This window comes from Amia ocellicauda, chromosome 16 (genome assembly GCF_036373705.1).
Source record: "Amia ocellicauda isolate fAmiCal2 chromosome 16, fAmiCal2.hap1, whole genome shotgun sequence".
Taxonomy (NCBI): Eukaryota; Metazoa; Chordata; class Actinopteri; order Amiiformes; family Amiidae; genus Amia; species Amia ocellicauda.
Genome location: NC_089865.1, coordinates 20864516 through 20925463, shown reverse-complemented (window position 1 = coordinate 20925463; position 60948 = coordinate 20864516). Strand labels below are relative to the sequence as shown.

The following is a 60948-nucleotide window of genomic DNA, read 5'->3' as shown; positions in this document are numbered from 1 at the left end:
TAGAGATCAGAGGAGAATGGGCCGACTGATTCAAGCTGATAGCAGAGCAACTTTGACTGAAATAACCACTCGTTACAACCGAGGTATGCAGCAAAGCATTTGTGAAGCCACAACACGTACAACCTTGAGGCGGATGGGCTACAACAGCAGAAGACCCCACCGGGTACCACTCATCTCCACTACAAATAGGAAAAAGAGGCTACAATTTGCACAAGCTCACCAAAATTGGACAGTTGAAGACTGGAAAAATGTTGCCTTGTCTGATGAGTCTCGATTTCTGTTGAGACATTCAGATGGTAGAGTCAGAATTTGGCGTAAACAGAATGAGAACATGGATCCATCATGCCTTGTTACCACTGTGCAGGCTGGTGATGGTGGTGTAATGGTGTGGGGGATGTTTTCTTGGCACACTTTAGGCCCCTTAGTGCCAATTGGGCATCGTTTAAATGCCACGGCCTACCTGAGCATTGTTTCTGACCATGTCCATCCCTTTATGACCACCATGTACCCATCCTCTGATGGCTACTTCCAGCAGGATAATGCACCATGTCACAAAGATCGAATCATTTCAAATTGGTTTCTTGAACATGACAATGAGTTCACTGTACTAAACTGGCCCCCACAGTCACCAGATCTCAACCCAATAGAGCATCTTTGGGATGTGGTGGAACGGGAGCTTCGTGCCCTGGATGTGCATCCCACAAATCTCCATCAACTGCCAGATGCTATCCTATCAATATGGGCCAACATTTCTAAAGAATGCTTTCAGCACCTTGTTGAATCAATGCCATGTAGAATTAAGGCAGTTCTGAAGGTGAAAGGGGGTCAAACACAGTATTAGTATGGTGTTCCTAATAATCCTTTAGGTGAGTGTATATATATATATATATATATATATATATATATGGTAAACATGCCATATGATGCTGGATGTCAAAACTCAGCATGCATCCTCCTTCAGTATTGCAGGATGTGTTGTGTCATAACTTCCTGGATAGCAGACAAAATTAAAATCACTGGATTTGTCTTCCCTGAAGCAACTCAAGTAATTATTATCAAGTCAGTGCAGTGTTACTATTTCTTATGCCATATTCATACTCCTTGATCATAATTATGTGTCCACGGTTGTGGGATTAACAGCAAAGCCAGAGTCATTTGTGTCTCCTTTCCAGCAGCAGAGGAGATTCATGTGCAGTGGAGATTGTAAACAATCCGCTTTTCGAAAAGGGAAGACAATCTGTATTGGGAAGAGTGGTATACATCTTACTTATATATTATAACAACACAATGATGCATAAACCCCAATTTTAGGACTGTTTCCCTTTAAACTAGGCTGAATTTGTCAGTTGATTTAAGAGCCTGCTGCTAGTCTGCTGAACGGAACATGTAGACAGAGACACACCGAGACAACACATCATCGGGAAAGTGACTTTAGTTTTGAGCTTGATAAGCTTTGCCATCAGATTTGTTGCTGCTGCCTTTTAGTAGATTGTTTTGTATGTGTAACCAGAAAAGGACAAAGAAGAAAAGACATAGAGAAAGAGACTGTTAAATTAATTCTGGATTGGAAAAAATAACGTTAGGTCGTGGATGCAACCCTGGTTATGTGAGAGAGAGGGAGAATGGGATATAGCTTCACAATCAGGAAATGCTGAAGTCTTATAACCAATTCCCTTGGCATTGCCGCATTTCAAGATCACTGCCCACAGACTGCACTTCCTGTTTTAGGCCTACAGAGCGACCTGGCAAAGTTGCATCCATAACCTAACGTTCTCTTTCAAACTATAGTTCCTAAATAGGGAGTATAGGACACCGTATATCCAGGCTCTTGTGAAGGAGGACTAGCAGCGACTGGTTTACAATTCTAGATGGCGTAATTGCACTATAGGGGTAAAGTGTAATCATTGCCCGTGACATGACACATATTATTAATCCAATAATCAACTCCAAGGTGTGTTGTAAGACCCTGTTATTGCACTACAATGGTGGCATAGATTTCAGCAAAGTACAGTGTGGGTTTGAGACCTTTATTTAACTATTTAGTTGAAGAGAACCACCTGTTCAAACTTTTACATGTGTCTCTTATTTATTTAAGGGGACCTCCTTGCCTCAATTCTTTTTTTTTGCTGTGTGAGACCTTGCTTCCCCATTAAGCATTTGAACTGAGCCCAGCTTCCTATTCTGCAACTGGAATAACCAGGTCTTTCTCAACAAAGCGGTGAGTTTGTTCCACCACCACCACCACCACCACGAAACCCACTAGCACTAGATTTCCATTTTAACCACATTATATAAACGTTTATAAACGAAGGCAGCCATGCTTAATGATTACAACAACAGATGTGCCGTAACAGATTTGAACTGGAAGCAACATAATCCAGTATCACTCACTCATACAAGTTCACTGTTGCAGAAAATGCTTTATGTACACCTGTCCTCACCTGACATTATCATACTACAACTTAAAGCAAAAGATTCAGTCAAGTTTAGAGTCAAAAGGTGAATGGAATGGCATATATCCGAATCAGGCCAATGTCCCAGCTTCAGACTGGAGTTCAAGGGATTGGATAGTGTTGTCTGAACACCGTGTAAAGCATTCTGTTGCCATAGAGGCATCGTTGTTTAATTTCAAACAGCATAGCCAAACCTAAAGTGCTAATTATAAAATGCCACCCCCTCTGGCACTGTTAAAATTACTTTCTGTCAAGAAGTTATTAAAAAAAAAAAATCATTCCTAAAACCACAGAGAAATTGGCAAGAAAGTATTGCGAGTTCCACTGTAAAGCACCTAACAGGACCTGAATTCAAAGTTTTGTCAATTTGACTTTATTGAGTGTGTGTGTGAGTGTGTGTGTGTATTTCTGTGTACACAATTGCGTGCCTGCATTTATGTGTAACCCCCCCCCACCCACCCACCGGAAAAGCTGTGAGAACTTGAAACTCATGTAAATACAGCTTTTGAAATATGCGGTCCTTGACTCAGCATGTTACAAAGCTCGCTCGGTTACTCTGTCCTGCCAGAATTAAACAAAAATAAGAAGAAAGGTAATTGTCACTATGGGTTACATTTGCACAATAGCCTTCCTCTACAATAACAACAGAGAGCAAGTCTGTCCTTCAATTAACATTTCAGTATACAAGGACTGCCCTTTTCCTCTGAATAAAAGGTCAGCCTTGCTGAGTGGCAGCCCTTAAAGGTTGTGTTTTGATCACATTTCCGCTCTCCGCTCCTTTCCGGATAAAAATGAAGAGATCCAGTCCATCAGGCCTTCACAATTACATATCACCAAACTTCTTGTCTTGATGCCAGGTGCCAGAGCCTGTATATGAATTAGCACTAGAAGTAGCTAGGGCACGTCTATTAATAACTTCCTATTTGAGAGGGTGTGCACTGTGTGTGTCTCCTTTAAACGCTCTGCCTTTGTTCAACACTGTCCGACTGAGACAGCAATTCAGATACAGATCTGGTTGAGTGTGTGCTGTCTGCTACACACCCCAGTACAGCAAAATAACAGTCCTGTGGAGTCCCATATGGTTGAAATTTGATATATATTGCACACATATGTATAAACATGTTGCTTTATTTAAAGTGTTTTAGATGTATTTGTAAATTGAAGCAGAACATAAATGAACATTTCACAAGATTGTTGTGCAACGTTACAAAACACATCTTGCAAAAAAACAAAAAACAACACATTGCTTTCTGTATTGGAATTGATTGTGAAATATATTGTAAGGTGTGTAACTAGGCAGTGTGAATATATATCAATATGTGCCTGATGATGTCTCAGTCTTAATAAAATACAGTCTGTCTGCATTATACTGAACAAGCATTGACTTTTGTAGTAGACAGGGTTGACATAATGAAGGGGTTGGTTACAGGGAGGAAACTATGGCTTCCAGGCCTCTGCAAACACACCACAAGACACAGGCCTGCAGGCATCAACACTTGCCTGTGTACTTGCCTGCTGTGGTCATCACTATGCTCTTGCAATAGGACAAGCTGGATGGCAAAAACAGTGCTAGTAGTACCTCAAAAGTCATTGGAAGTAAAAAAAATAACAATTGACCATGCAAAAAGAGTTGAAAAGGAAAGTTTTTAGTGAGGAAAAGAAGGGTTCAATTCCGGCTTTACTGGCAGAGGGATACAGTGAGCATCGGGTTGCTTCCAACCTTAACATTTCAAAGATGGTGGTTCGTAAGAACAAGGTCAAGCAGCAGACATTGGGGACAACAAAGCTACAGACTGGCAGAGGGAGAAAACGCCTCTCCACTGACCGGGATGACCGCCAACTCATTCGAATTTCGCTCAACAACCGTAGGATGACATCAAGTGACCTACAAAAAGAATGGCAAACAGCAGCTGGGGTGAAGTGCACGGCGAGGACAGAGTTTGCAAAAGACCATAAGGATTGGACCGTAGAGGACTGGAGTAAGGTCATCTTCTCTGATGAGTCCAATTTTCAGCTTTGCCCAACACCTGGTTGTCTAATGGTTAGACGGAGACCTGAACAGGCCTACAAGCCACAGTGTCTCGCACCCACTGTGAAATTTGGTGGAGGATCGGTGATGATCTGGGGGTGCTTCAGCGAGGCTGGAATCAGGCAGATTTGTCTTTGTGAAGGACGCATGAATCAAGCCACGTACAAGGTTGTCCTGGAAGAAAACTTGCTTCCTTCTGCTCTGACAATGTTCCCCAACTCTGAGGACTGTTTTCTCCAGCAGGACAATGCTCCATGCCACACAGACAGGTCATTCAAGGTGTGGATGGAGGACCACCAGATCAAGACCCTGTCATGGCCAGCCCAATCTCCAGACCTGAACCCCATTGAAAAACTCTGGAATGCAATCAAGAGGAAGATGGATGGTCATAACCCATCAAACAAAGCCGAGTTGCTTGAATTTTTGCTCTAGGAGTGGTATAAAGTCACCCAACATCAATGTGAAAGACTGGTGGAGAGCATCCCAAGACGCATGAAAGCTTTGATTGAAAATCAGGGTTATTCCACCAGGTATTAATTTAAAACATTAGTATTGTGTTGTTTAAAAATGAATATGAACTTATTTTCTTTGCATCATTCGAGGTCTGACAACACTGCATATTTTTTGTTATTTTGACCAGTTGTCATTTTCTGCAAATAAATGCTCTAAATGACAATATTTAAAAAACCAGAGAAACTGATAATTTGGCAGTGGTCTCTTAATTTTTCCCAGAGCTGTATGTGCATCACGACTGGTGCTAGGACAGTGTAAATAATAGCAACCCATTCCTGAATACTGTACAGATGTATTTTCAATGAAAAAACCTTACACATAGGAACAAAGCAAAACACACCAGCAAGGTTTTCATTGATGCTTTCTATTTTAACTTCATAATACCTACACAAAACCTTATATAACCATACATCAATATATTTCTCATTTAAATAAAAATGGGCATAAAATACAACTTCAGTGTATGCTGTATCATACATGCACACAGAGATACTACAGAAGATTATGTATTGTGGTGCCCTACAGCAATACACTTACGTGTGTAAGAGCAATTTGGCTTGCTTTCCACAAGCTACTATGTAGCCAGAATGTGGTTAGTTGGCCATCTTAATGCAGGTTTTTCTTCACAGATTTAGTGTGCCAAATGTAACGGTGATTTCTATGTATCAGTAAAAGGTGATCAACTCTGTCACTAGTGTGTGACAAATTAAATTAATAATAAGTAAGAGTTGCCATACTATAACGCACTTCTCTGAGAGGAATTTATTACTTAAAGTGTTTCAATGGTGAAATATAATGTGAGATTTACAGCACAACTGTGGTGTTAAAGTAGGCAATTAAAGCATTAAACTGCAATAAACCTCTTAAAGAGCCAGGGGACCCACAACTAGGTTTAGCATGCAAAATAGTTGTATTTATCCATGAGGACACTGTGAATCCCTCAGTATTGTACCACAGCTTTTAACAAAACTGAGAAAAAGGCTATATTTTGGTTAAATCATTAATCTGCTATGAAAACAAACCAGACAAAACAAAAAGTTGACCATATGCTCAGTTCCCTAAAAGTCTCCTAAAGACATTACTGATCAAAGTAAATGTACAATACTTCAACATATTTATTCTCTTTCATGTATTTATTTAAGCACGTGTGTGTACAGACACATCTAGAGAACAACAGCCACAATCCCACAAAAGATTTTAAATGATATATTCATAAAGATGCTTGCTAATCTGCCTGGGGGAAACATATATAATCAATGATTACCAAAGCCCCAAAGGGTTTTATAAGCATGTTCTATTTTTAACCAAATCATTTTGTTAGGTGTGCCTTTTTCGCTCCTGCATGTCTCAGTGTTTGTTTACTAGGTTTTCTCTGCTAATTCTTGGCAGGTAGTATATATACTAATACCATCGCTTACTTAACAAAACAGACAGGCAACTGACAAGCGTTGCGTGTCCAAAGCTTTAAACCTGAAGTATGCAGGGCTTCTTCTGACAAGTTTGACAGCAGGTCTTGTTTACGTTCACCATTGCCTTGACAACGGTACAAACACTTTTAGCACTGGATGTTCACGGCCCGAAAATATCAGCGCTTCGAGGAGAATATTTGCAGGGCACAAAACGTCAAACAGAAGACCCACAACTATGATAAAAACCCAGAGTTGCATGCCTGTCGGATTAACCTTGGCTGCTACTTCCGGTGTGGCAGCTGCTGGCAGACTTGAATGCAAAACAGAGACTGAAGATTGTAAGCTATTGTCATAACCTGAACAGCTTATATAATTGTATGTCAGAGGAAGCATTTTTCTAGATGGTATGATAGTTCTGATGTAAAGACTGCTTTCAGAGATTGTTTATTTTGTCTGAATTCTGGGCTGGAGGTGTAAACCATTTCCCCCCCCCATCTAGTTAGCTGAAAACTACCCTAATTATAATATGGACTCATAGTTAGGTAGGTAATATACTTCACATTAACTTTCCCTTTTATCGCTTGCTGAATTATGTGAACCCAGCTGCCTATGACTGTGACTGGACGGTCCATTACAAAGGCGCTAGATAAGATGCTGAAACCCAATACTGTGATCTAGAACTATGGATTCGTAGCTAAACTCAAATTCTTCCTGGGCCTTTGAAATTCTGGCTTAACCTGTCTGGCGCAGGGAAAGGCTTTACCAAAATGGTGCTGATAAACAGATTTTAGTCTGCCCTTCCAAAACAGTCCTCGAACAGCTTCAAGGGCCGAGCAAAACCAGGCTGGCTTTGGCAAAGACTATTCTGTGGTCTTGGAGCCGTTTTACAAAAAACTGCCCCTGCATACTCTATTTGTAACTCATTACAGCACTGAGTTCTAGGTAAATAATGCATTCATATGTAAGCTGATGTGTATATGATAATTGAAAAAAATCAAAAATAAAATATACACTGATCAGTCATAACATTATGACCACCTGCCTAATATTGTGTAGGTCCCCCTTTTGTCGCCAAAACAGCCCTGACCCGTCGAGGCATGGACTCCACTAGATCTCTGAAGGTGTGCTGTGGTATCTGGCACCAAGACATTAGCAGCAGATCCTTTAAGTCCTGTAAGCTGCGAGGTGGGGCCTCCATTAATCGGACTTATTTGTCCAGCACATCACACAGATGCTCAATTGGATTGAGATCTGGGGAATTTGGAGGCCAAGTCAACACCCTGAACCTGAGATTCATCAGACCAGGCCACCTTCTTCCATTGCTCCGTGGTCCAGTTCTGATGCTCACATGCCCATTGTAGGTGCTTTCGGCAGTGGACAGGGGTCAGCATGGGCACCCTGACTGGTCTGCGGCTACGCAGCCCCATACGCAACAAACTGCAATGCACTGTGTGTTCTGACACGTTTCTATCAGAACCAGCATTAACTTTTTCAGCAACTTGAGCTACAGTAGCTCGTCTGTTGGATTGGACCTCACAGGCCAGCCTTTACTCCCCACATGCATCAATGAGCCTTGGCCGCCCATGACCCTGTCGCTGGTTCACCGCTTTTCCTTTCTTGGACCACTTTTGATAGGTACTGACCACTGCAGACCGGGGACACCCCACAAGAGCTGCAGTTTTGGAGATGCTCTGACCCAGTCACAATTTGGCCCTTGTCAAAGTCGCTCGGATCCTTACGCTTGCCCATTTTTCCTGCCTTTAACACATCAATTTTGAGGACAAAATGTTCACTTGCTGCCTAATATATCCCACCCACTGACAGGTGCCATGATAATGAGACTATCAGTGTTATTCACTTTACCTGTCAGTGGTCATAATGTTATGGCTGATCGGTGTATATATGAAATGTAAAAGATCTTGAGCTTAGAATGCCAAGGTGAAAAGGTAAGAAGGTTATTTAAAAGTGAAAGAAACAAACATAATTTTGAATAATGTGCTAAATCATGAGGGAATATACAGAATGATAATTATGGACATACCTTGAAGGGAAATGGAAAGAATTTGAGTTTATGTCCTAGTCCTGGTAGTGAACTCATTTTGAATCAATGCTTTGAAAACATATGTATTTCATAGTCTTGGAAGTAATTAAAGTACTAGAGTCTTATGGTTTGCATTCAGTGACATCTTTAAGACTCAGGTAACTCTGAATTCTATCAAGAAACAACCTCATATTCCAGGAGGATTACTTGCACAACTTTAAGGTGAATTGATGTTTCACCACAATATAGTTCCTCATATGAAGACCCTATATTTCTATTGAGGTTTTGACTTTTTTTAAAGTTTTAACTGTTCTCATAAATGTTTTTTTTTCTCTCGCTCTTCTACAAACAATGCTTTATGTATCGCCTGAAGCTGAAGGAGTGGCTGTTGCTTCTGCATGTCCTGAAATAGAAGCAGAAAATCATAGCACCATCTATTGGTTGAAATGCATAAAAAACAAACAAACAAACAAAGGACATATAGAAGAACAAATAGAAACCCTCTGAAGACCAGTGGTGTTAGTGCAAAGACTGACACAAAATATGTTTTAAACAGTTCACACACCTTTGTTGTACTACTTTATTATCCACTCATTAAATGGTATTTTGTCATTTGCAAATTATGACTAGCTAAACTCATTATTAAGAATAAACACATGTTGGTCAATTGGTTGCTTGTACTAGACCAGATTTGACAGTCTGTTTGACAGCAGTGAATATTTTTATTTAGTTTATATAAGCTCTGTTTGGAGTCAGGTAAATGACACAGGTTTTGTGCATGAAACCCTTATTTAAATATTTAACGATTTAAAGATAATCAGTGGCAGTAATTCTCTATCTCTATATATGGGTATGTGCGTCCTTTAAGAAAAACATTATTAATATTATAATTCCCCAACGTAAATTGTACAATGATTAAATTAATATACGCTCATTTTCTAGAATATACGGTAATCACAGAGGACCTAAATAACAACCTTTTCTTTTAAGCTTCTACAAATAACCCACGTCTGTCATATTGTTTATTGAAATATTTAATAATATTTAACAGTGTTGAGAATATACACAGGTGCATATGTATAAATAGTCTATACTGTATTTTGCAGAGCTTTTGTTTTGTGATCAGGCGCTTTCATGGACACCCAGTCATGATGACGTTTGAATTGTGCGACAAGGAGCGTGAAGGGAAAGGCCCCTGCAGCCCGATTGTCGCAACTAGTGGAGGAGGGCGAATTTAGGGTCAAGTTTTCATATTCTGGAGAAATTAAGACATGGCTTTTCCGGTGATCAGGCTGCTCACCCCGTCGGGGGCAGCGGCTCTGAGGGTCGGGTCGACGGTGCAAGTGGTAAGATGCGCTGCAGCTGGTCTGTACTGCTCTCAGGGTCAGGGTTAAGGTCTTCTGAGCTGTCAGTCCTTCTTGGCCATACAAGGACATCATAACAGAAACACTACAGACTGAGACACATTAGCTTTTACAATGATTTATAATAAACTAATCCCATATTAATATGAGAATGTAATGTTGGCGCTGGTGTCGTCCTGGTTTCTCGACAGTTCAATAAAACAAGCTATCAGCACTGCATCGATTACATGGCTTTTTTGTTATATTCGTTTTGTAAGGGTTATGCGTCATTATAATAAGTTATACGGGTTATTATGACCATTAAGCGTGTCCACAAAAGATATTGGACTTCAAGGGAGAATTACCGAACAGAACCAGTAATGCAAACCTCAGACTTAATACAATACTCATTTGCAGAAATGAGCATGAGATGTAAGATCATGTTTTCTAAAACTTATAAACATTATTTATATATGCTTGACTTTTCTTATACATATGATGTCATCCACTGTGCCAGTTGTGCTTATTGTCTTGGTCTTGGGTTTTAGCAATGATTTAATGGCTTATGTGTATTATTTAATTCATTTTTTCTTCAGTTGTGCATGCAGTCAGTTCATGCATGTTTTCTCTTAATTGATGCGACTCTCTGTCTGGTCTCTTACAGGCTAGGATCCACTCTGATGTCCCCAGAAACCTGCAGTATGGCTGGCTGTCCTATATATTTGGAGAGAGGACCACTGACAAGTTAAAGGAGAACAGTAGGATCATCAGCATTGATGGGAACCTGGCATCTGGAAAGGGCGCGCTGGCACAGAGACTGGCAGACCATCTCGGTAAAGCCTTAACTGTTAACAACTCTTACTAAAGCATTTACGGCATTGATTCCCATAATGAACAATTTGGCAAGCATAACTTTATTGAAGGTTATTACACAAGCAATGAATTTGGGACAAAGAGGTTTTCAGCAATAGAATCAAATGCATTGACATGCAGATGTGTTGTTGAAGTGTTTAGTTTGCAAAACACGTACAAATGCCAATATTTGACTTTACCAAATGCATTTAGTTTAATACTCTTCCAGTTGGTTTTATTATTAATTTAGCAGAGGCCTTTATCCAAGGTGACAGACAAGAAGTGCATGTTATACAATGACAACATAAATACAATAATCCTATGGATCATAATATTCATACTTCAAAGGTGAAAGGTCATGGTTGATTCTCCTAAGTCTGCTATTAAGTGCTGTTGTAAGAAAAATAGCGTACATTTAATTAGTTCAATTATTCACTTAAAAACAAGCCATAAAAAGCTTCAAGTTGCATTGTTCTTAGGAATTGATCTACTTAAATGATCAAAGAGGGATGTTAAATGTGTACCACAGCTCCATTTCAATAAACAGCGGGATTTGTTGTTTCAGGCATGCTCTACATGCCCGAGCCTGATGTCCATTACCTCGATAGGACAATGGGTGAGAAAGAGCTTCTGGATTCCCGATTCAATGGGAACTGCAGCCTAGAGAAGTTCTACAAAGACCCAAAGGCTGCTGATGGCAACTCCTACCGCCTTCAGTCCTGGATGTACAATCTCCGACTCCTGCAGTACTCTGAAGCCCTTGAGCACTTACTGACAACCGGTAAAATCTAACGGCCACAAGATGTCCAAACAATTACATACGAGAATGTTTTCTAAGTGAAGTTATTGTAATGTTGTTGTGTGACTTTGTAGGCCAAGGTGTGGTTCTGGAGCGTTCTCCCTACAGTGACATGGTTTTCCTTGAGGCGATGTTGAAGCAAGGGTACATCAGGAAGCAGTGTGAGTGATGGGGTTTGCAGGCTTTAAGTGCTGTTTGTACGTTTAGTTTAAAATAGATGTTCTGAAGTGTTTGGTGCATGAGTGTGCCCAGATAAGTATCTGATCCCGAAGAGTGCAAAACCAGGTTTAAAAGCGGTCTGTTGAACCCTCTAATGAATGTTATTTTTAGTGGCCATTTGTATTTATTTATTTTACTGATCCACACAAATCCTCCAGTAAAAGACTTGTTTTTTTATATATATTGTAGCCATTATTCATGTCTAAAGCAATCCTGATTGTACAACCAGCATAATTTCTTTAATATATTATTAGCAGGTGGTGTTTGTGCATCTCTCTCTGTGAGGTTTGCTGAAAGCGACAGATTGTAAATTGGACCCATGTGTTTTGTCATGCTGTAGGTGTGGATCACTACAACGAGATTAAAAACATCAGTATCTGTGAATTCCTGCCTCCTCACCTGGTCATTTACATCGATGTCCCTGCTGAAGAAGTGCAGAAAAAGCTCAAGCAGTCAGGAAAGGTAAGGTTTTCCCTTAAACTGTAAGTCGGATTCAGTGAGCCGACTGCATTTCCCACTCCCAGAAGCCCCGGGTTTCAGTTCTCCTTGGAATGTATTGCCTGCTATTTGTGTTTAAACTGTGCATACTCCATCCCCCCAACCCCCCCAGTAAATGTCGCCTCGGGGGTGCCCTTTTAAGTGGCCTGCATTTGTACTAATCCAAAAGTCAGCAAACCAAAGCATCACTCCACCAAACATCCTCTCGTGTTTGACTGACGGCTGAGAAAGAACAAAACGCCAATAAAGCTGCCGACGTAATGTCCTAATACCGCATTGAAGGGAACTTAGTCTAAATGACAGATCAGGATGTGGCTTGGCTTTGTAGATCAAGCAGTGGAAGGCTTGATAGGTCTGTAATGGGGAGAGCAGCATTGCGTTCAGGGGAGAAAATGTCCCCAGAGAAAAATATGTCTGACACTGATCACGGTTCTATCACAAAGTGTAGTATAATACCGGCCGTGTTGACAAAACGCTTTTCATTCACAGGCCCAAACCTTCATCAAAGAAAGGTTTTTAAGCCGTAATGAATGGCATTGTCCTTTCCGTCCATTTTTAAATGGCACTTAATGTCGAAGTTCAAACTATTAAAGGTATAAGGATTGATGGAAATGTGTTGTGTTTTTTTTTTTTAAGATTAAGTGCATAATAAAAATGCAAGTGAAAGTGATTGATTGAAGCCAAACCTAATTGGTAACGATTTCTTATGAATGAAAGCATATATTCGGAGATCAGTGTTCAAGCTAGTAGACCAATATCATATTTACGGCATGGATGTACAACCTAAAGTAAATAAAGTAAGTAAATGTCCTAGTTCTTAATTGACATATAATTATAGTGATACAAGACATGTAAATTGAGTATTTCTTGCAAGATCCCAGGGACAGATGTGCCCCTTTAGCCAAACCTTTAAAAAGCATGTTATTTGAATGTATCATTGGAGTGGTAATTATTGTGACTGATTTCCATCTCTAGGTCTAATTCATCAGCTGTTTTAAGAAAGTCTGTTGTTTGCCAACTACATACTCAGTTTTACTTAACAACTCCTTCATTTAAAAAGATGAGAGAGAGAGAGAGAGAGACGATTATTTCAATAAGTGAGCTAGTATATGATTATGTTCTTGAATATCCCTGTAGATAATGAATGCATTTTAAATCACTGAAGCAGAATCTATGTGTGAGCAAAGTTAATTCTGTATTCCCTCACAGGACTGCAGTCTGCTTGGAAATGCCTTGGCTAACCACTAGGATTCTTTAATAGTCTATTATACACATGGGGTTTGAAGTCTTAAAACCGGCTATGATTTTCACAGGCCGCTGTTAGCGATTACCATATTATGCAATTAGTCGACAGGAAACCCCGGCAGTTGAAGATGGAGGTTTGGGGAATACAGAAAAGGTTACAGAAGACTATAAAAAGGTGCTTCTTTAATTTTAAACATTTTATTTGTGCATTTATTTTCTACCTTTCCTGTTTGTCAGTGTTTAAAATCGGGCGTTTTAATTATGGCTGCTAACCCAACTCTCTGTCTAGTATAATTCCACCCACCTGTTTTCGACTATACAGACATCTGCACACTGATTATTAAAAGACGTTGGAACTCTTCAATAAAACCAATGAACTCTTTTGCAGTGTGATTAACTTGTCTCCAGGTTTGCCAGACATTTAGTGCTCATACGTCTGAGCCAGCAAAAGTGTTTTTCTTCCACTTCCTGTCTGCAGAATTGTGAGGGGGCCAATTAAACAATTAGCCAGAGATGCTTCACTTCATCTTGCTTTTGATTGATAACCGTCCGAGATGGAGGCCAGTTTGATCTTGTCATCGTTTTCAAATCTGTTCATGAAAATGTGCAAACTCTAGTGTGATATTCAAAATAAAAGGTGCTCTTGCACAATTGTGTGTTTCATGTGGTTTACATTGACAGCTATCTATATGGGTTTGAACTAGTTTAGTTTTTTGGGAACTGCTCTTAAAAGGGAAATTATCTTCAGATGTACAGTACGCACACGTTTTGCTTCCTCGGTGTGAAACTGAAAAATATCTCCACCTGTCACAGAGATAAGTAGACTTGCTGATCACTAACTGACCTGTAATTGCATTTCTAAGTAAATGGGATAGAAATGGCTCTAATTATCAAGTAAACTGGAAACGGCTGGTTTGAACTGCTTTTATGTCTGTTCTTTAAATTAACTGAGATTCATAGGAGAGATAATGAAGCAAAGAGATCGTTTGGTAATATTGTGGAGGGCTGAGCATTTGTTAAATGCTCACAGGTTATATTCGCTCAAGACAAATTTATGCACCGCATGCATGCTCCAGCAGGGATTTTTCCATCTTCCGTTTTTGCCAAATGTGTCCCAGGCGGTCGTTGCTGTGAAACGACTGGAACTCGCACGGTTTCTTGCTCCTAAAAGGTGTTGCTTCGTCTTGCAGAGTTTCTTTTTGGCAGACCTTAAAGGAAGCTGCTGAAATACAAGCAAGTGCGAGTTTCAGATGGCAGTTTTATCATCTGTTACATTGCTGACTGTTCGAGTGAGGGATCAGGGTGAATCTTGGGGAAGCTAGTAATAAAGTACATTTCACTCCCTTCTCTACCCCTGGGCCATTGACATCAAAGCTTCTACTACCTTCTTACTCAGTGTCTACATTGTAAAATTCCTTTATACCTATTATGCGGCCTTGAGGATTAGGAGAAAGTGAGTTTTTATCTCCAGGGCAGAAAATAAACAGCCTGTTACATGAATAGGGTCTCTTCTGCCATTCACAGTAGCCAATCTGGATTGTTTTTTTTTTTAATAGCTCCACTCGATCTCTGATCTCTTATCTCTAAGAAGGAAGAGGTTTTGCGTTCTCTGGTTAGGAAGTTTATTCACAGTATTTCTCTGAACTGAAAGAGAAAATGCCTGAAATTGTGATAAGTGCCTGTCCTTTCACCCTGCTGCCGGCTTGTAAAGTTACATGTAGGAATAAGTCCCAAAACGACCCTTGGTTATGAGCCGTATGAATGTTCTCAAAAAGAAACTCAGGGCTCTGTTTTCAATAGGCATCCTGAATTCGATTTACCTTTGAGAACAGGCCAGGATTTCCAGTAATTGGTGTCAGATGTTGGCAGGGAGGTGGCTGGGTGGGGGATTGTGTGTGGGGAGATTTTTACTTTTAATGTGTTTTATGACAGCAGTGCAGCCGGTGAATCGCACACCTCAGCTTTGAATATTCTCCTTTTTCAGACATATGATTAACCTTAAACAGAAGTTAATGTATTCCAACGTTGTATTTTTATGTTTGAGGATATCTTTTTTTTTGTCCTTTGATGTTCCCTAAACTAGATGGGGGAGCTATCAGGTCTGTCCATAGAAAAGATGCGGCCTCTACCATTCCTCATAGTTTACTCCTTTCTCAATGATTAAGCTTCTATTTCAATTAAAGCCTGCTTTGAATTTGGGTTGCACAAAGCATCCAAAACCTCTTCCTTTTTTTTTTTTTTTCACTTATAGCTGAGATCTTAATTGAATCGGACTTAAAATGTTTTAGGTCTTAAACAGTACAAACCTATAACTTTTTTCTGGAGCAGCAAACGATAGGAAATAAGTTTATTTCCGAAGATTACTTCAATTCAGGGGGTAACTGATCCATTAAGGACCATTGAAGAACCTAGGATTTCCAAAGGAGAGGGTCTGGGAAGGTTTTTGAATTAATTTCTCTTTGTTCCCCTGTCATGTTTATGGTTTGGTCTTAGGAAGGGGCCATTTGAACAGAGTATATAAGCAGGGAGAAAGCAGTTTTGTTTTGAGTGCTAGTTCCCCAACTTTGACCCTGCTTTAGGATGCTTTCCTTTTCACCAATGGTCTGAAATGCTTGGTTACAAGGCATTTTTTAATTTTTTCGATTATCATGGCACACTTTGCAGCCTTGTCGAAAATCCACCTGATGCACGGCCTACCCCAGTATGCCTGTCACCAGTGTAATTGAGACGTGGTCGTGGTTCTTGCATTTAGGTGTCCGGGGGATAAGAGAGTGACACGGTTCAACATTAACAACCAGCTGAAACGCTGGAATTTCTAAACGGCTCCAGCGACATTCATGGCAAATTGTTATGATTTTGAATCCATGGAATCGGTTTGTTTGAATTTACAGGACCACAGTAGTGGGTAACAAGTTACATCTGTTGCTACTCGATGGTGTCCTCTTAATGATGAAAAGGAGACTTGTTGGCATACCAGGGTTTTCATGTGGCAAGCATGCTTTGCCACCGATAGCTGATGCCAGCAAATGAAGACGTTTATTTTGATTTGATTGTTTTTGTTGTAATTCGACAGGTACATAAATGTGGAACCCAAATGAGAGGCATAGTTTAAACCTCTCGGTGTTTCCTCCTTGTGTCGGGACTTGCCCTCGGCGGGGAGCTTCAGCCCATAACGCCCAATTTTATAGACGTGTGAGAAAATAAACATTTTAATTAAGAAACAAGTGTGCTGAGATCCAGCGCTGCCACACATGTGGTTCTAGTTGTGAGGATTCATGGCTTGGATTTTTTCGTTCTTTTTTTAAAGCGCCGTCGGTCACTGCAGTTTGCATTTATGTCTTTTCAGCTCGATGAGATATGTAATATGTAACGCATGGTAGCAGTTAAGACGAGTATGAGAACTGTAACGTGGAGGTGGGGGGGAAGCCAATTGAAAAACAAAAGGTTGGCTTTGTTGATTTCAAAACAACGCAAAAGACTGTTCAGGAGAGCAATGCCAAGCTTCGCCCTTTTCTTTATGCCTATTCGCTGTCCTCGTAGCGAGTGGAGTCAGAGATTGATTGAATTGGATTTAAGGCATTCGCTGCGATATGACTTTCATCCACAGAGCTTTTCAGTCCCATAAAATGCCTCGGGTATGATCGGGAAAGTTTAATTTGGAAAGACTGCAGACAACAGGTTCTTTTGTTGCTCTATAAACTACACTGATACAGGAATGTTATTTGACACACGGCACCCTATTAAAGACACTGTAAACAGCTGTCTGTTATCCCAGCACTTTGTCAATTTGCTGTATGCAGACCTCCTGCCTTCGCTTGCTTCGGCTAATTGGGAGAATTGTTCTCAAAATATACTTCCCTCATGCCATAGCAACCGTTATGAAAACATACCTCCCTGTGTTTGTGTAAAACTTCTTTAGGGTATGTTATTTCTTTCCCTTTCAAATGGCAGGCTCAGTTTTATTGTAACCCCAAACAAAAGTGTATAAATGCCAAAACGTGGCAAGGACTGACAGTTGAGAGACAGTTCTGCAGCTAGCTTACGGTGCGTCTTTCTCCCTCGCAGCCACATCTGCAGAACGTGCCCCTCGCCTACCTGAAGAGCATCGAGGAAGCCTACAAGAAGACGTTCCTCCCCAAAATCACGTGAGTGCGGCCGGGCTCTGTCGAGAGAATGGGGAACGCAGGAAGTACTGGGGGCTGGCCAGAGTAAACATCCCAGGCAACCACAGCACTCGTTCTTGCATGTACTTTCAGAACGGTGCCTGAAATACACAGGAGATGTAAATCATGGATGAGAAATGCAGCTTTGAGTCAGTTCCTTAAGTATACAACTGTCACAGACTCACACCTCTTTTGCCCTAAACTTAAGCAAACACTCTGAGCCCTTTATTATTGAGCCAAGAAAAAATGGAATGTGTAATTATAAAAATTACTGTAAATGTGTGTATTCTATATATTATACATGCACATACATATACAGACACACATACAGTGCTGAGCAAAAGTATCCAGACCCTTCCTGTGGTTTCCCATTTTGTGTGTATTTTTTAAGTCCTTATTCTAATATCAAACCCTCTCTTTGTTGGCATTAAAGGGAGACCAGTGAGGTGCTGGCCTACGATGCCACCCAGGCTGAGGATATTGAGAAGGTAAGGGCAAGCGATGGGAAACCAGCAGTGCATATGTTTGATATTCATAATGAATTGTCATTGTATAATCAGGAATTACTTCTTTACTTGATGACTCTCCTCCTCTAACACCTGCAGTTCCCTGCTGGAGCAGGAGGTGGTGCTGCAGTGGCACAACACAGGGTTAAACGTTTTCTTGTAAAGATATGCTTTTTTCGGACTGTAAGCTAAACCTCAATTCTACACCATTTCTTGCTCCCAATTTTATCAATGTGTATATCAGTGGGCTTCAGTTATTTGCAGTGGCTTTGCTGTCATGAAGAAAACTCAAAAACTGTGAATAAAATCAGCTTCTACACATCCTTGGTGATTTAATGCAATGGAAAATATTCTCTTCAGCAATTATGTTGACCGAGCTTTTGCATTTGGACAGTTTCATGTGAAAACCCCAGTGCCGTAAATCACATTCTAAATGGATACATAAAGGGACAAAGCAGGTAATTGTTTTTTCTTGTAAATGAACAATTGTATATGAAATGCAGGTGGGACCATTGTCTGTCTGAATTTTAATTTACAATTACCGCATTGTGTGCACCGCCAAAGGCATGTTTAACGTAATTTAGTTTACCTTCAGAGAGACGCTGCGACCATGTGCAATAAAACATTTACTATCCCTGTAGGCCAAAACACACAGCAGTCTTTTAAAGGTTTGTTTAACCGAGCAGCTTGCCTGCAAGGGCTGTCCTTTTCAAATAAACCTAGTTGAATAAACCTCCTTTCACTACACAAATAGTCTGCCCATAGTCATCTTTTACAGATGCAATGACCAACCGGAAGCCTCTTATTGTTTATATACACAAATGACAATGAGAATTTTTTTACTGTCCTTTTTAGCTAACATTGGGCTATATAAATTTGATATACAAAGTACCTCTCTGGTCATAAATTCATCCCTTTAAATAGGCACTTAGCACGGCTCTGACCCACAAAATGATGGATAATGGATATATTTAATATTTTACCCCTCTCTTATTTACGGTTAAGTACTTCTGTTTGTCGGTATTGCAGATTTAATTTTAATAATTTGATCTATTAAGGAATATTGTGCAAGTGTTTTTATTTTATGATGTGGTTCACTGAAGTAGAAATCTTTCCATAACCAACAAAATAACAATAAAACACTGTTTGCAAGTTAATTCATATTGTGTAGGCCCACAGTTATCCCTGGTAAACTGCTATAGTCCTTTTAATAGATTTATAAGGCAATATTATGTGTTATTCTCCCAGTTTAAGACATAAATTGTTGTAATTATAAATAATAATCCACCTACTTAGCCACCTCCAGCTGGTAATTAGGATAGCAAATCAAGTTTAAACTAAATAAAAATAAATCATTAAAGACTAAATAATCGTCTCCCTTACAGAGTGTGTTGCACATCTGGGCATATTGTAAGGAATCATTTACAGTCGATTGTGTGTTGTTTTCCGGCGGTGTTGAACAGTTCACTCACCCTACTCCAGGCCTTACTTAAATTGTCTGCTTTCAAGTTACAAAATAGGGTAATTCAAGCTTTTTTTCATTGCAAAAGAGGCTTCTAAATGAAAGCATTCCTTTGTTATCTGCGTCAGCATTGCTTTGTTTATCCCCAAAAAAGTGGTATACTAAACTCTACATGTGAAAAGAAAGGCATTCAGTTTTACATGACTTTTACACAGTGACTTTTGAATATCTTTTTAACTGTTATTACTTCTGCAAAAGCCCATCACCATTTCATTTCAGAGCCCACACGGGAGCACACAATTCAGCAACACAAACACACTGGATCTTTGCATTATTCGGAACCGAATATGAATGCTTATATGGTGGGTAGGTTGCAACAAAATAAGTCTGCGATGTCACTAGCTCTCCTGTCATTTGTAGCCATGCCTTTTGTATGGATTTGACTTAATTTTACGAGCAGTTTACAAAGCAGCTGCTGTTTTTCAATTTGTCGACCTCACAGTCACTCTCCCACTGGGCAAAATGCACGTAAAATGTAAATAAGTAAGAAATAATAGATTGAAAAGCAATAAAAGCACAGATGGTTACTTGCTGTCGCCAACTCCATAGTAGCAGAGCCGCCCTGACAAGTGTCGGACTACTTTGTAGAAGGCTGTTGTCTAATTTCATTGTATTTCGAAGTCTATTGTCTGCTTGTCAGTCTGCATTTTTGATTGTGTCGAGTTACCAAACAACAACAACAAAAGTGTGTGTGGACGGCTGTCCCATAATCATAACTCTGAATAACTTCTATTAATATAGCCACATACTGGACAGAGGGATTTGTAAAACCTTAAGTGTATTGGGATGTTTTTTTGTTTAGTTTATTCCAGAAAGAATGCAGAAATGTTAACTTGATTTTGTATTTTTTTAACCTTTTCTTTTTTTAAGATTGGGAGACCTTTTATAAACCCCTCCTAAACAAAGCTCGATGTAAATGCCAGGATTTAGTCACTCCAAATTACAGTTAAGGAAAGCTATTTAATCTCTAGCCCTGCCAAAATAAATGCAATCCACACGGCGTGAATTTGAAAGCTGTCCATGTATTTCAAACAATTTTAGAGTGAAACCCCCGTCCCTTGTGACCTCCATCACAGATCTATTGTACATATCTCTTCGCTGTGCGTCTGTGTGATGATTTGGTGAAAGAGGCCCAGGCTTATGGATTTTGAGGCTGCCTCTCACGCACAATGAGCTTCGGGGTTGTGGCTCCTGGCCAGGGCGAGGGGTAATTCACTTTTTTTCAAGGGAATGTTTTCCCACACCATGGGAGGAAAGCGCTTTGCGAGCATTTGCAGGTGATGAGCTAATGAACCTATTTAAACAGAAGCCTTCAGACTGCATCAGTTTTTGCGAAAGGCTGGAGTTCTGACAATCCCTGGGAGCTTACAGAGCCTAGGATCGCGTGTTATTTTTAGTGTTTTTCAAGAGGGCCTTGAGTACTTTTTTGGCCGGCGCGAGTTCTGTTCATCTGCAGTTAATTACAGCCCCGGCTCCCCAAGTTGACATGAACTATAGCTCTTGGAGATGCGGAGCAGAACGCAGGCGGACAAAACGAATGGCTTCTTGGGCACTTGTAAATCCTCAAGAACACTAAACCTATCGCTAGTCCTTAAAACTAGATTCCTTTCCCGATTCCTTTCCTGTCTCTCATTCTTTTTTCTGATTTTTATTACTGCCACTGAAATAAAAGGCAGCTTTTTCCACATCATAGATTATATAATTCTATAATTATATAATCCATTTCATTTAGCTTGTGCACTTTGTCTGCTTTTTGAAGCACTTTTTTCTGATTTGTAAACTGCCTGTGAACTCGCCCAATCCTGTCTACTGAACAGCCAGGTGTTGGTTTGAGGTCTAAGCTATCGAGTTCATATGATATTTGAAGAAACGTTTTCGGAAAATATTTCCAATTCATTTCAAACTCGCTCTCCCAAGAGTTCATGAGCAAAAGCAGACCTGTGAACCAGGGAGCTGAGATGTGCCCATTGAATCATTTTGTTCATCCCCACATTTGCTTCAAATCCTTAGGTGGCCGAAGACATTGAGTACCTGAAGTTTGAAAAGGGACCCTGGCTGGAGCAAGATGATGTCACCTTCCACCACCTCAGAAAGCTGTATGTGTTATTTTAATATCGTAATTTGATGTGATATTGTTGAGTTGACTGTTGAGTGGAGATCTTTGTGCTGAGAAAACCACCTCAAACCCAGGAGGCTTTCCGAAGTCGGTTGCCCTAAAGAAGGCCTCCATTTTGGCATCCCCTATCATTCACTTGGCTGCCTCTTGGCCACGTGCGTGAAATGGAGATCATTACAGCTCTGATTAGGAAATGTTGCTTTTGGAGAGATGACAAGACTTTTCCCTTCATTAGTCCACCTGTTCACATACCACTGCAGAGAGAATGATCCAGTCTTTTTGTTTGATGAGGGGAGAGCATTATTAACGAACCATCACATTATTAACGACACAGACGATTATGTAAATGATCAGTAGGGCAATGCTTTGTTTGGCAAGTAGGACTTAGTAGCCTTTAATGTACAGAAAACAAAGATACATTAGCAAATGTATAACTCATAAATCGCCAGCACAGAAAATATACAAGAAACCTTTAAACATTAAACCACATAAATGAAGCTTTAATGACTCGCATAAATATTTATACTGTGTAAATGTTTCAGCACTAGTTTAATGAAGGTGTTTAAAATACTGTGTACACCTGCATTTGCTCGCTAAATCAACTTTTAGTTCCACTTCAGCGCTCTGAATACATATGGAGGCTGTATTTAATGAGGACCATCAACTAAATCGTAGAAGTTGACAGTATTACTTGTTCAGATTTCATTTAGGGCTCTTGCTGGTGGATCAAAAGTCATAGCCAGATTTTCCTTCTTTCTCCCTCCTTTTCTGTCCCGAGCTGAACTCGGATCTGCGTGCCACTGTTGCACGAGTCATGGCCAGACTTTATTGCAGCACGGCTCTCCAGACTTTCCTGAGCAATATGTGGAGCACAAATTAATGAGCACTGGAACGGGATGGTGGCAGTAAATCACAGACATTATCTGAATCCGGCTCTTCTTCTGGTTCGTCTCCAGACTGTTTGGATGCTTGGGCTCGTGACACTTTATGGAGATGAATTATGGGGCATGAGTCTCCTCTATGTAGTGCCTGGCTCTTAAAGAAGATGAATATGACATAGAGTATGCTCTCTCTTAACTGGTCTACCTGTATATTTTTCTTGATTTTTGTTTTTTTGAATGCTACAAAAATTGAATACAGATCATATGGAAAATAATTTCGCTTGTTTAACATGGTTGTATATTAACATTACCAAACATAGTTGCATTGAAACCACAGCAAGATAGTCTATTTAAACTTTTTTTTGGTATGGCTTTATTTGTATTTCTCATGTGTGTGTGAAGATGAAACCATAGTTGAGATTATCCCAGTATTGCCAGTCATAGCATAAGCAAGCTGTTCACCTCATAATTTAATTTGATATTTCACTTCAGGGTTCAGGACAAGCAGAGGATAGGAGATCTCACCTGCGTTCCACTATTCCTGCCCGAAGTGACCATTGGAGCGCATGAATATGATGAGGCGTACTATGCCTTCAGATCGGTAAGGAAAAAAACATTTCAGTCTTCATTTTCATTAATATTGTGCTTACAAAGCCTTATTCAACTGTTTGCATTATGATGTGTCCAGGTAGGTGCCATTTTAAGCAATTACTGATTTTACTCATTTTCTTCCTTGATTTTCAAAACAAAAGCTTGTGAAAATCAATAAACCCCCATCCCGGTTAATGCATAACATGACAGGACTTCCCCTTCTCTAAACTGCATGCTTTCGTCACGGCACTAGCCTCCGACTCTCCTCTGGAAAAACGAACCAGCCCTGACTTCTTGCCCACACAATGCCTGTCTTGGCCCGGGCCCAGCTAATCAAGCCGCCTCTGAAACGCGGCCCCCCGTTTGTCTGAGGGGCACATTTCTTGGCTGTCGCAATCAAAGAGATCTATTTCTGGATTGACTGTAAACAACAATCAGACTAGGAGAAGGACATGGCTATTGGCATCGATATAGGAAAACTTTTTATGGGGATAATTTACCCTAATGGTCCCTCGTAGTGTTACTTTTTCCTTTTCCCAAGCTCGAGTGATATAGTTCAATCTCCCCATTTCCAAAATGCAATTATTAGAATGATGTGTATACATAACCTCGTTTGTCTTGGTCTTTATCCTCACCAGAACTCGGATTTATCGTTAGTGTTCAATGATTAAAGGGACTCTTTTGTGACACCTAGTGTTTAGGTAGAAAAAACAGTACATATTTCCAGACCTTTCACACAACACGGTAAGCATTTTTCCTGAAGGATGTTAGACAGACCAATTATGGGTGTGCTTACTTTAACGTGGCTATGACAAATTGGGAAAATAATCTGCCTGTACAAGATATGTTTCCTTTACCCAAGTGTTTCAAATATATCATTCCCTTTTCTACATTTCCAGAGGCAGCTATGAGGCAGAATTCAGGATCTGCATTTATGTGGTGGATTAGCCTTCTATGAAAGAGCATAGATCACATTTGCAACAAAACCCTCTGCTTTAACATTTACTTTTTGGGGAAAAACTATAGCACTCCTCCCCTTCATTGCAGGACATGAAATATTAAGTACCGTGATTGGATTTCAGAATGCTGACGCATCTCAATATTGTTATTGGTTGCCTGTCATGCTAGTGATAGAATCCAGGACATAATCTAAACATCTGTTTTGAGTTTTATTTCACATAACATTTTAGATTTTCCAATGTATCAGATTGTTGTTCTTTTTGGCTAACAAACCCCCCAAAAACCCTACTGTACAAGTGCGTGAGAGGATGGATAGGGTCGCACTTGTCCAGCCGCACTGATTGGAATCGGCGATTGTTATGACGGATAGGGCCCCGTGTTGTGCATGACTGGGCCTTTCAAACTATATCCCGGTCGTGCGAAACTCGCGTCCCTAAGTATGAAGAATGAGGCGGCAATTGAATGATGGTGTCAGGACCGAGAGAGAGCCCAGCACAGAAACGATGACTACTCGAAGTCGCACAAGGCTCCCGTCTTGCATCTCAACGAGAGGGATACAAGAAAAAGTGCTGTCGGGGTGAGGATCCCTTCACCTGAGAGTAAATGACCTATTGATCTGCAAATGAGGAGGTGCACGCCTTATTTTTTTGGATCAATAAGTCACTCGCAAAGGGGCCCGTCAGATGAGCATCGATTATCATCTAATGGCGAGTTAATTCTTGCAAGCAGGGAGACTCACGTTCTGAAGTTTTGTACGGTTGTCATGCTCAGAACATTACCTTCCTCTCCGTGCCGTCTGCAAGCAAAAGATGCTCCGAAACGCAGCAGCTAGCAGACTTCATGGCTATAGTGATATTCTGAGCATGGCACAAACTGTAAAGCAAATAGTACATTGTTTTGCGCAGACCTGCATTAATTGTGATATCTGTTTAGAAAATGCCCTAGTCAAAGATTACTGTAGTGCTTTCCTGCTAAAGTATTTGATGGCCTAATTTTTTAAATATATTATTATTGAGCTTGTTTACACATCTGATTTATTGCACAAATTGAAATGATCTGCCCTTTATTAAAACACTGCAGCGTTGAAGTACAAGATGTAATGCATACTCAGGCTGGCGTGCAGTGCGGCTTCCTTGGCTGAAGTGAATTGGCCATGGGCCTGCAGAGATCCCCTGCAGCTGGAGACGCTATCTTTCCCCTCCCCGGCACACTTGGCATTCAAAGAGATTGACTTGCAAAGTCCCACTGCCTTAATTGAAAGCATAAGCCGGTGCAGCTCAATGACGTGTCCGCTAATTGGAGTCGCAGTCGTCGGCCTCTTTTTGAAGTGCATTGTTTTCTCGGGCTGCATCGCAATCTCTGGAGGAGAAGAGGCGCGGTGGCAAATTATCTGATCTGAAGCGTCGCCCGGTGCGCTTTTTGATGTGCAGACGGCATACGGATGAAAGCAACGTGCGGGGAGGCCTGGTTCGAGATATTTCTTCAAGGAGAGAGTGGGTTCATACTTGAGAACCTCCTCGAACCAAATTGCATTATAAACAAAGCGCTAATTTGACTGAATAATGCATAGATACTGCCTACCCCTCCCCGACTTGAAACTGAGACAAAACAAGTGTTGTAAGTTGTCTTGGAGACTCCTGACAAAGAACTCAGTTTTGTTGAGCATATGATGTTAATTGTGATGTCTTCGACTACAGCTATTGTGTTAGTTGTGTGTGTTGATTATTGAGCAATAATAATGAAACACTGAGAAGAATAACACTTCACTCATTATCTGGCCTCATGGGGAACTCAAAAGTGATACTCCGAGGTCATATGCTGTTCCCACTTGGAGACAGTCACTTCAAACAGATCAATGGACAATTACAGAGTATTGTTTCGCCTTTTGTGCGGAGGGTCAAGGGTCAGCTCTCTGTGGGGTCTTGCAGAGAAGCCGACAACAGACGTTGCAATATATTCCCTCGGATTGCAGGAGAAGTTCAGCGCTGTCTGCTATCTATCTAGAAGGAAACCCAATGGATAATTTACAGGGTGGTGCCAAATGACCTTAACTCGAGCCAGAGATGTGCCTAGTTGTTCTCTTCATTCAAAAAGTATTACTCGATTTAGTAAGAGATCACCTACAACGGTGAAGGCATCAATCCAAACCTTTTGTTGCAGTGCTGGCATGTATTTGTTTTTACCTAGAATAAAAATAAATAAATGTCCAAAACACTGTCTGTAACAAAAGCCCAGTTCAGGACAAATCTAGGATTGTTCGTGTCGGCTTCCTTTAGGGGCAATTCAAAAAGAATTGTAAAAAAGTTGTTTTTAATTTTTAAATGTATAGATCAATCAGTCTCTTTTTTTTTTTTTTTTTTTTTTAGAAACCAGTGTGGTCTTTGCAGTGGGTGGAAGGCAATATAATTCAGAATTCAAAGTTGGCAGGTTGGCTTGGTGGAGGTTTGGGGGATAGTTTACTATACTGTAAATTATATTACATTACATTTTTAAAAAGTGGTATATATAAAATTACAGTACTTTACAGAAACGTTTTGTTCTCCCCAGTTTGGAGCAGTTGTCACTTGAATCAGTTGTGTTGGGTTAGTTAGTTAGTGGGATATCGGGGTAGTCCAACCTATTCCTAACGCTTCATAACTCTTTAACAACCCCAAGAAAGAAAATAAACACCCAATTAAAACACTAAAGACCCTTCCTGAATGGAAATGATTTGCACATAAACTCTCACAGTGATTCAGGCAGTAAAACCATCTGGCCTAGATGTTTTCACACCTCTCCCTCGTGGCGTTTGAGTTTTGTAAGTGCAAAGGAATTTGATCCACGTCATTTCTGTCAACTTGAAGACCCTAGATCATATTTAAGCATAATTTTCTGAAGGACATGAGCAATTTTGGCAGACAAATGATCAGAATTACAGCAGTTAAAGGTTTAAGTGTACATTGTGATGATGTACTGAATTAAGAAAGCAAACCTGCACAGCACTTCCTATGGCTAACCATAAGATGGCACTGAACACCATGAGAATTGTGCAAAGCCACCCATCAGCTTTCATTCTCTCAACAGAGCTGGAGCTTGTCTGAGATGCTACTTCTTAACTGACTGTAACTTTTCTCTTTCCCCTTCCTCTTTGTTTCTTCTTCTTCTGTCCAGCTCCCCGGAAAGAGATTTGCTCCAGGTTACAATGCCGATGTCGGAGACAAGAATATCTGGCTGAAGTAAAATGAAAGTGTGGCATCATTGGAGCTTGACTGCAGACCCAGACGGAGGGCACCTCATCCACTCGCTTGTGAAGCAGCGTTTGAAGTTGATTTTTAGAAGGTTCTTGATAGTGCGTTCACCCTACTGAGCATCTAGTTTATCTAGTTTGAAAACAAAGCAGCCTGTTCATGTTTTCCCCCCATTCGACTCACAGGACTCGACTTTGTGTATTAAAAGCAATCAGAGACTTTGGGGGGGGCGGGGGGGGCGAGAAGATGCACAGAGTCCCTGGAATCTCTCCTTGGCTTAAAAACATGTAAATACACTTAGCAGATGTACCGCAATGAGGGAATCGAAAGAAAATATTTTTGCCTGCACTTCTTCGGCTTTCATCAATATTTATGAGTATTTGGAATAATGAAATCTTATGGGTCGTTGACTCCATTAAATTCCCTTAATGAGCCTCGCTTCATCCTGTGACTCCTAATTCGGCAAAGTGTGCCATCCTATTTAGATTCCCCTGCAATGCTGAATGAAACCGTAATCATTTAAAATCGCACCGTGCGGGAGACAAAGGAGCTGTGTGTGTTTTTCAACCTCCAGATTCAAAGCGTTTAACATTCAGAAACTCTAAATTAGCATCTTCTGTGAAATTGGACCTACAATGCATAATTGAAGTGGCCTATATATATATTTTTTATGCATGTCTGTGTGTGGGAGGGCGGGGGGGGGTGGCCACCTAGAAATAATTCAACTATGCTTCACTGGCTACTCTTCTGTAGTTGCCAAGACGGTGAGTACATGGTGCCGTTCGATTTTTCCTTTTGAGCGTTTCTTTGTTGGGTTGAAGCGGTTCTGTCGTTTTTGATTGTACTATATATTGAATAAACTAATTCAACATGATTCGTGGTAACTCTCCTACTATACTGCGATGTCTTTCAATATACATCCCAGTGTCTGAACCCATAGAGCCCTTTCGTAGCCCCTTTTGACCAGCTGTGATGATACCTGTATTTTGTTATGAGGTTGGGAACGCCTGGGACCCCCTTAGAAGAAGATATAACCGTTTTTAACCAACAATTGGGTCAATGCTCTTCAATCAACAGAAATACCGCAAACTAGGAGCCAACCTTCTAGAGCAAGTTCAATCGCTGTAATTTCCATCCCCACCATCTAACTGTAATGCTGATTTAGCTCTTGTTTTGTTCAGGACTAGCATGACGAATATATATCTATCCCAAAGAGCACAGTTTCTCCATTTATTCTGGCATTACCTCCTAGCCCCCGCTGTGCACGATTGCCATCCAGGGTGACAGACACACTTGACTGAAAACACAAGTGCTGTAATAGGGAGTGTCAGAAGTACCATTTGAAGTGGATTGGTCCTTCGGGAGCCAACGAACATCTTAAGCATTGTGCCGGGGAAAGGATTTCGGTGTCATTTCTATGCATTTCCCACGAGTTAATACCGTGTCACCGATTTGACAACAGCCGAGGTGGCGTGGTATGTTTTTCAATTGGTTGTGTATGTGTTAGCACATATACCCTCTTGGTATGGAAATGGGAGTTCTTGACCTGTTTCGGGAGCATGCACCCATTAGATGAAGGTCCTGCTTAATCTAATAAAATATTAAGTGCATTTCCTGCTCCTGTTTTTTAATGTGCCATTACTCTCCGGTTTGGTCTTATGTGCAAAAGGCTACAGGGAGCAATTAGGCATTCACCAGTAGAGCCTTGAATAACAAAATTGAAAATGGTGGGAGGCAAAGCTTAGTGTAAGTGAAAAACCGTATTAATTCAATTAATCAAGTAGTTTTAATTGGTCCCAAATTTGCTGCCAATGTCATGATCATCTACAGAGTTTAAAAGCCACTCTGGTGTCCTGAGGAACAGTATCAAAGCTCCAATGAGGGTGGCCACACCTACATAAGAGAAAATTAATCTGTTGGTCCACTACAATTAATATCATAACATTAATCACTGGGCTGCTGAATTCTATAGTTTATATTCCATATGCAAATGAGTCTAATCGACAGTTGGAAACGTGGATTGGAAATCTGTATTTAGATCATTAGTGAGAAAAAAGGAAAAAGTCGCTTGTGTCTTGGGTGAATATTTACAATGCATGGCTGCTGGATTTAGTCAAACAACAGCAGCTGCTTTCCATTTTCAGAGTGTAACCAAAGGGCGGTGAAAATCTGTTATGTCTCTCCATCTGCAAGGAATCTGATTACAGAAATTAGCTGGTGTGGCTCCAGTAATGTATTTACAACACATGCTGGTGTACCCGGCACTGGAAGAAAAGGCAGAGAAACTGGCTTCGTTCAAGGACCTGGCTTTTGTGTCTGACATGACCGTTCTAAATAAAAGGTTCCCAACACGACCCTCGAAAACCGTCAACCGTGCGTGATTGAAATCCGAAGGCCTGGACCAAAATTCTGTTCTTTCGCCCTGGCGATGTTGTCGTTAGCAATACAATTCCCGTAAACCCTCCTGTTTGTTAAGCTTTGTCTGTCACGGCAGCACATTTTCCGAGGTTAAGGAAAACGTGTCGTCTTGGATGGACTGCTCCACGGGGATTCATGCCAGATTGGTCGTAACGGAAAGTTCTTGTGTGGAATGGGATCACATTCCTCTCGCATGGACTAAACAACTTAACCCTGTTCTGCTTAATGGTTTGATCAGTTTTTTTTCTTTTTTTTTTTTTTTTCTCCTGTAATTGCATTTTGCATAACTGCCAGCGGGTTTAAGACTGCGAGCCGTTTAACAAATTGCATTGTGTAAGTGTTTCATACATTACGTAATCTGTTTGCTTTGAATTGATAATTGGATGTCCTGGATTCACCCCGATGCTTGAAAGGGTTTTTTGCATTCCTTGTTCTGTGGGGTAAAGCTTGAATTCCCGACTTTTGGAGGGAATGACTGGGTGCTGCGTCTCTCCTGCCAGAATCATTGAGGTGTGTACCTTGTTAATTTGACTACATTGTGGTCTCTTCATAAACAGGGAATGCCCTTTACACATACATCTAAGATATGACCGGACAAACAACCACCAATCAGCATCCGCGTTCGCATTCTTAAGCCAAATCCATAAATCCATGTGAATTACCATAATTAAATTCTTCTGTCTCATCTGTCCAGTCCTCAGGTGCTCCTACCCACCTCTCCCCAATGGGAAACAGTCCACTTCCTGTTTTACTGAGCCAGTGGTCCACTCATGGGGAGCACGGACAATCAGGTGCTCACCCTGTTAATTCCTACTAATTTACTAACAGATTAACGTACATATGCCTTGGGATGCTTCATTGAAGTGACAAATGACAAATTCCTTCACCAGAAAGATAAGTTCCCACATAAGTCCTAAGGAATTGGTATTTGTGCATCAAAAAAAAAAGGACACAAGAAAATGTAGCTTTCATGGTCAGATGAATCAATTCATGCAAGTGTGGGCAGACAGACAGAGAGAATTATTTGACACAATTATATCTCTCCCTCTGCTGCTCTTGCTATTTTGGATTCATACCCCCGTCTTTCTCTCTGCCCTTGTACATGCATGTGGTTCAACCTCTCAGTGGGCTCCGTCCACCTATACCCAATAGGTTCTCCGCGAAAGGCGTTTCATGTCTGCCAGGGCGGTGTTTGAATGTTAATGTTGATACAGGCTGCTGCTTTAATCTCTTTTATTTCCACTCATAACTACAAATTAAGCCTCTTTCAATGCATTTTATTTGGTTGTCTTCAGAATATGAATAATTTAATACTGAGCTGTGTTGTTGTTGTTGTTAAATCGGACTAATTAAACCAATAAAGAGTGGAAATAGTTAGCTAAGAGCTCGGGCGCAATAAAAACCTTGTAGATGTTGCAGCTCTCCACGACCAGAGTTGTGCATCTCCACAGTAGTTATTTGGTAACAGTGGTGATGCAATGTTAGCCTAGCCATTAGAAAGACGGGATCCATCTGTTAAACATGGTATGGCCAGCCAATAGCATTTAGAGAAGGTTAATAGGGGGTTGGGTCTAACGTAGCTGCCGGTTAAAAAAAAAAATAGTATTCAATATTTTTAACAACAAGCACACCCACAGAAAAATTATTATTTCTTCCCACTAAAGTTTTAAGGAAACAAAAGCTGACATGCGTGGGGCTCGGTTGAAGATCTGTCCGGTCAAAATGAGGGTGCTATTTTTTTCCCCACAGGCGTCTGAACCCAGACAAGGAAAGTGAAGTGAAGTTGTTTGTTTGTTAAAGGGTAAAACAAAGACCTTTAGCCACCAGAGTGGGAGACGTAGTTCACAAACTTGAAGGGCCGTGTCTATTTTATTTGGTCTTTCTAATCAGCTCCAGACTGGCTGCTCAGTGCCTTGCTAGAAATGAACCCTGCAGACTTCAGCGCCTGTGTGTCCATGGCTCATAAATACTGAGAGCGCTAGATTGCAGATTTAATTAACGCCAGATTAACACTGGATGTGCGGCGTTAGCACATGAACAGAAAATTAATCAAATCAAGGCTCGGAGCACACTGAAAAAATATTCAAGGATTCACTGAGATCATTGTGAACGGGAATATTATTATTATTACTCTGGGTTTCATCAGAAATAATATTTTTTTCTTATAGTTTTTAATCATCCCATATTCTTGTTTGTTTCACAGATGTACAGTGAAATAGTCCTGCTCCTTTCAGAAATGCCTGTGATAGGTCTGTCTGACAACACCAGATGGCACCATTCACACGTACTTGATTTGCCCTTGTAAAATCGATTTTATTTGTTTTGTCCATCAGGAAGAACACAACTAAACAGCCTGCAGTTCAGTCACATAACATATCCCACAAGAGGGCAGTGTTTAATCAGGATAGCTGCCCAAAAAAGTTCCTCTGCGCTCAATCTTTTTATAATGTTTTGTTTTAAATCGGATACATTGCACTTGTCTGCTTTTACTGCGTACAGTTGGAGAAAGGAAACTGTTTATTTCTCTATACATTAATTATTAACCATGTTCTCATTTCTTTCACTGCTTTTTTGTGTGAAAATAGACTGTTTTTGCTTTGAAGGTTTTATGGTTAGCTGATAATAGTGGGTTATATTATCTATAGATGAAAACTTGCAATAATAGTAGGACATCTTCTATGGCCACCTCCATCAATAAGTGAATAAATCATTTACCATTACAATCTTGTGCTAAAGTATTTGTAGCAATTGTGGCAAAGGTGATACATGAAATAATTATTGATTGGCTGACTACGAAGGTAACTACGTGCCCTCCAAGATTCAATGGATTCTGACCCATTTGGCCAAATCTGTGATTGGGTTTCATAGCCCTGGCCTAGACAGGAAATGTACCAGGTGGTGAAATGGGATTGCTTGATTTTGTCAGCCATATGGAGAGTAAATAACACAAGCACTTGAATTAGTTTGGATTCGAACTACATTGATTTAAAGTCGCTGGAATGAGAAAAGCACAAAGTCTTGTTGGACCTTCAAAGGAGCATTCTAGAAAAAGGCTGTAAAAAAAAAAAAAAAAAAAAAAAAAAAGAAAGTGTTAAAAATGGTTTCTGTGAACAGCTGGCAGCAAAATAGTCATCAAGGCACAAGTGTAAGGGCAAACATTTGTACCACAAGAATCTCTTCCTGACAGCTTCCTGTAGCCTATTGATTTTTTTCCACCTCCCCCTATCAATCTGTGTAGTATTAGTCAGAGCGATGTGCGTTTTCCAGTAGTAGTACGCTCCATTGCCTTCCTTCTGGATTAGCAGAAGTGAGGAGAAGTGATCAGCCAGACAGCACCTGTCTTATAATAATAATTAGTCATGTTGCAGACACGTTTTATTTCTCCTGATGGAACCCAGGAGATGAGGGATGCATCCACAACTGTTGCTGCTGCGGAGTCACTTACAGCCAAACCGTTTACTCCTCATTCGAAGGAGTGCACATAGCAGGGGAGTGGAGTGGAGACAGCTTCTTTGAGAATTGGACAACTGGCCATGGGGGGAAAAAGTTAAGTCACACTTGACCAGTTCATGAGATGCACGTATACCAGAGAACAGCCTCTATTAAATTAACCCGAAGTTAGATGCTTACCAAGAGGGCTTGTGAATTAAACTTGGAACAACCGTCCACACAACCTGTGCAGAATTTTAAACAAGGGCAGAAATGTTCAGACTGTACAATGCACTAGTTAGAGCTCATCTGGAATACTGTGTACAGTTCTGGGCTCCACACTTGAAGAAAGATATCGCTGCTTTAGAGGCAGTTCAGAGGAGAGCAACCAGACTTATTCCAGGTCTGAAGGGAATGTCCTACTGAGAGACTGAGGGAACTGAACCTTTTCACCCTGGAACAGAGGAGACTACGTGAAAGGCATTGACCGCATCAAACCAGAGGAGCTTTTCCAGAGCAGCAGGGACACATGCACCCGGGGACACAAATGGAAATTGGGCTTCAAGGCATTCAAGACAGAAAACAGGAGACACTTTTTCACACAGAGAGTTATCACCATCTGGAACAAACTCCCCAGCACTCTATGACAATTTGGAAACATTCAAAAATAGACTGGATAGGATTCTTGGATCACTCAGTTATTAATGGACACCAAATGAGCACGATGGGGTGACTGGCCTCCTCTCGTTTGTAAACTTTCTTATGTTTCTTAACCTCAGAGGATCGTTTCTCCTCCTGTGATTTCCCACCCCCCCCAAGAACTCAACAAATACTTAGTCATATACAGTATTATTTCTGCTATAAATTGACAAGCAGTCCACACCCATGACACATACCCCACTGCCGAAACTCCCGCCATTCCTCCGTGATTGACTTGGCACAGCACAGCACTGACACTTGAAATTATCCCAAAAGACCTTTTGAAATGCATCAAACCGCTTTTAAATTACAAAAAGCTCATTTAGGATTCTCCTTGGTATGAATTTCTCACTAGGTTTTATAATTTCATTCCGTAATTACATTGGTTTCTTTCATGCATCCTTTGATGGTTCTTTCCTCAATAATTCTCCCTCCAATCTTTGTATATTAGTCTCTCTATCAATAATTCCACACATTCCTGTTTCGGTATTCAAAACTTTAACCACCTGCAAATTCCAAATCCCAAAGTTGTACCCAATCGCTTGGCTTCGAACAATAAATGAAACGGCAACCGAGCACTGATTTGCACTTTGCAATTTGGTGAGTAGCTCAAGGTTTTGACTTGGTCTAGCCCAAGAGTTCATTGCATGCATTTTTATAAACACAGAGGCCTCCAGAGATCCGGCCAAGAATTGGAATTGTTTTTAGCAGTAGGATTTGTTTCAGTAATTATCAAATATATATAAAAAAAGGCCTGCAATTTCACAAGTCTGGTTTCTTGTCCAACTTCACTAAATGTGGCCTAGGTTGTTTAGAACACTTAATTGAAGTATTTACTTGATTGATTTTATGTTTCTGAACTGTTTTCCACTTTTCTGTTGGTTTGCATGCCTAGAGCTGGGTCGCAGAACTCCTCACATTTAATTAAATTAAGTACATGTTAACAAATTTGCAGATGATACTAAAATAGGTGTCTCAGCAGATACAATCTTGGCAGCACAGGCTATTCAGAGTGACATTGAGAGTGATATTCAGTTGTGGGCCGACACCTGGCAAATGAAATTCAATGTGGACAAGTGCAAGGTAATACATGCAGGTAACAAAAATGTCCACTATAATTACACTATGGGAGGTACAGATCTAGATGAAGTAACGCATGAGAAAGACCTAGGAGTCTATGTGGACTCCTCACTTTCTCCATCCAAGCAATGTGGGGAAGCAATAAAAAAGGCAAACCGAATGCTAGGGTATATTGTCAAAAGTGTAGAATTTAAAACAAGGGAAGTAATGTTAAGACTGTACAATGCGCTAGTTAGACCTCATCTGGAATACTGTGTACAGTTCTGTGCACCACACTTCAAGAAGGATATTGCTGCTTTGGAGGCAGTTCAGAGGAGAGCAACCAGACTTATTCCAGGTCTGAAGGGAAAGTCCTACTCAGAGAGACTGAGGGAACTGAACCTTTTCACCCTGGAACAGAGGAGACTACATGGGGACTTGATTCAAGTCTTCAAAATCATGAAAGGCATCGACCACATCAAACCAGAGGAGCTTTTCCAGATCAGCAGGGACACACGCACCCAGGGACACACATGGAAATTGGGCTTCAAGGCATTCAAAACGGAAATGGGAGACACTTCTTTACACAAAGAGTAGTCACAATCTGGAATAAACTACCCAGCGATGTGGATGAAGCTGAAAGTTTGGGAACATTTAAAAATAGTCTGGATAGGATCCTTGGATCACTTAGATATTAATGAACACCAAACGAGCACGATGGGTCGAATGGCCCCCTCTCATTTGTAAACTTTCTTATGTTCTAAATGCATAATTACACTGTTCTTATGAGTAACTAAGATGTAGTTAATGTTAATACACTGTAATTGGGGAGACCTATTGTAAAGTTTAACCATTATGATTATTATTATTGCAATTGTTCATATTACAAAATGCAGTAGTATTAGTCTTTTTCATATTTTATTATGACATTGTTTCTGGTTACCTTTGTCCTCCGTGACCACATTTGCTCTTTTCATTTAAATGCATTTGATTAAATGGTTGTGGAATCACAGTCGTGGGTTAGACGCACAAGCTCCCCTGCCTTAATGAAAACCGCAATTTGAAAATGCCTCACAAATCAGTTGCTTTAATTCGGCGTGTACAGTAATGATGTTGTTTTGTCAATTAAACCCAAAGGGTGAAGGCGAGGAATTGGTAAATAAGGAGGAATTACCAACAGCTTGATTAATCTAATCTGACATAAGGCCCTTATACCCACAGGTAAATTCCAGCCTTGTTATTGATGAGAGACAAAATGAAATGATTAAAATCTCGAGAAGGACAGGTGCTGGACTGCCGTTTCTTCTGCCCCGACGGATTGTTCTAGATATGTCGTTTGTTCATGATTAATTGTCTCCTTTAAAGATGGGAGAACAAAGCGTCAAATCAGAAGTCATTCCGACTGCATTAGATTCAGAATAATTCACTAATTCAATATTCAATAATTTGCGCCCTTCGTATCTCTCGGTATGAAAGAACGCAGAGCTTGGCACCGTTCCCCCTGACATGCCTTGCTGTTGGAGATGCTGAGCTGTATGTGAAAACCTCCCCTAAAAAAAGATTTGTACTAAAATAGTTTGTGTTGGTTGTTTCTTTTGGTGACTCCTGTCTCTTTTATAACTTTCAAATCCCCCATAAAGCTCAAGCTAATAGCAGTCAAATGTTCTCGCTTCTGTCTAATCATGCTGCTATTTCTCTCTGCTGCAACCTTCTTGTTTTCTTTCTTTCAGGGTCTTCCTACTCACGTCTTCTACAACAGCTCGATACGTATGGAATTGTTTTAGTCCGCTTTGGATATGTACGATTTCAAGAGATGGATTCCATTGGTAGAGTAGAAGCCAGCGGAAAAAAGCAAGAGCACATTTTCTTTTTTTGCGACTTGATTATTAGAAACAGGCTGAACTGAATGCCTGCACCTCATTATAAGTTTGAAGCACAGCAGCAGCAGCAGCAGCATAAGAGGAAGGGAAGGCAGAATGCAAATATGTCGAATCCCATGTTTGTTCATCAGCGTGCCACATGCCAATTAATTGTTATTGGTGGCACTCCAAAGCGAGGCTTAATAATTATTGCTGCCCTCGTATATTTTCATTATTTTCTGTTTTCCTTCTGCTTTGCGGATGCAAGTCATTAAAATTTCATATCGAATGATAGACGATAGGCAAGTTTCCTCCTACAAACAGCTTTTTCCTTTTTTTGTTTCCTTTTTTCTTAGTTGTGGGAATCAGTCCCCTGGGTTTGCTTCTGTGTTAGCGTACGCTCAGGAAGTGTTCCTCGTTTCTTGTGTTTATTTTGAAGTGTTTGTTTTTAAGAATACACATTTTTGAAGGTCAGGAGCATCACTGACTTTCTTTGAGTGCGACTTGAATTGGGAAGACTTCAGTCAACGCTAGTGAAGTCACTCGTGTGTCTTTAACCAGCTTTATTGGTGCCTTTATTCTATGGGCGACAGCAAGTGATGCACCAGGCTTGTCCTTGCCTTCTTCATACCGGCATGCTGCTGTTAAATACCCTCATTGAATTTTCTGATGAACAGAAGTTATTATTAACCCCTCTGGATGCTTAAAACATGTCTGTATTTTACACAGCGATAACTGTGATTCAAAGCAAATTAACGAAAACGACAGTGTATGATTTCAGAGGTGTCAGCATGAGACTGCAGCCTCTGTCCACACCCACACGTTTCCAACATAGCGAGGTCCTCTGTTTAGTGTCAATTTAATTCAGCTTCATCACCTTGTACTGCTTAGTCTTTATGTGGGTGAGAAGGCGGCGGGGGCATATTGTAGTTAAACAGACAACGGCAGCATTTGCTTCATATTTCTCTGTCCTTTAACAGTGGAATGTGCTTACGAATAACCATTTAACGACTACCTTCCTTTTTTGGATTGGTTTGGATTGAATATTGATGCTCTATACTTTACCACGTTTCATTTTAGGATTCTGCTAATTAAAGAGACGTCTGTTTCATCTGGGTTTTAATTAAACCAACCAGAAGGTGCAAAACAAACGTGATTAGGGTCTTCACACCAGACTGGGGGTCCATTGCCTAGACGTCCTGATGTATGAGGAGAGCAGTATGAGGCTGATCATCTGCCAAGATGCATGTCAACACTTAGAGGTGTTGGAAAGCTATCCAATGCTGTTCAATACCTTCCAAAGCCTGGAAAGTTATTCAATGTTTTCTGTGCTTTAGATGTTTTTATACCTTAAAATTAGTTTTTCCACAGAGATACAAAGTCTTCCAGAGCCTTAAGGCAAACAAAGGGTTACATAGCCCTAAGAATAATAAGTAAATAGCATGTTAGTGGTAATGTTTTTTTATGAAGTACTGCTCGGTAGACCTTTAACCTTTGTTATTTATTGAGTGCTGACATCCACGTAGGCAAAGAGATGGATCCCTGGAGAAATGAAAGGGCATAGATTTCTCCCCACATGACAACTGTAGACACATCAGCCACATCATTGAACCAACTGCACCAGTTTCAGGAGCCATTATTAGAGATTTCCTGTGCTGTTTTATCTCCGAAAACAGCCTTACAGACAAATAATAGTACTTACGAACGTCAGGTCTCTCAATTAAATGTATGAAAGACGGTCATCTTCATCCAAGTATGTAATTATCAGCTTTTTTCCATGATACATTCTGTGTATTTGTATGGGGGATCCATAAATAAAAATATAAAATTAATTGGGATTGACTTAAAGGGAGTGAAGTCAATTTGCTCCCTGGCCATATTAAAACCTCTGGCCTTCATATTTTATCAATTCATTAAGAGCGTGAAGCAAAACAGATTTAAATATTCATATATTCATTTCCTCACACATGCCCCTCTTCTGATTAGATTTTAATGACATTACTTTGTCTTAAGTAAACTAGAAGCTGCATTGTGAAGACCTCTTTGATTCAGGACCTTTCCTGAAATGGAGAACTCAGACTCGAGTGTTCAGCTTGATGAGAACCCCCCCCCCCACCCCAGCTGGATTTATTGCGGCACTCTTGAGAAACGATCCCACGGGAGACTGTTTCTGCCTGAACCGTCCCCTCCACAAAGGGTCAGGAAAGAAAACAGGAAAACTTGCAGACCTGTTTCTCCTGAAATGTTTGTAGAGCACCATGTTAATGAATGCCGAGTCTACTGTGAGTAACTGGTTTATTTACATGCTAAGTTAATTACGGAATTCCTTATAATTATAATTATTTATTCCCCACCCCCCCATTTCTAATTTACAAAACCAGCTGTTGCCCCTTCAGGTAACATGAACGAATGTCACAGGTTATGACACGAGCGCTGTTTTTCTGTGCTCGACTGAAGATTTAGATCTATTTTTTTATTTTAGTTGAGTAATTTCCTTATTTTAATTGAGATGGTTTTAAAGAGTTTTTATTGAGTAAGCTTTTTAAATTGGATCTGAGAGACGAGGAGACTACTCTGGGATTGTTTTTTCTTTTCTTTATATTTTATTGAGCAGTAATCAATTTTACAGACTCTTGTAAGCACTTAAACTTTTTACAAACTAACCAGATCTAACCGGATCCTTTGCTTAGTGTTGGGGTATTCACACTTTTGGACTGTAGGCTCAAGTCAAAACAAGTTGGATTCGACAGGGTCTTAACTTGGAGTTTTAGTTGTACGGCAGTGTCATCCTTTTCTCTACCTTGATTTAAACAAAGTAATCTAGTTTGAAAGTGTGACATACTTAACACAATTCTGTTCAATTAAAAAATAGGGAGTCACAATTTTCTCAAGTGAAGGGAGTGTGTGACAGGGCATTTAATTCCCAGAAGAAGATGGACTGAAATACAAGTAAGTATGTGATTGCATGCTGTGTTTTCACTGGTTCATCAATCAGCTGGTCAGACGCCTGTGGAACACCCATGGCACCAATAAAGGACAGGCCAGGTTGGTTTTCCAGTTGACAATGTTGAGTTTTGTCTTTCTTTTGGGTGGGATCCCTCCTGGTCAGTTTGATGAGAGTTTTTCTCAAGTCATGAAATGTTGAATGGTTGTTAATTAACTTTGCAAACTGTGGAGACTGAACTCTTTTCTCCTGGCAGTGTAAATTCCTGCCAGATAGATAACTAGTGGACAATCCAGCAAATGTTGTTTTTACAATAAAGACTTCCCAAGCAGGAATCCTATGAAGTGAGATTGAAGGTCTCTGGGTTAAGTTGCAGTTTCAGGATAAAACGTTGTACCATCTTGCTTGTGAAGTAAAGACTACACAGTGACCAATAGGGCCTTCATGTGTTGGTTTGAAGAACTCAAGTAAACATTGACTTATAATTACAATAAGGTGAAAAGCAAAAGGGAAATCATAATTAAACACTGAAGAGATTTTAAATGTGTGTACTGGTGCCTCTCACGATATTAAAAAGAGTTTAATGGTTATTTATGTGTCCAGATAGCAGTTTTAACAGCATTAGGCAGCAATTTGCTCGGTTCAACTTTTGTAATGTTTTCCCTTTCACTTTTCATATTTATCTTTAAAGTATATTTGCAGTGCCATGCAAATTTCTTTTCTATTGCAATTAATAAATGTGGTTCTGCATGTAAGCTTTATTTTTTCTCCTCCTTTTTTGTGGTATTAAACATAATAAAGGAGTTCCTTAAGAACTGGGAGTCGGAGCATGGGATTGGGCCTGTTTGAAAAATGGCACTGTTATGATAAGAAGTAATTTCTAGGTAAGTAAATTGCTTTCCCTGTTCCACCACTTTTCAATTAGTCACTCTACCCAGGCTGTAGTTTTGCCATATAATAAAACAAGCTTTAATTTATTGTATTTCTGGAACTGACACAAAAGAGAAACTGAGCCAATTAATGTTCAATTTAGTTCTGGCCTGGGATTGCATACAAAGTAAGACATTCATAGAGCATCCCACAGCCACTGTAACGTAACACACGTTCGCTAGAAGTTGTATAGAAAGTGCCAGCACTTTTACTGCTACACTGGACTCTTGTAAATAGGGTAATTACAGATTTAATTGGGGCAGAATCAAATCAGACCACTTCTTCTTCCTCTCCTTCTTTCTTCCTCCTCTTCCTCTTCCTCTGTAATTTAGCAGATTCCTTATCCAAGGTGACTAACATGTTTTCAAAAGTTAACGCACCACGTACTACAACTCTTGGTCTTCCTGTGTGTTATATAAAACTTGCTCTTGTTATTCACAGTTATTATTATTCGCCAAATGGCAAAGCAACAGGTTTCAAGTTTTACTTTTTTACAAGACATTTTACTTTTCATATGTAAAGAAATCAAACAGCCATTTACATTAGAATAAATTGCCTTTCTCTGGCCCTTAGTGGATCTAAGGTTTGTGGTTTAAACATCACGTTTGCGTCAAATTATCTTATAACATGTTTTGCTGGGCTAGACAGCTCTCCCGAACCTAACTTGGTAACATTTACTAATTAGATCATGAAGTAAAGACACAGTGAAATGACATTTCCAGTATATAGCTGCAAGGAAACAGACACGTTTATTTTTATTCTTACAGATTTTTTTTTTTTATGATTAAAATGAGCATAACAAATGTTTTGAAGGTAATTCGTCAACACAGGTGAATAAATACACATTGTATATTTAATTGTGCATAGTTCTATCTCTATATTTGCACACACCAATGGTCTCAATGGTCTATTTGAAACATAAGAATGAGAGGAGGTCATTCGACCCATCGTTTGGTGTCCATTAATAACTAAGTGATCCAAGTATCCTATTGTAGCGTAAGGTACACTTATAAATTTCAATTAAAGAAGTGAATTTATAGTATCACCTTATCACGAATCCTGGAATCTTGTAGAACTCAATTTCTGTAATAATTGGACGCAGACACCAATTCCAAAGATATAAATTGTCAAATTTATTCAAAACAAAGACTAAATGTAGCACTACACTAATTATACAAAAGGGAAAAACTAATTAAAATTCAACTCTAGATCAACAAATCAAAGACAAATCACTTCCGTGACCAAATCAAAGACCATGGGATCGCATATGATAACACAAATCGTTAAACAAAAAAGGTTATAAACACATTGACTACAATACCGGTTAGTAAGACGAAGGTGAGTCTCTCGTTAGTATTATTAGTCAGACATTAAATAACTACGCAGGTTAGTATTTATGTCAGGTAACTTCTCGTTATATATATATATATATATATATATATATATATATCAGTCTCATTTACGTAGGTGCCGAGAAAGATCCTATCATTACTTGTTACCACAATTTCCCTTAACTGATTATTATTCAATGATTAAGGATAGGCAGGGCCACCAATAATCTAATGTCTATTAACTTGTGTCAATTTCAGACTAAACAGTTAAACAGGAATGAGAAGATATTTCTCGGCATTGACAGATTTTATTTCTAAAATTATCAACAAAACAGTTTAATGCAACACACATTTATATTTAAGAAAACTAAATGATATTACACATTCTAGAGTTATGAATCACAGATTAACATTTCTAATTGATTTCTCAAATGTCATGAATCATGAACTCCAAACTGTTAAACTTATCTGAACTTCGTCGCAGAGAGGCCTCTCTGCCTTCGGGCTCAGATAACAGCACACGGCATGAGGTCCGTGTGTTTTGGAACAAAGGCTGTCCGGTTCGGCTTTGTCCAAGAACTTCCACTCAGTCGATGCACCTGGAAGTTGGGGTTTCGCGAAAGTAGAGTCGTTTCCAAACAGATTTTCCACTGGTTTGAAGGCTCCAAGGTTGTGCACAAAATCTTCTTGGCAAGCAGGGTCTCTCACCGTACTTATTTGAAGACAAAGTCTTTGAGGAAAGCAGGGCCCTGTTCGTTCCAAGGGTCAAGTTTCTTAAGACTCAAATAGCTATTTAAATGACTGACACTTTCGTATACAGTCGACTTAGTCAATTGTCCAGCTGTAAAACTCCACTGATCAGGTGGGCACAGGCGGGCAGCGCAGTCTGAAAAGTTCTTTATTTAATAAAGTCCTTTAAAAGAATTCTTCGTACGGCTCAATCTCCTTCTCCCAGTTTAACTCTTCTGTTGCCGGCAAAGACTTGGTTGGTTTCTGGTTCCGGTTCTGGCAACAGAGCTACAGGTTGAGCTGTGGCAGCGAGTTTCTGGTTCAGGTGAGAGAGAGAGAGAGAAAGAGAAAGACTGTCCGCTGTTCCTTATAGTCTGTCAGATCAATAGGTGATTGGTCCCTGAGTTCTTGAGATTGGATTTCGGTTTCAGCCCCCAGTGTCCTATTGGAGGGGGGCTTGATTTATGACTGATGTCAATCCATGCCATCTTTTGGAAATGCCGGTTGGCCTGGGTTCGTAGCTCTATGTCGGGATTTCGGCTCTCATCCACTTCAAAGAGTTTTTATCACCTACAGGCCCCTTTCTCCGGACATCTCATAGCAGAATTCCAAACTATTTGGCCTCTTCTCGGTGCCATCCTCCCCAAAACTGTCACTTTGATGCAAACCAGTTCCAAGCTGATGAGCCAAGGAAATCTGATAACTTTGGGGGGGGAGAGGTCTTCTTTAGATCAGTGCTTCAGCTCAGAGCCCAAATGCTCTTATCCAAATACACCCAACATAACGCTACACTATCCAGTCTATTTTTAATGTTCCCAAATTGTGGCTTCAACCACATCGCTGGGGAGTTTGTTCCAGATGGTGACAACTCTCTGTTTGAAGAAGTGTCTCCTGTTTTCTGTCTTGAATGCCTCGAAGCCCAATTTCCATTTGTGTCCCCGGGTGTGTGTGTCCCTGCTGATCTGGAAAAGCTCCTCTGGTTTGATGTGGTCGATGCCTTTCATGATTTTGAAGACTTGAATCAAGTCCCCATGTAGTCTTCTCTAAATAGAAGTAATTCATTAAATTCACCCTGTTCCTCAGCTTCTCCCATGAAACTTGGATCCCTTACTGTAACTAACTGTATGGTGAGTCAGCACATCTCAAAGTAAGATGATGAAATAGTATTATGATATATCAGTTTTGAAATGGAAAATGGAAAACTGCAGGACTAGTCAGTGTTTGCCTTCATGGGGTACAGACCACAAACCACAGATCTAGAAAACCATGTCGCTATGCAAACAAAATAAGAAAGAAATGTGAGCTGAAGAACACTGAAAAAACTAAAATAGATGGTTTACAACTTCATGTTGATATTGTATTGGTTTTAAACCGGCAGCGTGCATCTAAATAAGTTATATCCATGCTGATGTACTGAATGAGTCTTTTTCTGGTCTAATAAGGAACATATGTTTTTTCATTCAGCAGGCTGGAGGAAAAACAACTTGGAAAAAAAAATAACATTCATTCAACTTGACTGCTTGCTTGTCTTTTTTCTTATGAGCTGAATTAAGACTAGAAAAGCAACATAGACATGTATTGCTGTCTGAAGTTTGCCTTTGGCTAAACCAGTGTTTATCAAACCTAGTGAGAAAAGAGCACACATTTCCCCCATGTTAATTCAGTGTGTGCATTGGATCAAACATCTGAGCTATTACAATAATGTGAGAACCAAACTGCTCTGACTGTGCAGGTGCATTTCTTACGTAGTTTATTTTATAGGGTCTTTATTTATTCCAGAGGCGATGGGACATGTTTCAGAGAAAACACTGATAGTGGATGTAGGATGTGGAAGCCAAGCATTGTATTTAACATTGAGGTCCTGACTTCAATCCATCACACTGCAATCTAGTGAAACTGCAGAGTAAGTCATGATCAGCAATAGCATTGACTGCTGAAAAACAAGAATGCCTTTTTGTGTCGAGTACTGAAATACTTTGGAGCCTAAAATTAGCAGTTACCAATGCATTCCAAAGTGCTAAAATACCCTTAACTCATTTCATTGATGCAGTATTGTACAGCCCAGCTTTCTGCGTAGATTTTAGTTTTTTTACCTTTTCGTTCACCATAGTTTCTCCTTGGAGATCTCCCATTCAAACAATCCAACAGACTCAGACTTTTTCTTTCAATCAGCTAGTGTTTTACTTTACAATTGCGGTTCCTAATTAAAAGGGTCACACATGCACTCCTGCCTCTCTCATCTTCCTTCCACATTGTTTCTGTGCTGCTCTCGTTTGTCTATTTTTTCTCCCTTCTATTTCAGGAATTAGCCAAGGGGATTTTAATTCAGCTTCCCCTAGTCATGACCTACCATCAGAACCGCTTGCAAAAGTTGTTTCTGCAGAGTGAACTGACTGCAGTTTGGCTTGTGTTTTCACAGAGAAGCTTACCTCCGACTCGGGAGAATTTAAACCGAATCTGAAGTTTGGAGAGGCTTCTATATCTAATGCTCCCAAAAGGGACAGAATAGGACAATAGCATGTGTTTCTACAAGGTACCAGTGATCCTGAGAACAGTGGGCTGTTCAACTTCACAGCTGATTATTAGGCAGAAAGATGATCAATTATGCAATAAAGCTGCTAAACACAAAAGCCTGAAAGAAAAACGTTTATCAGCATTTCTAACCATAGCCTCCTTTAGCTCCAGTTGTGTATGTTGGTCTAAACATCCTGCAGGACGACTCATTTGAATGATAACTTTTGAGTCTCAGTGGGACTAAATTAATGCTTAATCTAAAGACTACAAAATGACGTGCAGACGAATGTAGTGAATTCTGAATGATAAAGCGTGCAGGTTTGGCAAAATAAACAGCCTGCAGGATAACTTTAATTAGGTCCTTGTAATGTAATTAAATTTCATTTAGTTTATTTTTGCAGGAAGAAACTTTGATTCACATTTTCATAAACTATATCCATCCGTCCATCCATATATAGACGGGTGACAAATTAAAGGAAAAACCCAAATAAATGAGAGGAGGAACATAACGAATGCAGATGCCTCTAAACAGGTGTACTGCATGATACAATTAAACAATTAACATCCTATCATGCTCTGTTGCATGTATGAAAATGCTGAGCAGGCCCAGGAGCTTCAGTCACACAGACGCTCAACTGGCTGGTGTTCTCGACAAGTGGGCGAGTGCATGTGTGGGACACCAAGAGAACGGTACAGGCCTGACTGCTGGACCCCTACAGTTGAGGGGGTCCGGAGGCTCTGTTATGCTGTGGGTGGCATTTTGCTGGCATGGTTTGGTCCACTTGTCCCTTTAGAGGGAAGGGTCACTGCAAATCATTACAAAGTTATTCTGAATGATCACCTTGATGAGTATGAAAATGATGTGAATCATGCTATGGCCTTCGCAGTCACCAGATCTCAACCCAATTGATCACCTATGGGAGATTGTCGACCGACGTGCTAGACAGCGCTCTCCACCACCATCATCAAAACACCAAATGAGGGAATATCTTTTGGAAGAATGGTGTTCATCCCTCCAGTAGAGTTCAGAGACTCGTAGAATATGAGCTGAAATTGACTTTTCTTAATTTGTCATTCTTTCTTTTGTGATCACATACGAAAAGGCCCAAACTGAGGAAGGAGAGAAATGCATCTAAATGTGATCTATGTTCTTTCATTGTCTGGACAGTTTCTGAAGATTTGCAAGCACTTCTACCCATAGAATTTACTGGTGCCCCATAACAAGACGTTTGTGCGACCACAGGGAAACGCAGAAGTGTGCCAGTCACTGCTTTCAAGGAAACAGATGTAAAACATGAACAAGATTCATACCCCTATATATATATATATATGAAAATATGAATGTTTGATTGTAAAGCAATACTCATAACATTGTTTATTGCCCATTTCAGCTGCAGAAGAGACCTGTAATGATTTATCAAGAAATACATCAGTTATGGTTAAGACCAAGTTGGCTTATACAAACCCAGATTCAGCGTTTCCGGTTGATGAAATTCTCTTTCAATGTGATGAGATACTATCATCCATGCTGTTTCATTTTCCATGCAGCTAGAGATAAAAATAAATACAACTAGAAGAGTTATCAAGAGCATTGCTCTCTGTGGAAGCCCACTTCTTCAGCTATCATTAATCAGCTTTTCAGTGTTGTATGGTAAAACATTCACATATCTATCTATATATGTATCAGTGGTATATTTGGCACACAAGAAAGTGCAGCTGATGATGAGAGTTAATGTGTTTTATGCGTTGAAGAAAAAACGCCTCTGACAAAAGCAACAATTGCCACCAAGTAAAGGTTTGTCATTTGTGATTAACAAGTAGGTCAGAAAGTAGGTTTAATCTGAACCATTGTTATAAATGAAAATAGCGTAGTAATATATATGGTGTGTTAGCTAGGTAAGACAATCATATAGTTATGCATGTATTATTATATTTCTATGTAGTAAACTGTTTCTGTATTGTTGTATTACTTGGGCATGGAGACAAATCCATACCAGTAGCCTTCCATTTCTACCAACCTGCCTTTACTGTCAGGGTAAGAGTTTGTGGATACACAATTTAAAAAGAAACAAACAATGATTACAGGAAAGAAAAAAAATGGCATTATAGTTAAAAGGAGTCACAGTCCACAAGACAAAGTTCCATATTTGTTACAGAACACTGGCCAAGGGTCCAAAATCTGTGTATTTCCCTTCAATAATGACTTGCATTTTTTTACCTGCTGATTTCATACAAAGACTTGCTTTTTGTTACATCCGGCGGGAAGTAATAATAAGAACTTGTAATTCCTCCGCTGCACAGGGGGTCCAATTCCCATATTGACCTGCAAACGACGATTTATCAACCCAAATGGTCTAATAATTGGGAGCAAAATGCCAATGTTATCTTCACTGATGAGTGCACAGCTTTCCCTGTGGAGCATTTGTGCCCAATATAAACTGCATCTGGAAGGAATAAATGAATTGGGAGGGGGGGGATCAAGGCCATTAGACTGACTTCATTCTATACTATTTTAGGAAACACAACCTACGTGTTCTGGAGTGGGGTGGGGTGATGAACGTAAATCTTTGGTAATGATATCGCAGCCCTGCAAATATTAATCTCCTCCATTAGCGCGGCCGATGAACTCCGCACATTAGCCGTGGCAATTACTGTGTGAGAGAGGACACTGTGGAGGAGAGGAGCCCATTGTCATCGGTTTTGAACAAGTACTCCATAGTGCATATATTTCCGCCTGCTTTGCAATTCAAATTGTGTATTGTGGCGAGATATGTAGGGTTATGCTCTTACACGTGTTTGTGCCTTTTTGCGTTTTTCATCTTCACTTTCCAATATCCACTTATTCTTCTTAGCGGTCATTGCAGACCTCTGGAAATGGAAGACAAACAGTTTCCTCTGAGATCAAACACCTGGCCCACTTTCACTTTTCTCCCAAACTTTGCTACCATCTTGGCTCATGTCTGGTTTGTACTGACACTGCCAATGGATAACGGCTTCTATTAGAGAACGTATCTTATGGAAATGTAATCGGGAACGATTTCTGTTGAAGAACACATTTTAACCACTCATAATCTCTAGCAGTGTTGCTTTGTCTCCTCTTCCACTTAAACCCACTGAGATATGTTTGCACAGTTTTAAAGGCTGCACCTTAAACCTTCAAATTAATCTGAACATGCATGTCAGAAAGCCATCAGGTCTGAGTATTGAATGGATTTACTTCAACTGTTACTCTTATCTTTTTAATATATCGCAAGTTATGGAATTATTCATGTTTTTCTGATCTGTCAGGAAGTGGTTTACTGTGTGACGCATCCAAATGATATCATATTCCATTTTATATTTCTTTGAAACAAAACTGTTTGAAATAGATGTGTGTCAGTGGCTTACTGTAATGAAGCAAGGGAAATGAAATTCAGCTATTGGTTTTCTATACATCTTTCAAATGTAGGCTACTCCTGCAGGCACATTTCACTTTTATCGCAGGAACTTGCTTAGATTTTAGCTGCAAGCACTTCTTTCTAAACACTTTAAGTATCTGTGAGTGGTCTGTGGATGAAAGTACACTGTAAGAAACTATAACACACTGAATCTAAATAGCCCTGACCCTACACTGAAGCAAGAGCCCTTGTGCTGTATTAGTAACACACAAAAAAATCAGTTATTGTGGTCTTTTCACGATTCCTTGAAGTACGCAAGAGCTTCAGTTTTGATGGAGGTTCAAAACCAACAATAATGATAAATTGGCATCCTCGTGTTTTTTTTAAGCTGCTCAAAACCATTTTCATGACAGTTCTGGTTTCCAGGAATGGCCACCAGGCCCCGTCCAGTTGTATACTCTACTTTTGAACCTATTTTGGGGAAGTATGGGATGTTCATATTGATCTGGCGTCAATTTGAAAAACAAACGTGAGATCGGAAATGCGCCGTATTGCAATCACGACATTTATGCCCTCATTACAGCGCAGTGCGTTTCCGCGGCTGCCTCGAACGAGCATTGCATTTTTTTTATTGAAGAAACTAATCTGATGAAGCGGAGGTACATGAGAGTTCATACTGGGCACTTCTGGTAATGAGAGTAAAACAAAGAAACTGAATAAACCAGCAGGGATAAGCTGTAGGACTGACAGAGAATGATGTGTCCACTATTAAGTCAAATATGACTCAGCGGAGAACAGCTGATTAAATAGTTGCTTGAGGAGATTTTGCAGTGCAGTCTTTTGACCCTTCGCCCCATGATAGAGGCCTTTCAATTGATAAGCTGCTTGTCATGTTGCAGACAGGCGGTGGAGTTCTTTGTCACGTGACCAGCCAGAAATGGAAGCTGGATTTTTGTCCTTTCTTCTATACTGAAAAATTCACATTGTGTGTCCTTTTTTAATGAGATGAGGAGTAAAGATCCCATCAAGCTGCCAAGCATTTGAAGTTTTTTTTTACAAGAAGGTCACAGTATTTGGGGACTCTCGTTGTGCTGCCTCAGATGGACGTAGAGGTCACTCATTTCCCCCCAAACATAATAAAATTGATTAAAATTTGACATCGCATTCAGAGACAAGGGTATAACTTGGCATAACCCACTAGGGGAGTCAGTCATTTTAATCTGAAAACTGTAACATTGTAAATGTAAACACAAAAAAGTATTAATAATTACATAGTATTTTTCTTTTACTTATAACAATACAAAAATTACTTACATATTACTATGATTTACTTTTCATTAATTCTAATTTACTTGGATTTACTTGTTCTATCAGGATTGCTTAATCCAAAATACTGGATTACTTGAATTTCTTATTGGCTATTAATTAAAATTACTCATGGAGTGCATTCATTTTATATATATAATATATATATATATATATATATATATATATATATATATTGAAGTACTTGTTTTGTTTACTGAACATAACAATATATTGACTTTACATTACTTGCAATTGCTATCACATATTGCACATTACTAAGAATTAAATGTAGAACAGACACATTTGCTTGTGTTTTGTTTACTAGTTTTGTGTAATTTATTAATGTAAGAATAAACAAGTGTGTGTGTGTGTGTGTATATATATATATATATATATATTTTTTTTTTAAGTGAATAAATATATATATAACCTTTTATTAGGTACTTTTCTTATTAGGATGCTACAATATCTCTCTTAGTTATCTTACCACAGTAATTGGACACATTTCCTGGACTGTGTCCCTCCTACAAGGTTTTAATGACCTTCTTCATGCTGTAAATGCTGCATCATTTGAGATTGTCCCAGTAATGTGAAAAGCAATGGTGGTTCATAAAGGAGAACATTATAAGAAATAATGGCACACCTGAAGATTTTAAGAACATATGAAACTGCATGTTTTTTTGATAGGGCACCTGGTTTTTCATGTCTGGCTTTCAATAATGTCAGTTGCTTATATAAGCCACAATAAGCCACTGATTGTTTTTTGTTTTCATTGCAATATGCAAAGAAGCTCAATTTAAAAAAAATGTGCCAGCATATAATTATTAACTGTGAGTAAATATGGATTTTGATTATAATTAGTGGCCATGACACTAGCAACCAAACACTTTTCATCTGCCTTTATGTTTCGCATAAGATCATCTTCTTTGAAGTGCTGATTTAATTGCCTACGGACCTTTATTAAACTCTGTGCTCGGAGAACAGTTTAGCAGCAATCATCACTTCAAACTGGGCCATCTACAGCAGTGAAGCACAGTGCTGTTTTTAAAAGCTTGTGGGCTGTGTGTGTGTGTGTGTGTGTGTGCACGTCTGTGCATGTCTGTGCATGTGGTGAAATTTGCTAAACCGTGGGATGCAATTTCCATTTTAATTTACTAATATTTACATATATAGGTTGATGGCACTTTAAAATAATTTTTTAGATATGTGTGTGTATATATGTATATATACACTCACCTAAAGGATTATTAGGAACACCATACTAATACTGTGTCTGACCCCCTTTCGCCTTCAGAACTGCCTTAATTCTACGTGGCATTGATTCAACAAGGTGCTGAAAGCATTCTTTAGAAATTTTGGCCCATATTGATAGGATAGCATCTTGCAGTTGATGGAGATTTGTGGGATGCACATCCAGGGCACGAAGCTCCCGTTCCACCACATCCCAAAGATGCTCTATTGGGTTGAGATCTGGTGACTGTGGGGGCCAGTTTAATACAGTGAACTCATTGTCATGTTCAAGAAACCAATTTGAAATGATTCAACCTTTGTGACATGGTGCATTATCCTGCTGGAAGTAGCCATCAGAGGATGGGTACATGGTGGTCATAAAGGGATGGACATGGTCAGAAACAATGCTCAGGTAGGCCATGGCATTTAAACGATGCCCAATTGGCACTAAGGGGCCTAAAGTGTGCCAAGAAAACATCCCCCACACCATTACACCACCACCACCAGCCTGCACAGTGGTAACAAGGCATGATGGATCCATGTTCTCATTCTGTTTACGCCAAATTCTGACTCTACCATCTGAATGTCTCAACAGAAATCAAGACTCATCAGACCAGGCAACATTTTTCCAGTCTTCAACTGTCCAATTTTGGTGAGCTTGTGCAAATTGTAGCCTCTTTTTCCTATTTGTAGTGGAGATGAGTGGTACCCGGTGGGGTCTTCTGCTGTTGTAGCCCATCCGCCTCAAGGTTGTACGTGTTGTGGCTTCACAAATGCTTTGCTGCATACCTCGGTTGTAACGAGTGGTTATTTCAGTCAAAGTTGCTCTTCTATCAGCTTGAATCAGTCGGCCCATTCTCCTCTGACCTCTAGCATCAACAAGGCATTTTCGCCCTCAGGACTGCCGCATACTGGATGTTTTTCCCTTTTCACACCATTCTTTGTAAACCCTAGAAATGGTTGTGCGTGAAAATCCCAGTAACTGAGCAGATTGTGAAATACTCAGACCGGCCCGTCTGGCACCAACAACCATGCCATGCTCAAAATTGCTTAAATCAACTTTCTTTCCCATTCAGACATTCAGTTTGGAGTTCAGGAGATTGTCTTGACCAGGACCACACCCCTAAATGCATTGAAGCAACTACCATGTGATTGGTTGGTTAGATAATTGCATTAATGAGAAATTGAACAGGTGTTCCTAATAATCCTTTAGGTGAGTGTATTATGTATATATAAATAAAAGTCCTTGATATTGGAATGTCTGCCCTGCGGAACCATACATTTAAGGATCAGAGGGGTTTTCTCTCTGGGGAATATACTTTCCTTAGAGAGGATTCTTTCAATTTTGGGAACCTACCTTGCATGCTTAAGCCCGGTTACCTCCTTCCTCATCCAGGAGAATATGTAATTGGGCAGTCATTCACCTGGAAAGCAACTTCAGCATATTCAACATAGCCCATTTGTTTGCTTCCTTTTATTTATGGCAGGCAAATACTTTTTAGAACAAATCTAAATAAGTGTAGTTTAGTTTTTCTAGGAAAAAACTGGGATTGAACCCTCAACCCTCTGCTCCACAGTCCAGAGCCCTAAGCACTACTCTACACACAGATTTTAGTAAAGCTAGGACATTATTGTCAGAATAATGCAGAAAGGTGTGAAAAATGCATTTCAACAGTGTGAGAGAGAGACTAAGGAATAAGGAACGTTTAATCGATGTCTAGTTTTTTCTCATAAATATTATTACGATTATTTATGATGATATATATTACTTTTATGTATTGAAATGTACCTAATCATACCATTTTCAATTATTTTCATTTTATTTATTTATTTAATTATTTGAATGATGTTTAATCTCTGCATTTATTTTTATTCTACTTTTTTGTTTTACTTCATTTTCTATAAATCTATATTTTCCTGTTTATATGTATCAATTATATCACATGCTTTGGCAATGCTTGTATACAAATGTCATGCCAATAAAGCTTGCATTTAATTGAGAGAGAGGGTGGTTGGTTGGGGGTTGAAAATCACGTCTGCTTATGGTTATGTGCATTATGAGGTATGGATCGCATCACAGCTGAATTCATTCAAAATCCTTTTAAAATATGTGCATTCATCAGACAGTGGAAAGAAAAAGAAAAAACAAAAGAACAAAAATAAGAACATTTGCAAGCTTTTTCACCGAGGGTTAGTTTTGTTAGAGCAGTACAGGGGGTCTCACAAAAAACAAACAAGGCAGTACAGTATGGATACTTAGCTATCTTCCATGGAACAGCGTGATGTAATTTTTTTTAATGTAACATTGCAATTTGTTTAATGACACAATTGAAATTCCTTGGAGTCCTTTCTGATTAAAATTAATACAATTTACTATTGTTTTTACCAGTACTACTTGTCTTACCAAAATATCACATTCATGCAAATTGCCAATAAGTTTTTAATCACATTATAAATGTTTAGGATACTAAAACCAAAGCCTTTTATTACACCACAGAGGCAGTTGTCCGTTGTCACTTCACTTCCTGATGTGTTGAGATTTGTTGGTACCAGTACAGTATTTTTGAAATATGAACAGTACTGTGGACCAGTACAGTTGACAAAATTACAGAAGTGCAGTCTTTAAAATGTACAGGTAAATATAAAATACAAAACAGTCATCCTAGTTTAAAGAGGTAACAAGTGTTGACAGGATGCGGTGAGGTCCGAGCTATGAGCTAATGGCAGTGGGCATAGGGGAAATCACAGATAAACTATAAGAGCTCTAGCAATGAATAAGTAAGCAGCATAATGACACATCGTTATATAAAGAGCAAAATTACAGGAGAGCAAAACTGCTCAGGAGAATAAGCTGCTAAATTACAAGCAAAGTCTGAACAGCTGAGTCTTGAGTAATCGCTGGAACAATGGTAAATAGTGTGTGTTTGTGTTCTTCTTGTACGGGATATTTTGCAGCTTTTTAATACATTTGTGTTTAAAATTCCCACAAAATTTAAATGAGACATGAACGCAATCCACAACATTAGTCACTCCTGTCTTCTTGTATTGTTCCAGTTGAGCCATTAATGGCTTTACAGAATCAATGATTTAATCACTTTAAATTATCCTTGCTTCCAGTCTTTCGCCATTAAGCATGTGCGTGTGTCCCTGCTGATCTGGAAAAGCTCCTCTAGTTTGATGTGGTCCCACGTAGTCTCCTCTGTTCCAGGGTGAAAAGGTTCAGTTCCCTCAGTCTCTCAGTAGGACATTCCCTTCAGACCTGGAATAAGTCTGGCTGCTCTCCTCTGAACTGCCTCTAGAGCAGCGATATCTTTCTTGAAGTGTGGAATCCAGAACTGTACACAGTATTCCAGATGAGCTCTAACTAGCGCATTGTACAGTCTTAACATTACTGCCCTTGTTCTCAATTCTACACTTTTGACAATATACCCTAGCATTCTATTTGCCTTTTTTATTGCTTCCCCACACTGTTTGGACGGAGAAAATGAGGAGTCCACGTAGACTCCTAGGTCTCTCATGCGTTACTTCATCTAGTTCTATTCCTCCCATAGTGTAATTATATTGGCCATCTTGTTACAGGTGAGAGGTAGCCATCAGTCTTAGCATTCTCAGCTGCGCTGTTTCTCGCTGACAAAAGTTAGGCAGTTGACTAGCAGCAGGAACCAAGAGACGTGTAAAACAATTATAATAATAATAAAAATAAAAAATAAAAAATAAAGTAACATTTAGAAGAATGTGGCCACTACAGTGTCAGGTTTGCAGAATGATTGCCTTCCTGGATGAACTCATCCAAGAAGGCTTCATTTGTGAACGTTGTCGGCAGGTTGAAATCCTAGAGATCAAGGTTCGTGATCTTGAGGCTCAGCTTGTCGATCTGCGCTGTATTAGGGATATAGAAGAATTGGTCAATCAGCCCATGAGAGAGATGGTGTGCATGCCAAAACCTAGGAGAGTTGAGACCTTAGAGCAGGACAGCGTAGAGAACTGCTGGGTTACAGTAGGTCGTAACCGCAGAAAAGGGCATGCACAACCCCTAGAGACACCCCAAGAGCTTGAATTGCCCAACAGGTTCCAACTGCTGGACACCGAGTTGGACAGTGACAGCTCAGAGGGTGATGGGGGGGCAGTTGAGCACCAGAGCACCATGGTACCCACTCCCCCCCAGAAGAAGGAGGTAGTTATAGTAGGAGACTCAATTCTTAGAGGTGTAGATCACACAGTGTGTTCTAGTGACAAGGAGACCCACATGGTATCTTGCCTGCCTACTGGGCTACTGGCCAAAGCCGGGGGGAATCCACTGGTCATGGTCCACATTGGAACCAATGACATAGGAAAAGGTAGGACAGAGGTTCTGCAAGACAAATTTAAAGAGTTAGGAACAAAACTAAAGAGCAGAACCTCCACGGTAGTTTTCTCTGAAATACTTCCGGTACCACGTGCCAGGCCAGGGAGACAGGCAGAGATTAGAAAGTTTAACACGTGGTTGAAAGCTTGGTGTAGGGAAGAGGGGTTTAGGTTTATGGAGCATTGGTCTTTCTTCTGGGATAGATGGGGCCTGTACAAACCGGACGGTCTAAATCTAAACAGAGGGGGGGCTAATGCATTGGGAGAGCGTATGTGCAGTGAAATTGAGAATCATTTAAACTAGGAACCAGAGGGGCAGGGAGCTCTGACAATGGGAGATGTTCCTCTAAGGAAAGAAAACCAAGGGAAACTGCCAGTAGGAAAGTCCTGAAATGTTTGTACCTCAATGCCAGGAGTATAAGGAACAAGATGTTAGACTTGGAAGCCACAGTGCTAGCATGTGACTATGATGTTGTAGGAGTGACAGAAACATGGCTTACAGAAAATGATGGGGATGAATACAAGTTGGAAAGATACACACAGTTTAGGAGAGACAGGCAAAATCGAAGAGGGGGTGGGGTAGCATTATATGTGAAAAATGACATTGAGGCAGAATAACTTGTATTAGATCCCAGTAACGGAACAGAATCTTTATGGGTGAAACTTTTGAACAAGAGATCTGGAGGATTAGCGGTAGGAGTGTGTTACAGGCCACCAAACTCAGATATTCAGAAAGATGCTGCATTGTACAGTGTAATCAGGACTGCATGTAGCAAGGATGTGGCTGTTATAATGGGGGATTTCAATTTCCCAAACTTAGAATGGGAAAGCCCAGTGGGGACTACAGAAGCAGAAATAGAAATGGTTGAGATGGTAAATGACTGCTTTCTAACTCAATTTGTCAGGGAACCAACCAGAGAGAGTGCATGTATTGACTTGATCTTTTCAAATGACCAAGATAGAGTCAGGGGGACAGTAGTTAGAGAACCAATGGCAAATTGTGATCACAATATGGTTAGCTTTGAGGCATTCTTTCAAAAAACAAGGTCCAAGTCTAAAACAATGGGCTACAATTTTAGAAAAGCAAACCTTGAAGGTATGAGACGGCACTTAAATGAGGTAGACTGGAGCCCATTGGATACAGAGTCAGTTGAAAATGGATGGGTATATTTTAAGAATATACTACTTGAGGCTCAGGAGCAATTTGTACCAAAACTTAGCAAATTGAGGACCAAAAAACACTGGCCAAAATGGTTTAATAGAGGTATGCAAAAAAATATCAAAAAAAAAGAAAATGTTGTATAGCGCATAAAAAGGGATGGTGATGAAACAAAATACATAGAATATGTTGAGCTGCAAAGAGATCTTAAGAAAGGGATCAGGAAAGCAAAGCGGGAAATAGAAAGAAACATAGCTCTTGGAGATAAAACCAATGCAAAGAGCTTTATTCAATATTACAACAGCAAGCGGTCAATAAAGGAGGAAGTGAAACAGATAAAGGGCAAAAATGGAGGTATCTTGGAAAACGAACAAGATGTGGCAAATGTTCTAAATGAGTATTTCACAGAGGTTTTTACAAAAGAAAAAACAGATGACATGCCACAGGTTGACAATCAGTCCAGTCAAACCCTAAGAGAGATCAGGATAAATGAGGAGGAGGTACTAAAGGGACTAGCAGAATTAAAAACAAACAAATCACCTGGGCCAGATTGGAAATTTCCAACAGTACTTAAAGAAATGAGGGAAATTATTTATAGGCCACTAACTTAATTATTCCAAATGACACTTAGAACAGGGGATGTGCCCACTGACTGGAAGACAAATGTCATACCAATCAATACCAAAAATGATTAGACAGAAAATAGAGGAGCATCTTAATGAAAATCATATTCTTGGAGATAGTCAACATGGGTTTAGACCAGGCAGATCATGTCTTACTAATTTATTAGAATTTTTTGAACATGCAACTGCAGCTGTAGATCACGAGTCTATGTGGACTTTCTCCATCCAAGCAATGTGAGGAAGCAATAAAAAAGGCAAACAGAATGCTAGGGTATATTGTCAAAAGTGTAGAATTTAGAACAAGGGAAGTAATGTTAAGACTGTACAATGCGCTAGTTAGACCTCATCTGGAATACTATGTGCAGTTCTGGGCACCACACTTCAAGAAGGATATTGCTGCTTTAGAGGCAGTTCAGAGGAGAGCAACCAGACTTATTCCAGGTCTGAAAGGAAAGTCCTACTCGGAGAGACTGAGGGAACTGAACCTTTTCACCCTGGAACAGAGGAGACTACATGGGGACTTGATCCAAGTCTTCAAAATCATGAAAGGCATCGACCACATCAAACCAGAGGAGCTTTTCCAGATCAGCAGGGACACACGCACCCGGGGACACAAATGGAAATTAGGCTTCAAGGCATTCAAAACGGAAACAGGAGACACTTCTTTACACAGAGAGTAGTCACAATCTGGAATAAACTACCCAGCGATGTGGTAGAAGCTGAAAGTTTGGGAACATTTAAAAATAGACTGGATAGGATCCTTGGATCACTTAGATATTAATGGACACCAAACGAGCACGATGGGTCGAATGGACTCCTCTCATTTGTAAACTTTCTTATGTTCTTATGTTCTTATGTACTTACAATACCCTGAATGCCTACAGCTTCCAATTTGAGGATCAGTCTTTGGTGTGGAACTTTATCAAAAGTATATCATATTATATGCTTTCACATGATCCACAGCTCCAGTTGCATGTTAAAAAAACTCGAATAAATTAGTAAGACATGATCTGCCTCGTCTAAACCTATGATGACTCCAAGAATATGGTTTTCATTAAGATGCTCCTCTATTTTCTGTCTAATCATTTTTTTCAACATTTTACAGGTGATGCAGGTGAGACTGATTGGTCTGTAATTTCCTGGCTCAGTTTTGTCCCCTTTCTTGTGGATTGGTATGACATTTGTCTTCCGGTGAGTTGACACATCCCCTGTTCTAACTGTCATTTGGAATATTTGAGTTAGCGGCTTATAAATAATTTCCCTAATTTCTTTAAGTACTGTTGGAAATATACCATCTGGCCCAGGTGATTTGTTTGTTTTTAATTCTGCTAGTCCTGTTAGTACCTCCTCTTCATTTATCCTGATCTCTCTTAGGGTTTGACTGGAATGATTATTAACCCGTGGCATGTTATCTGTTTTTTCTTTTGTAAAAACCTCTGTGAAATACTCATTGAGAACATTTGCCACATCTTGTTAGTTTTTCTAACATTCTTTCTATGTTTGCCCTTTATCTGTTTCACTTCCTCCTTTATTGACCTCTTGCTGTAGTATTGAAAAAAGCTCTTTGCATTAGTTTTAGCTCCAAGAGCTACAGACATGGCCGAAAGTATTGGTAACCTTGCATTTTATTCCACTAATGCACCATTCACCATGAAAAGTGTTGGAATTAAAATATATTTTGTCATCCATACATGCATGTCTTTGGTTTGCAGTGAAAAGAACAGAATTCTTGCTTATTCTATAAAGACATTCTAAAATGGCCTGGACAATATTATTGATACCCTTTAGAAGTCATATGAAATCATTGTATTGTAGTGATACCTCAAGCAGACATTCTCTTTTAATTAGTATCACATTAACACTCATTCAGCCAGTTTAAATGGAGAAAAGTACTCACTCTGCTGTTTTGTGTCACTGTGTGAATCACACTGAACATGGAAAAGAGAAGGAGCTTGATGTTCCTGTGAGCACGTTGCCAATATTATTAAGAAGTGTAAGGCCCATGGGACTGTAGCTAACATCCCTGGACATGGTCGCAAGAGGAAAATTGACCCAAGAATGAAGAGAAGGATTGTTCAAATGGTGGAGAAAGAACCAAGGAAAACCTCTAAACAGATCCAATCCGACATTCAAGCTCAAGGTGCAACAGTTTCAAGTCACACCATCCGTCTCTGTCTGAATGAAAATGGACTCCATGGTAGAAGACCTCTCTCTAAGAGAGAAGCACAAAAAAGCCTCAGTGGAGTTTGTCAAAATGCATGTGGACAAGCCACAGTCCTTCTGGGAGAAGGTCCTTTGGACAGACAAAAGAAAAGTAGAGCTTTTTGGTAAATCACAACAACTCCATGTTTACAGGACAAAAAAATGAAGCTTTCGAAGAAAAGAACACCATCTCTACCATGAAACACGGAGGAGGCTCAGTGATGCTTTGGGTTTGCTTTGCTGCCTCTGGCACTGGGTGCCTTGAATCTGTGCAGGGCATGATGAAATCAAAAGACTATCAAGGCATTTTGGAGTGAAACGTACAGCCCAGTGTCAGAAAGCCGTGTCTCAGTCACAGGTCATGAATCCTCCAGCAGGATAATGACCCGAAACACACAGCTAAAAGCACCCAAGAATGGATGAGACGAAAACATTGGACTTTTCCGAAGAGTCCTGATCTAAATCCCATTGAACGTCTGTGGAAAGAGCTGTAACTCGCAGTTGGGAAAAGGCACCCATCAAACCTGAGAGAACTGGAGCGGTTTGCTCAAGAAGAGTGGGCCAAACTACCAGTCGAGACATGTAGAAATCTCATTCAGAGCTACAGACAGCGCTTGATTGCATTTATTGTCCAATACAATACAATACCAGGGTACCAATACTTTCGGCCACGTATGTTTCTTTCTATTTCCCTCTTTGCTTTCCTGATCCCTTTCTTAACATATCTTTGCAGTTCAACATATTGTTTGTATTTTGTTTAGCATCTATTCCTTTTGTATGTGCTATTCAACATTTTCTTGCTCTTGATATTTGTTAGCACACTTCTTTTAAACCATTTTGGCCAATGTTTTTTGGTCCTCAGTTTGCTATGTTTTGGTACAAATTTCTCCTGGGCCTCTAGTAGTATATTCTTAAAATATAACCATCCATTTTCGACTGAATCTGTATCCAGTGTGCTCCAGTCTAACTCTTCCTATAAAAGCTGCAGCCCTCTAGCAGTTGGAATGAATAACATTGGTCTAGAAGGAAGAATGTATCTGCAGTTGAATGGCAAAAAAATGGTTTTAAAGAAGATTACACCACCTTAAAAAGTGATTCCTCGCCATTTCCCTTTCCCTGCCTCCTATTTAGATTTCTGGAGTGAAAAGTCTTGCAAACGTCTTTGGTACAAAGTGTGCCAGAGAAGAATATCATGCAAATGCTCTTTAATATACTCTATTAAATTGTACTTGGCACTACTGACAGAAAAAAATTCTATTGTCAAAGTCAGGGGGCTGTGCCATAGAGAAAGAGAGAGAGAGAGAGAGAGAGAGAGAGAGAGAGAGAGAGAGAGAGAGAGGATGGATGGATGGATGGATGGTTGGGGGCTGAAATGCTTATGGTTATGCGCATTATGAGGTATGAATCGCATCACAGCTGAATTAAT

The 60948-nt window shown here is 39.9% G+C and overlaps 1 protein-coding gene across 1 annotated transcript; it reads left to right on the top strand.

Annotated features, from left to right (window-relative positions):
* The first annotated feature begins 9623 nt into the window (after window positions 1–9623).
* Window positions 9624–28241, top strand: ndufa10 (NADH:ubiquinone oxidoreductase subunit A10). The gene is made up of 10 exons (XM_066687566.1): window positions 9624–9791; window positions 10453–10621; window positions 11206–11421; window positions 11514–11600; window positions 11999–12120; window positions 17467–17546; window positions 17998–18052; window positions 21603–21688; window positions 23082–23190; window positions 27291–28241. The coding sequence occupies exons 1-10, from the start codon at window positions 9717–9719 to the stop codon at window positions 27357–27359; spliced, it is 1068 nt and encodes a 355-aa protein (XP_066543663.1). The 5' UTR covers window positions 9624–9716; the 3' UTR covers window positions 27360–28241.
* Window positions 28242–60948: the final 32707 nt, after the last annotated feature.

What these genes read in the sequence shown, in the direction of transcription:
- ndufa10 (XM_066687566.1), top strand. Translation starts at nt 9,717, where the DNA reads ATGGCTTTTCCGGTGATCAGGCTGCTCACCCCGTCGGGGGCAGCGGCT. An exon ending in GAGACTGGCAGACCATCTCG is followed by an intron (nt 10,622 to 11,205) that starts GTAAAGCCTTAA and finishes TTGTTGTTTCAG; the next exon opens with GCATGCTCTACATGCCCGAG. An exon ending in AGGCTGAGGATATTGAGAAG is followed by an intron (nt 18,053 to 21,602) that starts GTAAGGGCAAGC and finishes TCAAATCCTTAG; the next exon opens with GTGGCCGAAGACATTGAGTA.